At 47.4% G+C, this 56298-nt stretch overlaps 1 protein-coding gene across 2 annotated transcripts; it reads left to right on the forward strand.

Moving 5' to 3' along the window:
- The first annotated feature begins 23719 nt into the window (after positions 1-23719).
- On the forward strand, positions 23720-53988 carry SNTA1 (syntrophin alpha 1). 2 transcript variants are annotated; one of them, XM_081292472.1, is made up of 8 exons: positions 23720-24150; positions 27835-28020; positions 45824-46028; positions 48884-49091; positions 49198-49328; positions 51536-51764; positions 53075-53262; positions 53357-53988. In XM_081292472.1, exons 1-8 carry the CDS (start codon positions 23841-23843, stop codon positions 53466-53468), a joined length of 1569 nt encoding a protein of 522 aa, XP_081148598.1. In that variant the 5' UTR covers positions 23720-23840; the 3' UTR covers positions 53469-53988. The 2 variants fall into 2 exon arrangements, with proteins under 2 accessions (XP_081148598.1, XP_081148597.1); XM_081292471.1 differs by having other exon boundaries at positions 23721-24150; positions 51536-51732.
- Positions 53989-56298: the final 2310 nt, after the last annotated feature.

Here is a 56298-nt window from a genome sequence, read left to right on the forward strand (position 1 = left end):
GGCTAGCATTAGCAACTTAGCAAGACCCTGTCTCAAAAGTTAAAAAAAAAATGAATAAAAGGGCCTGGGATGTAGCTTAGTGGTAAAGCACCCCAGGTTCAATCCTCAGTATCACACATACACACAAAGGATTCTATGGGGCTCTGCTAGCAGGGAGGCCTGCATGGCGGGAATACTAAGACACCATGAAATTCAAATCAATAGGACTCTTGAGTCATGGAATTCTGAGTAATAGAATTCTGTGGCTACGGAATGCTAATCAATATTTCTCTGGTGCCATAAAATTCTAATCAATAGAATTCTCCGTCTTGAAATTCTAATAGAACTCTGAAGCCTTACAATTCAAATCAAATCAGGAAACTTCCCTATAAACAAGAAAGAATATACCCAGAGGGCAGGAGGTAAGGTCCTGAGGCAGGAGGGTGGAAAGGTTAAGAAGTTGGAACGGGCTCCTAACCAGTCATTCCATCAGTAAGACCATTATTGTAAAGGGTCCATTTTTCTACCTTTGAACAACACTAGAGTTTTGTTAGCAGGGAACTTTTAAAACTCATATACCCAGTTGGGCATGGTGGTTCATGCTGTGGCCCCAGCTACTGGGGAGGCTAAGGCAGGAGGATTGCACATTTGAGGCCGGTCAGTCAATTCTGCAAGATCCTGTCTCAAAATAGAATTTGTCTTTTAAAAAAAGGGGGAGGGTGCTTACGGATATAGCTGAGTGGTAGAGTGCTTGTCTAGCCTGAGAGAGGCCCTTGGTTCATTTAAAAAAAAGAAGGTTAGATGTCCCACCTGGGTTGAGCCAGATCTCCAGTTCCAAATTGTCCTCCAACCAGGCCTGTGGCCAATGTGTCCCTCTCCACACTGCACTGTCAGGAGACTCTGCAGTGATAGTGTTTGGCCACTCTGCCCCTTATGAGCATTAGTTTTAATAATGGTGTTTTTATAGACTCCCTCTTCTCTCCCCTCTCACTCGTTCTTCCGTCCAGTGTTATCTTTAGTAATGGCAATAGCCACCTCTGCTGTGTGCCTGCCATGAAGCCACGTGCTCTAAAAATCATGGTTACTGGCCTGGTGCCATGGTGCAGGCCTGTAATCCCAGGGACTGGGGAGGCTGAGGCAGGAGGATTGCCATTTCAAAACTAGCCTGGGCAATTTTGTGAGACCTTGTTTCAAAATTTAAAAAGGGCTGGGCTGGGGATATAGCTCAGTGGTAAAGTGCCTTTAGGTCCAATTCTCAGTACAAGAAAAACCAACTGTAAGATCAGGCAAGGTGTTAGTCAGGAGATCCTGCTGATTGACAGGCATTTCTGTGGGCGCCTGATTGACGTTTCTTTCACGCGTGGAGCTGATTTGTCCTAAGTCACCGCCACTGACCTGACACCAATTATGACTCAAAGTTTGGTCATGAGTAATGATAGTACCCAAACTGTAACCATAAAATAAATAAGAAATAAAGCATGCTTAGAAACTTTTTTAAACATTTATTTTTTTAGTTATAGGTGGACACATATCTTTATTTTACTTTTATGTGGTGTTGAGGATCGAACTCAGTGCCTCACTTATGCTAGTGAGCGCATTGCCACAGAGCCACAGCCCTAGCTAGCCCTAGAAACTTTGTTTTTAACCCAGAGGTGCTATGAGCTACATATCCAGCTCTTTTTTTTTTTTTTTTTAAAGAGAGAGTGAGAGAGGACAGAGAGTGAGAGAGAATTTTTAATATTTATTTTTTAGTTCTCGGCGGACACAACATCTTTGTTTGTATGTGGTGCTGAGGATCGAACCTGGGCCGCACGCATGCCAGGCGAGCGCGCTACCGCTTGAGCCACATCCCCAGCCCCTATCCAGCTCTTTTTATTTTTTAATTTTCTGAATCAGGGTTTTGCAGGATACTGAGGTTGGCCTCAAATTTACAATCCTCCTGCCTCAGCTTCCTGAGTTGTTGGGATTACAGGTGTGCACCACATCACTTGGTTTAGAAACTGCTATTTTATAGCAATTTGATATTACTGTGATATCTGAGCATGTAATTATTTTTCTGGTAATTCACTTAATTGTACTTTACAAAAATATTAGTCCCCATTGGATTGGAAACAATAACTTTTCCCTTATCACAGGTAGTGGGAATAGCCCTGCTCAACCCACTTTGTGTGTGTGTGTGTGTGTGTTTGGGGGATGGGTTCTGGAAATTGAACCCAAGGCCTCACACATGCTAGACAAGTGCTCTACCACTGAATTACATGCCCAGCCCTCCCTGTGCCTTTTCATTTGTTTGTTTGTTTGTTTTATTTTATTTTATTTTTTTGAGAGAGAGAGAGAGAGAGAATTTTTTTTTTTAAAGAGAGAGTGAGAGAGGAGATAGAGAATTTTTAATATTTATTTATTTTTTTAGTTCTCGGAGGACACAACATCTTTGTTGGTATGTGGTGCTGAGGATCGGAACCGGGCCGCACGCATGCCAGGCGAGCCCGCTACCGCTTGAGCCACATCCCCAGCCCGAGAATTTTTTTTAATATTTATTTTTTAGTTCTCGGCGGACACAACATCTTTGTTTGTATGTGGTGCTGAGGATCCAACCCGGGCTGCATGCATGCCAGGCGAGCGCACTACCGCTTGAGCCACATCCCCAGCCCCTTGTTTGATTTTTTAATGTAACAGTGTGGCTGGATCTGGTGGCACATGCCTGTAATCCCAGCGGCTTTGGAGGCTGAGGCAGGAGAATCAAGAGTTCAAAGCCAGCCTCAGCAAAAAGTGAGGTGCTAAGCAACTCAGTGAGACCCTGTCTCTAAATAAAATACAAAATAGGGTGGGGAAGTGGCTCATTAGTCAAGTGCCCCAAGGTCAATCCCCAATGCACCTCCCCCCAAAAAAGAGTTTATGTAACAATGCTGAGTGACCCTAGGAGCATTTTAACTCTGAGCTTCATCCCCAACCCTTCTTTTTCTATTTTATTTTGAAACAGTTTCTCAAAATAGGATGGCTTTGAACTTGTGATCCTCTTGCCTCCTTTCCTAAGTAGCTGGGATTCTAGGTGTGGGCCACTACACCCAGTTTCCCAGTCCTTTCTTTGTGTGTACGTGGTGGGGGGCAGGCTGGGCATTGAACCCAGGGGCGCTTTACCACTAAGCTACACCCCCAACATTTTTTGTTTTTTATATTGAGACAGGGTCTCGCTAAATTGCTGAGATTGGCCTCAAATTTGCAATCCTCATGTCTTAGCCTTTCTAGTAGCTGGGATTCCGGGAGTGTGCCACTGTGCCCAGCTTATAGGGTCTTGTTACATCGCCCTGGCTGATGTCCCACTCCTGGGTGCATACCATTGTCCTGCCTCAGACTCCCAAGTAGCTGGGAGTAGAAGTGCAGGTCACTGTGCCCAGTTCCTGCGTCATTCTTCCTGATCACAGGTCCCCATCAGAGTGTGCTGCTCCAAGCTTCTTTGTTCCTGTTCTCTCCCTTCTGGTCTTTTCTCTCTTCTTCATCTGGGGCTCTGAGAGGCTTTTACTTTGTCAGTGTCGTCCAGAGAGCACCAGGTAGGGCAAGATCCAGGTCCCAAGTTTCTAATCTCCAGGCTCTACTACCTACTGGGCAGCCACCACATGACCTTGGGCAAGTTCTCTAACCTCTCTGAGATTGGTTTTTTACTGTTTGGAAATGGAAACTATATATATATGAGATTAAACGCAGTGGTGCTCTATCCCTGAGCTACATCCCCAGACCTTTTTATTTTTTTATTTTGGGATAAGATCTTGATTAATTACTTAGGGTCTTGCTAAATTTCTAAGCTTAGCCTGGAACTTGTGATCCTCCTGCCTCAACTTCCCAATCTCTGGGACTACAAGTGTATGCATCAGCGCTTCTCAGAAATAGAATTCTCAGCTGCACACCTACAATTCACCAGTCTTAAAGAACTGTTAATGGCCCAAGGCTTGATCCTAAGATCCATTCAAACCTGGTGATGTACACCTCTAATTCTAGAAACTCAGGAGGCTGAGGCAGGAGGATGGTCAGTTTGAAGCCAGCCTTGGAAAATTAGCCAGATCCTGTCTCAAAATAAAAAATAAAAAAAGCAATGGGGACTGAGGTTGTGGCTCAGCGGTAGAGTGCTCGCCTAGCACGGGCAAGGCCCTGGGTTCGATCCTCAGCACCACATAAAAATAAATAAATTAATTAAAGATATTAAAAAAAAAGCAATGGGGATGTAGCTTAGTGGTGAAGTGCCCCAGGAGCAGATGCTGGGAGCCTAGGGTTGAGGGATGCTCCTGTGTGTGTGTTGGGGACAGACTTGGCTCTTTCTGGGACCCAGCTAGGTTCTTGGTACCTGAGCAAGAACCCACCTAGGAAAAAACAACAACAACAAAAAACCCACCTGGCTTAGGGCTGGCTGGGTCCTGAAGGAGGATTTGGGAGCCCAGGAAAGCTGGTGAAGGTCACATGACATCTGAAACCTAAGTTACCACTGATGGATCGCCTGAAAGTCGTGGTCTGAAAGTCATGGCCCACAGATCACCCCCCCCCCCCAGGTACTTCAGGACCTTCCAACATGGCCTGCTGCCCACTAGGTCAAATGAGAAGCCCTTTCCTGGGGTCTGCTCAGGGTAGGAATGGAAGAGGAGACAGGAGAAGAGAAGGACGTGAGGTGACAGAGCATGCCAGGAAGGACAGTTTGAGGAGTCTTCATTTCCTGGAGGCAGGAGGCACCATGGGATGTACATCAGCATACCGTTCTAGCATGTTCCAGGTTGGAATCCTGAGTCTTGCATACTTAAATGAGGAAGCTGAGGCTCTGAAGCCACACAGACAATGACATTATTATCTGTGTCATTTTGGGGCAAATCCTTTGAAATATCTGAGACTCTGTTTCCAAATCAGTAAGGCGACAGCATACTACTCACTGGGTTTGGGAGGATTCAGAACTGACATGTGGTGCCTAGCACATGGCCAGTACTCATTAAATATTAGTTATTATATTATTTGTGTAGTAGTAGTAGTATCAAGGATTGAACCCAGAGGCACTTTACCCCTGAGCTACATTCCCCAACTCTTTTTATTTTTTGTTTTGAAACAGGGTTATGCTAAGTTGCTTCAGGCCTCAAGTTGCTGAGGCTGGCTTTGAACTTGCGATGCCCCTGCCTCAGCCTCCTGGGATTACAGTTTGCACCCGGGAGCCCAGCTAAATATTAGTTATCATCATCATTAAGTTAAACTTTCTGATCTTCAGGGCTCTTATCACTAAATTCAGGGGATCAGGATGAGTTGACATGGGAGGCAGCGAATTGTAGCAGAGAAGCATTTCATCTCTGCTGGGCACAGTGGCACATGTCTTTAACCCCATCTACTCTGGAGGCTGAAACAGGAGGATCACAAATTCCAGGTAAGCCTGGGCAACATTGTGAGACCCTGTTTCAAAATAAAATCAAAAGCGGTGAGGATGTAGCTTTAAGGGTAGAGCACTTGCCTAGCCTGTGTAGGAAGCCCCAGATTTAGATCCCAGTACTGGAAAAAGAAAAAGGTTCATCTCCAGAGTCAGATTCCCACCTCTGCCAGGTATAACTCCATTTCTTCTTCTCTACAGTGGGGAGGAATTTGAGTCCGTGCAGTGCTTGGTCCTCCTGAACAGTTAATGGACCTCCATTTTCTTCACCCAGCTTTCTCTTCCCAGCCTTTACAGGCTGATCTCCTGAATTCCTGGCCAGATTTCTTTCTATGTACAAACATTTTGCATAATTATTCCTTCCGAAATTTTGGATTGCTACTCTACACTTTCCCTGGGTGCCAAATATGGATTCAGAGGGGCAAAGTGACCTGTTCAGTACCACACAGTGCTCATGTTTGGATTGTGGGACATGAACCTGATCGGCCATTGTGTTTCTTTTAACATAGGGACACTTTTCTTTTCCTTCTTTCCTTCCTCTCCTCTCTCTCTTTCTCTCTCTCTCTCTCCATCTGTCTCAGTCTCAGTCTCTGATTCTCTGTTTTTATTTTATTTTTTATTTTTTTTAAGAGAGAGTGAGAGAGGAGGGAAAGAGAGAGAGAGAGAGAGAGAGAGAGAGAGAGAGAGAGAGAGAGAGAGAGAGAATTTTTAATATTTATTTTTTAGTTCTCGGCGGACACAACATCTTTGTTGGTATGTGGTGCTGAGGATCGAACCCGGGCCACACGCATGCCAGGCAAGCGCGCTACCGCTTGAGCCACATCCCCAGCCCTGATTCTCTGTTTTTAGATGGAACTGGAGATTGAACTCAGGAGCACTTCCCAACAACTACATCCCAAGCTCTTTTTATTTTTATTATTTTTTAAAATTTTGAGTCTTGCAAGTTGCTGACTGGCCTTGAACTTGTGGTCTTCTCAGCCTCCTGAGTCACTGGAATTAGAGGTGGGCACCACAGATCCTGGTTCCAAAGGCAGTGTCTTTTTTTCTTTTTTCTTTTTTTTAGTTGTAAGTAGACACAAAATACCTTTATTGAATTAATTAATTTATTTTCTATTTGGTGCTGAGTCAGATTCCCATCTCTGCCAGGTGAGACTCCATTTCTTTTTCTACCACTGAGCCCCAGCCCCAGCCCAAGAGCAGTGTCTGAGGGAGTCTTGGTCATGCCTTGGAAGGGGGTGACTTGGGAACACTATTTACAGGGTAAGGGGGTCTGGGTTCTAGAGGTATCAGGTGGTCTTTTTTTTAAGGCAGGAAAGTGGGATCGGGCTGGATTGGTGACTTAATAGTTTAGGGTGACAGAGAACTAACAAGAGGCTCTTAAACATGATATCAAACTGTGGTCTGGTCACGGATATATTTGCTAAGGTGAGCAAACTGTTTGCCCAAACAAATTGGTTTGCAAGTATTTCCTGAGGCAAACAGTGCGGTTATTTATTGGTTTACAGTCTTGTCTTTCTGGGCAACAGTTTCCTGGAACAGTGAAGTCACGTTGACACAGGGACCTCAGTTCTCAAACTGAGTATAGGGGTAAGGTCAAGGAAGATAGGCACAGCTCTTAGACTTATCCAGTCTCCTACTGATGGGCACTTACTTCCCTCCCAGTATTTCTCTGTCACCCATGGTCAGTGCTGCATGACACCCTGAACATGCATGGCTGAGAGTTTCTGGGGTTCCCATCCATTGCTAGGCAGTGAGATATGAGCAACTGCAATTTTCCTAGAGTTCTGTATTCTTTCTAACCTCCCTGCTTCCCAGAAGAGGAAAACTTCCCTCCAAGGGCCACCGGAGCAGACGGCAGGAACTGCCAGGGCTTTGCCCACACCGGCTGCCTGCCCACCCGCCCGCCCTCCCTTGTTCTGTCAGATTAATGGTGACCTGTGACCTTGACAGGCTGGCCACACTCCCGGCCAATTTCAGCCTGTGGAAAGGAGTCCCAGGGGTGGTCAGGGCCTGGGGATGTGTTGGCCAGATGGGCCTGGGAGGTCTCGGGTTGGCTTATCCCAGGAGGCAGAGCAGGTGGGCAGCCCCTAGCGCCCCCCCCCCATTTTCCCCATCATGCATCACTAGGCTGGAGGAGAAGCCAGATGGCGGGGATGGGGCAGCCTTGCAGCTTCTGGCCTGACAAAGGATCCTCTATGCTGCTCCCCCCCGCCACTGATCCTGACCAGCTTGGCGAGGCTAGTCCCCCGCTACCCAGTCCCCTCAGCCCTGGCCACCTCCTGCCCTGGGCAGCTTTTCTGCTGAGACTGTCTCTTCCCCCATCTCATTCGTGGAGGAAATTTCCAGGCAATGCTCCTGGAGGACCTTGGACTTGGAAACCCTCTTCTCAACCTGAGAGTGGGCAACGATGGCCAAGCCTCTGTGACCCCTGTGGTTGCAACTGGTCACAGATTCCAATGCAGTAGCAGGATAAGCACCACGGGTCAGGTTGGGATTGTGATGGCAGAGGCCTAGAGTGGAGGGTGCTTGGGGAAGAGTCTCATGGTGAGAAGAGGTCTGGGAATCATTAGAGAATCCATATCTGCTCCCCAGAAGGAGTCCTTGAGATGGCCACAGTTATCAGTCTCCCCATCGGAAATGGGGCTAATTAAAACCTTTTCTTTTCTTTTTTTTTTTTTTTAAGAGAGAGTGAGAGAGGAGAGAGAGTGAGAGAGAGAGAATCTTTAATATTTATTTTTTAGTTCTTGGCGGACACAACATCTTTGTTGGTATGTGGTGCTGAGGATCGAACCCGGGCTGCACGCATGCCAGGCAAGCGCGCTACCGCTTGAGCCACATCCCCAGCCCCGAGAATTTTTTTAATATTTATTTTTTTTTAGTTCTTGGCGGACACAACATCTTTGTTTGTATGTGGTGCTGAGGATCGAACCCGGGCCGCACGCACACCAGGCGAGCGCGCTACCGCTTGAGCCACATCCCCAGCCCTAATTAAAACCTTTTCATAGAAAATAGTCCTCAGGGTGACATTAACCTAAGGGTGGGATAAGCCAACCCAAGACCTCCCACATAATACAAGGAAGAATCCGGTTGACAGTAAGCACTCAATACTTGTGAACTAAATCTCATTCTTTTTCTAAATCTAGAAAAACATTTGCAAGCCTGAACTACCAAAAGCCCCAGGGCGGAGAGATGAGGATCCCAGGACATCAGCAACCCAGTAGTCAAGTGTTGAGGCTCGAGTCCTCCCTGAAGACTTCTCCGGTTACAATTTTGTGATCCTCTTGCTGGAACTCGGTTTCCTTATCCTTAAAATGGGTTAACTGTCAGCAGTTGCCCCCCAGGGGTATTGTGAGTAGTAAGTCAGTTCTCATTTGGGATGTTGAGGGAGTATAATCAATAAGTATAGCTGTTATCAGGAGGCAAGTGGGGGGAAACTGAGGAAGGTGTTCAGGTTTGGGGGTCCCACAGGTTAAACCTGGAAGCATCTCCAAGTCAGATCTGCCTTGGGGATTAAGGAAGGGGAGAAAAGGGAAAAGCCGGTACAGGGTGGCTGGGAGCCTGGGTTTCCTTCTAGGGTCTGCCTCTATTTTGCTGTGTGACTCCAGGCCTCCGCATTGTTTGGCTCCTACCATTTTTCTTTTTCTACCATTTTTTTCTTCTTTCTTCTTCCTTCCTTCCTTCCTTCCTTCTTTCTTTCTTTCTTTCTTTCTTTCTTTCTTTCTTTCTTTCTTTCTTTCTTTCTTTCTTTCTTTCTTTCTTTCTTTCTTTCTTTCTTTCTTCTTCTAGAGATTGAACCCAGGGTGCTTAATCTCTGAGCTACAATCCCAGACCTTTTTTTTTTTTTTTTTTTTAAAGAGAGAGTGAGAGAGAGTGAGAGTGAGAGAGAGAGAGAGAGAGAGAATTTTTAATATTTATTTTTTAGTTCTCGGCGGACACAACACCTTTGTTGGTATGTGGTGCTGAGGATCGAACCTGGGCAGCACGCATGCCAGGCCAGCAGGCTACCGCTTGAGCCACATCCCCAGCCCAATCCCAGACCTTTTTATTTTTTATTTTGAGACAGGGTCTCACTAAATTGCTGAGGCTGACCTCCAATTTGCAATCCTCCTGCCTCAGCCTTTCGAGTGGCTGGGATTACAGGCACGTGCCACTGCTCCTGACCATAGTTTTCTTCTCCTTTTTTTTTTTTTTTTTTTGGTCCTGGGGACTGAATCCAGGGGTGCTTTACCACTGAGCTACAATTCCCAGTTCGTTGTATTTGTGTGTGTGTGTGTGTGTGTGTGTGTGTGTACGCGCATGCGTGCATGTGGTGCTGGGGATTAGAACCCAGGGTCTTGTGCATGCAAGGCAGGCACTCTACCGACCGAGCTATATCCCCAGCCCTATATTTTTATTTTGAGACAGGATCTTGATAAGTTTCTGAGAGTCTTGCTAAATAGTTGAGGCTGGCCTCAACCTTGCAATCCTCCTGCCTCAGCCTTCTAAATCACTGGGATTACAGCCTGCACCTTCTTCTTTTTTGTCCTCTACCATTTCTCAGGAACCTGTGGTTCAAATACACCCTTTTATTTGAGTCAGAGCATGTGGAAGCAAAGGCCTGGGGAGAGAGAGGCAAGCCAAGGCCAGCCCAGGGTCTGTGGCCAGACCAGCTCTCCTGCGGGGCTGCCTCCAGGAATCCCTCCTCACACACAGAGCCTCAGAGCCAAGTGAAGTCTATTAATAACAAAGTAATGAGGTAATTACTGTGATTTGGAAGAATTACCAGTGACTGCTTTTTGAGGGAATTCAGAAGACAGAGAAGGGTGAGGGAAACATCTGTGAGGAGAGGGATGAAATGTTTTCTGGATGAAGCGAGAGTGTGTGTGATGTCTGGGGCCAAGGCAGGCAGCAAGGGTTCACACGGGGTGGGAAGCTGCACCGGTGGGAGCATGCGCGTGGGACTTCTGGAAAGAGCGATGGAGGTAGGGGTGGGATTGCAGGTCCTAGTGACACCCTGACTCTGGCTGTTGCAAAGCAGCAGTTTCCAGGGGGGGGGGGGGGACCTGGAGCCCGAGGCCTGATCCTTTTCTTACCCCAGCCTGCAACCTCTGAGCACCCTGGACTGATCCCCGTCCTCAGAGTCACCAGTCTGCAGAAGGACTGGGTGAAAGACTGGGAGGAGCTCAGAGCAGAGGCTGTCAAGATGTCATTCTTGGATTGGCAGCGCGGTCCTCACCTGAGAATTTGTTATTCTCGGTCTACCACGGACCCAGTGAACCAGAAAGTGGAGTGTGGACTGGAAATCTGTTTTAACAAGTCCTTCATAGAGGTGTGAAGGAGAGGCGGCGCCAGGCCTGGGAGATGCAGGATGGAGACTGCTTTCAGAGCCTTTTTTTTTTTTTTTTTTTTTGGTAACTGTGATCGAACCCAGGGGTGCTTGCCCAGCCCTTTTTATTTTATTTTATTTATTTATATTTTATTTTTTAGTTCTCGGCGGACACAACATCTTTGTTGGTATGTGGTGCTGAGGATCGAACCCGGGCCGCATGCATGCCAGGCGAGCGCGCTACCGCTTGAGCCACATCCTCAACCCCCCTTTTTATTTTTTTTGAGACAGGATCTTGCTAAATTGTTGAGGCTGCTTCAGCCTCCTGAGTGGCTAGGGTTACAGGTGTGCACCACAAATCCACAGGAACTGATGTCACAGTGGCTGTGGAAGATAGTATGATATAGTACCTGGAGCCACAATAATTACAGTGACCGTGACAGGACTATATTTTGCATTTTATAGATACTACCTTATTTCATCCACAGCAACCCCAATGAGTAGATATTGTAATGATCCTTTTTTTTTTTTTTTTTTTTTTTGCATCATTGAGGAGCAGAGAGGCTGAGTGGCCAAGGTGACACAGCTGATAGGTGTCGGAACCAGGATGCAATTTCAGCTTCCGGATGCTGGGATTTTACTTCCTCTCTGAAACCAGGCTGCTTGGATCGTCTGAGGAGAGTGACCTGGTGAAATCAGCACTGCCCAGGGGAGACATAAGTTCAAGGGAGGCTGTGTTGGTCAGCTATGTGTTCCTATAGTGAAATACCTCCCACAGGCTACTTGTGAAGTAAAGAGAGGTTCTCTTCGGCTCACAGTTCTGGAGGTTCAAGTCCAGGATTGGGAAGCCCCACTGGTTTGAGCCTCTGTTGAGGGTGGCACATCATGGCAGAAGTGCATGTTGAAGCCAATGTACATCTCTAGTCAAGGAGAGGTGGCCGGGAGGGGGAACAGGCAAGATCCTGTAATCCCCTTTATTTATACATCTCCAGCCCTTTTTTATTTTGTGACAGGATCTCACTAAATTGAAGAGGCTGGCCTCAAACTTGTGATCCTCCTGCCTGAGCTTCCAGAATTCCTAGGATTACAGGCATGTGCCTAGTTAGACTTACTTCCAACTGTACTATTTTATAGATAATGTCATTGAGGCTCAGAGATTGCATAGTGAGTGGCCCAATAAAAATTTAAAGCAAGGCAGCAAGAATTTGGAATTCTGGCTTTTAATGCTGTTATACAGACCCTAGACTTGATGGGGACCCACCCCACTCAAAGTGGTGCTTTCCTGGTTCTTGCTGACCTGAAATGCCACTCTGTCCCCAGTACTTAGGACAGAACCAGGCACAGAGTATAACCACAATGAATGTCTGTTAAATGACATTAATAATGTAAGTCTAAATAAAATATCCTTTTTTTAACAGTATTAGAAATAATCCCTAGTGTGCTGGGCAAGTGGTCTGCCACTGAGCTACCACCCAGTCCAATAAAATAGTCTTCAAAGGCCAGGAGCAGGGATTAAATTGATGAAGGCTCTTTCACATGTCAGGCCCTTACCCCAGGCCAAGTTAATTCTTCCAGAGATTTCAGCTTTTCATTTTCTTTTTCTTTCTTTTTTTTTTTTTTTTAAAGAGAGAGGAGGGGGGGGGGGAGAGAGAGAGAGAGAGAGAGAGAGAGAAAGAGATAATTTATTTATTTATTTTTTATTTTAGTTCTCGGCGGACACAACATCTTTGTTTGTATGTGGTGCTGAGGATCGAACCCCGGCCGCACGCATGCCAGGCGAGCGCAGTACCGCTTGAGCCACATCCCCAGCCCCAGCTTTTCATTTTCTTAACCTCATTTTACAGATGAGGACAGAGACTCAGGGGGTAAGTGACCTGTTTATGGTCACACATTAAATCAGTGGAGAGCCAGGGTTTGGGTCCAAGTCTGTCTGGTCCCCAAGCTGTTCCTTTTTTCTATTGTCCCAGTCTGTGACTCAGGCTGGGGGAGTAAGGATGGGATGGGCTAAAACAATGTAGCAATAATAATAATAATAATAATAATAATAATAATAATAATAATAGTTATCACTGTGGGTATGTAATCCTCACATGGAGAAGGGAGGAAGGTGCTTCAAAATTGAGGCTGAACCTGCACAGTGGTGCCTGGGAGGCTGAAACAGGAGGGTTACAAGTAGCTCAGTGGTAAAGCACCTCTAGGTTCAATACTCAGCACAAAAACAAAATAACAACAATAACAACAACAAACCCCTAGAAACAACAACAACAAAAAGTGAGGTTGAGCCAGCCACGGTGGCACTGTTATCCCAGCAACCCAGGAAGCTGAGGCAGGCAGATCAGAAGTTCAAGGACAGCTCAGTAACTTAGTAAAACCACTTCTATGAAAGAAAGGAAGGAAGGAAGGAAGGAAGGAAGGAAGGAAGGAAGAGAGGGAGGGAGGGAGGGAAAGAAAGAAAGGCAAAAAATTAAAGAGGGCTGGGGGTAGTGCGCCCTGGGTCCTCAGTAGCAAGGAGAAAAAAGTGAGGCCAATGCAGCAGGATGACGTCCAAGGGCAGCTGGGCAACTTAGAGAAACGCTGTCTCAAAATAAAATAAAACGGGCTGTGGGTGCTGCTCTGGGGTAGAGTACTTGCCTATCATTTAGAATGCAGAAGGCCCTGGGTTCAAACCCCCAGTAGGCAAAAAATAAAACACAAAACAAAACAAAGCCCAGTACAGCGGCACATGCCTGTGATCCCAGGGGCTCAGGATGCTGAGGCAGGAGGATTGCAAGTTCAAAGCCAGCCTCAGCAACAGTGAGGTGCTAAGCAACTCAGTGAGACCCTGTCTCTAAACAAAACACAAAATAGGGATGGGGATGTGGCTCAGTGGTTCAATGCCCCTGAGTTCAATCCCTGGTACCTAAAACACACACAAAAAAAGCCCCAAGAAGCCTCTATCCCTTTCCCTGTCTTCTGACAGAGGTGAGTTGGCCTCATTGCTAGTACTCTGGACGGTGCAGTCCTGGCTCTCTGCTGCCCCCTTCTGGTATCTTTAGATGTGGTGCCTGGGTGCAGAATCTGCCTACCCTCCAGCGTTCAGCCTGTATTTAGCCCTTGACACTGTTTTTTTTTTTTTTTTAAAGATGTACAAGTATTTATTTACATGTATATTTTAGTTGTAGTTTGACACAATACTATGTTTTTTAAAAAATTATTTATTTTTATGTGGTGCTAGGATGCCCCTTCTTGGGCCTCTGGTTCTTCCTTTGTGAAGTGCTGGACTGTCACTAAAAGCTCTCAGACTATAAATCTGAATCTACTGGCTCTTATTTTCTCCGGTTCCCTACCTGAGCTCAGCTTGAACTGTCATCGTCACTCTCGGGTTTATTTTCCTGTCCTGGGGTCCAGGATTAATGTCTGGTTTGGGAGAAAAGCCCTCCTCTACTCACCCTGCCTGCCCCCATCCCACAGCAAGTGTCCTGCTTCCTCAGGTCACTCTCTTGCTGGAGAGAGGCTCCAGGGCTCAGGGCCTGGCCTCTTTGTCTCCATCTAACCTCCCTCTTAGGTTATCTAGATTGAGGAGAGCAGGCTGTGCCCGCTCTGAGTGACTCCATGATGTACTGAACTGAACGGTAGCTTTCGGGCTGTGCTTATCCCTAAGTTACCCCTTTTGTAAAGCCGTAGTTTTGCCATGAGTGCTTCATCTTGTGTCCAAATTCCAAGGTAGAATGACCGTACACTTTGTGCCAACTTATCAAATGAAATCAAAAGCATCTGGACACATGGACATCCCAAATCATATCAGGAACACCAGACCAGGAGGTTATCAGCCTTGCCAGAGGTAACCCCTCCCCTAAAACCCGTAAGAGGAGGAGCCCCACCAGACTGGACACAGCAGCACCCTAACCCTGTCACCTGGTCACTCATCAGGAGCTTTGCCCAGGAAAATCGCCACAGTGACAAACTTCTGGCTCTGTCCCTAAGGCTTCATTCCAGCTTGGGTTCTCCTGCCTGTGACTGCCATTTATGGCCCACTGTGAGCTGACATCTCATGCTGACACTGAGACTGCCAGCTGTCCCCTGTAGTCTGCTCTCTCGGGTCTTGACAATTCTGTGGAACTGGGGCTGTAACTCAGTGGGGATCGTGTGAGGCACTCAGCACCACATAAAAAATAAACAAATAAAATAAAAGTATTGTGTCCATCTAGAACTAAAATAATTTAGTAAGACTTACAAACAAGCAAGCAAACAAACAAACAAAAATCCCTTGCCTACCTTGGTGCAGTGGTGCATGCCGGTGGTTCCAGTGACTCAGGAGGATGAAGCAGGAGGATTGCAAGGTTGAGGCCAGTCTCTGTAACTCAGAGTGCAGACACAACATCTTTGTTTGTATGTGGTGCTGAGGATTGAACCCCGGCCGCACGCATGCCAGGGGAGCGCAGTACCGCTTGAGCCACATCCCCAGCCCCAGCTTTTCATTTTCTTAACCTCATTTTACAGATGAGGACAGAGACTCAGGGGGTAAGTGACCTGTTTATGGTCACACATTAAATCAGTGGAGAGCCAGGGTTTGGGTCCAAGTCTGTCTGGTCCCCAAGCTGTTCCTTTTTTCTATTGTCCCAGTCTGTGACTCAGGCTGGGGGAGTAAGGATGGGATGGGCTAAAACAATGTAGCAATAATAATAATAATAATAGTTATCACTGTGATATCTTGTCTCAAAATAAAAAGTAAAAAGGGCTGGGGATGTGGCTCAATGGTAAAGCACCCCTGGGTTCAATCTCCAGCACCAAAACAAACTAATAAAAAATGCACTTGGCCAGACGTGGCGCACAGCCCTGTGATCCCAGCTACTTGGGAGGCTGAGACGGGGGATGGCAAGTTGAGAGCCAGCCTGGGAAATTTAGTGAGACTCTGTCTCAAAATAAATAAAAAGGGCTGGGAAAGTAGCTCAGTGGTAGAGTGCTTGTCTGGCATGCATGAGACACTGGGTTCAAGCCTCAGTATTGAAATAAAGAAAGTTGCATCTTTTTTTTTTTTTTTAGAGAGAGAGAGAATTTTAATATTTATTTTTTGGTTCTCTGCGGACACAACATCTTTGTTTGTATGTGGTGCTGAGGATCGAACCCAGGCCGCACGCATGCCAGGCGAGCGCGCTACCGCTTGAGCCACATCCCCAGCCCCAAGAAAGTTGCACCTATTCTGAACACATACAGCTATTTTTAATGTCAGTATTCCCTTAACAATGTAGTATAACAACTATTAGCACTTCCTTTAAATTATATTAAGTATTATAAGTAATGGAGACATGATTTACAGTATATGGGAGGTCTGGATGCAGCGGTGCAGGCCTGTAATCTCAGCTACTGGGAAGGCTGAGGCAGGAGGATTGCAAGTTTGAGGCCAGCCTGGGGTGAGTTAGTAGGACCCTGCCTCAAAAAAAAAAAAAAAAAAAAAAGACTGGATGTAGGTCAGCGGTAAAGTGCCCGGGGTCCAATCCCCAGTTCTGCAGATAAATAAACGAATGAATAAAGAAGTAAGTAAAGTATACAGGAGGATGTGTGTATGTTACATCCAAATAGCTCTATGTCATTTAATAGAAGGGACTTGAGCACCAATGCATTTTGGAATCTGTGGGGTGGGTGATGGAGTTAGATCTGGTGACATTTGAAGGGAATCTCCTAAATGCCAAGATTTTAGGGTACTAACATTCCTTTTCTCTAAATTCCATATGTCTACAATTTAAATTCTCTAACACTCTGAGTGTTTGATTCTAACCAATGTCCTAGGGTAGCCCGGTGTCCTAGGGTAGCCTAGTTGAAGGGCTTTGGATTCAGAAATCACCTGGTTTGTATCTGGGCTCTGTGGTTTATTTGCTGTGTGACCTTGAGCAAAACATTTTCCTTTTCTGAATCTTGATTTCTTTTTCTGCAAAATGGAGGTGAGAATGACCGCCTCATGTGGCTGCAATGAGAACTAAACGGCAACGTGTAAGGTTATCAGCCTTGTCAGAGGTAACCCCTCCCCTAAGACCCATAAGAGGAGGAGCCCTACAAGACCCTAACCCTGTCACCTGGTCACTCATCACAAGCCTTGCCCAGGAAAATCCTCACAGTGACAAGCTTTTGGCTCTGTCCCTATGGCTTCAGTCCAGCTCGGTTTCTCCTGCTCTATACTTTTTGTTTTCTTTTGGTAGCAGGAATTGAACTCAGGGGCACTTACCACTGAGCCCCATCCCCAGCCCTTTTTATATTTTATTTAGAGACAGGGTCTCACTGAGTTGCTTAGGGCCTCACTAAATTGCTGAAGCTGGATTTGAACTCACAATCCTCCTGCCTCAGCCCCCCAACCTGGCTTCTGCATCTTCTTTCTCTGCTAGCTCTTCTGCGTACAGAACTCCTCTGCTTCTTCCCTCCCCTTCGATTCACAGGAAACAGTACCCAGGGGAGGACTTTCCTCCAGGGCTCTTTCTCTTGGGATCATTTGATTCCCATCCCACAGAGTACCTCAGAGCCTTAGACTTTGGCTGACACCTAAATGTCTCCTAGGGTGCAGAGTCACAGTGAGCTGTGGTTTTAGACTGCCTGTGTTACTGTGTCATGTCTCTGAGCCTCAGTGTTCTCATCTGGCTAATGGGAATAGTAATAAGACCTCTTTCCTAGGATTGTATGTAAGTTTAAGTGAGATGATCCGCAGAAAGCACTAATTAAGTAGGTCGGTCATGTTAACTCATTGTTACTGCTGTCTCTGGGTGTGGGAGGCCATGAGTGTAGGAATCTCTGCTCCTTGCCCTGCAGCCCCTGTCTGAGCAGAAACCTCCCTGTCTGAGCAGGACGTCAAACCCTTGCTCCAAAGGCAGCCTGTAAGGCCTTCAGTGAGTTGGAAATTTATCTCCTTCTTTATTGTGTGTGTGTGTGTGTGTGTGTGTGTGTGTGTGTGTGTGTGTGCTGGGGATTCAACATGGGGCCTCACACAGGCTAGGTAAGCACTCTGCCAGTGAGCCACATCCGCAGCCCATTTTTAAAATATTTCATTTTGTCTGGATGCCATGGCACATGCCTGTAATCCCAGAGACTCTGGAGGCTTAGTCAGGAGAATCTCAGGTTCAAAGCCAGCTTTCAGAACTAAGCCAGATCCTGTCTCAAAATAGAAAATAAAAAGAACTGGGGACGTACCTCTCAGGGATAAAGCACCCTGAGTTCAGTCCCCAGTACTGAAAAAAGATTTTATTGTGAGACAGAGTTTGGCTAAGTTGCCCAGGCTGGCCTTGAACTCGCCAAGACTTTTGCATCAGTCTCCTGAGTAGCTGGAATTGAAAGTGTGCACTACCGTGCTAGTGTTATATCCTTCCTTTTCCCTCCCCCACCTCTGATTCCTTCAGAGTGAACAGGTTGCCTTTGGAAGCTCTGTCTGGGGTTTGGTGGGGAGCCAGGCCTGTGGCCGTGGAGGGAGGCAATTTGTTAGTCACAGCAGAGAAGGATCAGCTGACCAAGGGAAGAAGAGAGTGTTACTTCAGCTACAGGTTCCTGAGTCAGCTGGCACTGCCCCTACTGTGTGATCATGGACATGTGCACGTGTAATGCATGTACTCTACACATACATGCACACGTGTGCACACGCCACTGTTTTCCCCTGCTCTTCCTTCTCTGCCAGCTCCCTGCATACACATCTCCTCCGCTTCTCCCCTCCCATTGATTCACAGGAAACGGTGCCCAGGGGCGGACTTTCCTCCCGGGCTCTTATTAAGTTTGCTTGGGTCTTATTAAGTCTCTTTTAAGCAGGGCAGTACGTGGGGGGACTTTTAAGAATCTGGTTCCAGGCTTTGGTCCTGGGAAAGGAGCCTCACTTCCTTCCGTCTCCTGCCTGCTGTCTCCGTTTGTCCCTTCTCTACCATCGAAGGGAAGCTTCCAGAAGCCAAGTAGGATGGGATTCTCTTGCTGATCCTAAGTTCTTACCCCCAACTTCACAGGCTGTTGTACAATATTTAAGCAAAATCATGCTTTTGAAATATCAATGCTCATATATAATAGAATTCCCTCCTTTTCCCACTTCCCTTCCATTCTTCCTACCTTTCCTCCCTTCCTCCCTTCCTTTTTTCTTTCTTTCCTCCCCCAGTCCTCCCCATTTCTTTCTTCCATATATTTATTGTGTCATACATATATCATATATATGCCAGAACATGATCTTTTTTTTTTTTTTTTTTTTTAAATATGCACTGGGGATTGAACCCAGAGGCATTAGACCAAAAAAGCTGCATCCCCAGCCCTTTTAAAATTTGAGAACAGGGTCTCACTAAATTGCTCAGGCTGGCCTTGAACTTGAGATCCTCCTGCCTCAGCCTCCAGCCTCTGAGTGTCTGGGATTACATACATGTGCCACCATGCCTGGCTTGATTTTTTTTTTTTAAATTAACCTATGTTTCCCCCTGTTTTGACACTTAGTACTTAGTTGTCTACATTAAAGCTATTTAGTTGATGCTTGTCTCCCAAGATAATTAGAATATGTACATATATATGTGTGTGTGTATGTGTGTATATATTTAGTTAGTGAGTGAGGATTGACCCAGGGGTGCTTTACTACTGAACTATACCCACAGCATTTTAAAATTTTTTTTAATTTTGGGATGGGGTCTTACTAAATTGCTTAGGACCTCACTAAGTTGTTGAGTTGACCTTGAATTTGCAATCCTCCTGCCTCAGCCTCAGAGTCACTGGGATTACAGGTGTGCACCACAGTGCTGGGCCAAACATATCCTTCTCATCACTGTGAGAACATTCTTCCCACTGGATTGTATGCTCTGTGAGGTGAGACCCTGTGTGTCTTCTTTATGACTAATCTCTACATCTAACACTATGACACAGAGTGGCTATTCAATAAATACTTTTTATATTTTGGAAGTACTTGGGATTGAACCAAGAGGTATTTTACCATTGAGCCACATCCTTAGCCCTTTTAAATTTGAGACAGGTTCTCGCTAAATTGTTGAGGCTAGCTGTGAACTTGTGCTCCTCCTGCCTCAGCCTCCTGAGTTGCTGGGGTTAGAGGTGTGTACCTCTGTGCTGCTCCATAAATACTTGTTGAATGAATGAATTGTAAAACCATCCCCTCCTACTATGTGTGCTTCAGAAAAAAGCAGGAGGTATATGAACTTGGAAGCCAGATAGACTCAGGTAAGAATAGAGGTCTATTTTCCCCGCAACCCCCAACCTCCATTGTACAGGGATTAAACCCAAAGTCTCATTCATATTAGGCAAGCATTCTTTCTTTTTTTTTTGGGGGGGAAGTACCAGGATTGAACTCAGGGGCACTCGACAACTGAGCCATATACCCTACCCTATTTTGTATTTTATTTAGAGAGTTGCTTAGAGCCTTGCTGTTTCTGAGTGAGGCTGGCTTTGAACCTGTGATCCTCCTGTCTCAGCTTCCTGAACTGCTGGGATTACAGGTTTGTGCCACCATGCCCAGCTTATTTTTACTTATTTATTTTTTATTTTTTTATTTTTTTTGGTGTGTGTGGTACAAAGAATTGAACCCAGGGGCACTCTACCACTGAGTTACATTCCCAACAGTTCTATTTTTTACTTTGAGATAGGATTTTGCTAAGTTGCTGAGGTTGGCTCCAAACTTGGGATCCTCTTGCCTCAGCTTCCCAAATCACTGTGATTACAGGTGTGTACCGTTGCACTGGGCTTCATCTTTACCTTGAAACAGGGTCTCACTAAGTTGCCCAGGCTGGCTTTGAATTTGGGATCTTCTTGCCTCAGCATCCCAAGTAGCTGGGATTACAAGCATGCACCCTGCAGGCAGTTTAGGTGGGGGTTAAATGACAATGTATATAAATCAGCCCACTCATGTGCTGTTATGTAACAAATACTGAATAAATGACATCAATACATGGCCTCAGGGGATTTCCAGTGGTAAAGAGCTATTGTTGGACACTTTGGTTTGTGTCTGCTGATTTGTGGATAAGTTTATTGTGGACAACTGTATATGTGCCTGTTTTCTTATGTTTTCTCTTTATTTCCTTGATAGTATTTTACATGGAGGGTTCTACCCAAGGGTGCAGAGAATCTATACAACAGTGTGGCCTTACCTATTTATTGTCCAACATGTTCCAGCTGGGAGTGAAAGATGGAGACAAGGGACAGAGATGGAGGAGGCCAGTTGTAGTGTGTGATATGATGAGATTTTTTTTCTGATAAAAATCAGGCCTTATTTCATATTCAGCAGCTGAATTCAGTAGAGCAGTTCCATGCCCAGCCATTGGCATGGCTCAGTTTGAATCCCTGATCTGTCCTGCTCATAAATGTGTGACCTCGGCTAATAAGACCGTTTTTTTTTTTTTTTTTTTTTTTTAAAGAGAGAGAGTGGGGGGGGGAGAGAGAGAGAGAGAGAGAGAGAGAATTTTTTTTTAATATTTATTTTTTAGTTCTCGGCGGACACAACATCTTCGTTGGTATGTGGTGCTGAGGCTCGAACCTGGGCCGCACGCATGCCAGGCGAGCGCGCTACCGCTTGAGCCACATCCCCAGCCCCTTTTCTTTTTTTTGTTGTTGTTAATTTTTTTCTTCTTCTTGGTTGTTGATAGACCTTTATTTTATTTATTTATATTCGAGGCTGAGAACTGAACCCAGTGCCTTACACATGCCAGGCAAGTGTGCTATGGCTAAGCCACAGCCTCAGCCTGGCCAATTAGATCTTGCAATCCAAGTTTTTTCTTCTAGCCACCCCCTCCATTCCTAGGGATTGGATGTAGGTAGTTCCACCACTGAGCTACTCCCTAGCCCTTTTAATTAATACTGGGGATTGAACCCAGGAGTGCTCTACTACTGAACTACACCACCAGTCCTTTTATTTTTTATTTTGAGGAAGGGTCTCACTAAGTTGCTTAGTGCCTCGCTTTTGCTGAGGCTGGCTTTGAATTGGAGATCCTCCTGCTTCAGCCTCCAGAGCTGCTGGGATTACAGGAGTGTACACTGTGTCCAGCCCTTTTTATTTATTTATTTATTTATTTATTTATTTATTAAGAGAGGGGGGGGAGAGAGAGAGAGAGAGAGAGAGAGAGAGAGAGAGAGAGAGAGAGAGAGAGAATTTATTTATTTTAGTTTTTTTCGGCGGACACATCTCTGTTTGTATGTGGTGCAGAGGATCGAACCCGGGCTGCACGCATGCCAGGCGAGCGCGCTACCGCTTGAGCCACATCCCCAGCCCCCTTTTTATTTTTTGAGACAGGGTCTCGCTTAATTGCTGAGGATCTCCTTAAACTGCTGAGGCTGAAATTTGTAATCCTGCCTCATTCTCCTGAGCTGCTGGGATTGCAGGCAGGGGCAACGGAGACCAGCAAATGGCTGTATAATGTGGGTTTCCAGTAGAGATTTCATGAGGTGACTATAAAGATGAGATAATACATGAAAAAAACTCAGTGCTGCAGTTGGCCATAGTAAGTATATAATGAAAATGATTTTATCAGTGGTATAGACATTGACAGTTTAGGACGCCTTTTCATTTTGATTCAATCCCTACACAAGTCCTGTAGGATAGAGATAATTAGGATTCCCATTCCATAGATGAGATCAGGACGCAGAGAAGTGAAGTTCAGGGACTAAGGTCAACTTGGAGTTGACTGAGTTTCTGGGCAAGCATTCAACATTAGGTCTCCAGACGTCTAAATCTAGAGCATCCAACCCTGCAAACCTCTCACAAATCGGAAGTTCTGGATTCTCTTGCTAGACCTCCCAATATGGGCTTTTGAGCTTTTCTGTACTCAACTGTGAACCGAGCAGGGTGTTAATTTATTTTTTTAGGTGTAGATGGACATAACACAATGCCTTCATTTTTATGTGGTGCTGAGGATCAAACCCGGGTCCCGCCCGCGCTAGGTGAGCTCTCTATCACTGAGCCACAATCCTAGCCCCGGCTGTTAATTTCTTAAACTCCCCTCCAGTTTTGTTATTTTCGGGGGGTACTGGATATTGTACCCATAGGTGCTTTATCTCCTGTGCTTTTTTTTTTAAAGAGAGTGAGAGAGGAGAGAGAGAGAGAGAGAGAGAGAGAGAGAGAGAGAGAGAGAGAGAGAGAATTTTTAATATTTACTTTTTAGTTCTCAGCGGACACAACATCTTTGTATGTGGTGCTGAGGATCGAACCCGGGCCGCACGCATGCCAGGTGAGCGCGCTACCGCTTGAGCCACATCCCCAGCCCCTCCTGTGCTTTTTAAAAAATTTAATTTTTTTTCCTTTTGAGACAGGGTCTTGCTAAGTTACTGAGGGTCTCTCTAAACTGCTGACGTTAGCCTCGAACTTGCAATCCTCCTGCTTTAGCCTCCAGGATTACAGGCATGCGCACCACTCCTGGCTCCTCTCCAGTCTGTAAGAGTTCAATCCCTCTTCAAACTCTAAATGGAGTCTGCGACTATCTCCTTCCATGGGCAGGGCCTGCTACCTTTCGAAGTTGCACCTCACACTAAGTCAGGCAAATAGACCGAAGCACAGACACCAGAATGGGAAACCAACTTCTGAAAACTCCCCGACTAGCAAACCTGACGGCGAAGTCCCTGGAGCTCAGCGCTCCGCCACACGTTGCTCTACCCAGACGCCCAACCCCTCGCACCAGGACCCAGGGTTTGTCTTTTTAGTTCTCGGCGGACACAACATCTTTGTTGGTATGTGGTGCTGAGGATCGAACCCGGGCCGCACGCATACCAGGCGAGCGCGCTACCGCTTGAGCCCCAGCCCCAGCCCCAGCCCACGGTTTGGGTCTTTTGACGGCGTTTCCCAGGACCGAGCCTCCATCCCGGGATCCCTGGGTCCCGCCCCTGACATGAAGCCCTGCCCCCCGAGACCCCACCCAGCACCCACCCCTCATCGGCCTCCTTGTCTTACTTTGTGGCCTCGCCCCGATGCCTCTAGTCCCACCCTCCAAGCGGTCCTGCCCCACGCCCTTAGGCTGCCGGGCCTCGTCCCAGCCTTTCGCTCCGGCAGGGGGACCCGCCCCGCCCCGCCCCGCCCCCGGGTATTAGCCACACCCCGAGCCAGTGACGCCCCCCGAAGCTCCGCCTCCAGCAGCCCGGGGTAGGGTGGCGGCTGGCCCAGCCGGGCCCCCGCTGCCCTCTGCCCTGGGCCCTCGGTCGGAGGCGGCCGGGCGCGGCGGGACCGGGCGAGCGCGGAGGCCGGGGGGCTCGGAGGCGAAGATGGCGTCAGGCAGGCGTGCCCCGCGCACCGGGCTGCTGGAGCTGCGCGCCGGGGCGGGCTCGGGGGCCGGCGGCGAGCGGTGGCAGCGGGTGCTGCTCAGTCTGACCGAGGACGCCCTGACCGTGAGCCCCGCCGACGGCGAGCCCGGCCCCGAGCCCGGCGTTCCACGGGAGCCGGAGCCCGCGCAGCTCAACGGCGCCACCGAGCCGGGCGCAGCGCCCCCGCAGCTGCCCGAAGCGCTGCTGCTCCAGCGGCGCCGCGTGACGGTGCGCAAGGCCGACGCTGGCGGGCTGGGCATCAGCATCAAAGGTGGGCGCGGGGCACTGAGGGCACCGGGTCGCGGTGTCTGTGGGGCCGCCGAGGGCGCAGGGGTCGCGGGGGCTGGCAGTGCACGGATAACGTGGAGTTGGAGGCCTTCTGTCTGGGGCTAAGGGGAGTTGAAGGAGAGAGAGGGAACCCAGGGCACTCAGAGCACCAAGGTCGGAGGGGGTCTCAGGGTGCCACGCCAGGCACAGTTGTGGATGAGATCGCGGGTGCGCCAAGGACACATGGGTAGGAGCCATAGGAGTCAGAAAGGAGCAAGCTAGGGTGGGCATCAAGGACAAGAGGGGCCCCAGAAAAGCAGGCAGGGGAGAAAGAGGGTTGAGGCCTGGGGGCAAGTCCCAGAGGGAGAACCAAGGTGGGGCAAGGTGAGGAGTCTGGGAAGCTCAAGTAGAAGATGTAGATGCAGGCAGGCCCCAGGAAGGTTCTGTACCTGGGCAGGGAGCTGTGACAACTGGATTTGAGACTCCTGACCTGGCCATCTCTGCTTTACCCAGGATGGAGAGGGGGGACCCAGAGTTGCCATTCCTCCTGGAGAGCTCTCAGCCCCTAAGACTGACAGCCTTCTTTAGGGTCAACCAGAATGAGTTGGAGTCCAGGGTTGCAGTGTGAACTTGGACAAGTAACTTCCCATCTCTGAAACTTAGTTCCCTCAGTTGTATAATGAAGGTGATGATAGAGTTGTGATGTTCCTATGAGAATGGGGCCAGCACATATTAAGTGCTTGGTTTATTATTGCTGTTAGACGAGAGGAACATGGAGGCCAGGAGGGACTTCCAAAAGCAGCTAACCACGGTGCTTAAAATCCCTTCATATCCCCAGTAGCTGGGTTCACCATTCTTGTCCATCTCCCAGTCAGAATCCCAGCTCCAGTCTCAGCAGGCTGCCTTGGGAAAGGGTGTCAGTCCTTTTGTCACCTTGATTGTGCACTGTCCCCTCCCAGGCTGCCTGCTTGGTGTTGGCTGTGTTCACTGGTGCTGCCAAACCCTTTGGCCTGGGTGAGGGGGCGGGAATGATAGTGAATGCTACTACTATGTCCTGAGTGCTATGAAAGTACACTTGGCTCATTATCTACTTCATCTTGGCAACAAGTGATGAACGGTAGTGGACATAATCCCAATGTTGCAGGAGAAGCAACTGAGACTCAGAAAAGGAAAATGATTTTCAGAGGATCCCACTGTCTGTGATTGGCAGAGCTGGGATTTGAACCTTAATTATCAGACTATGATTGCCCTAGAGAGCATATAGGAGTTGGTTCTTCCCAATGGAAGGACACATCCCCAGGCAGCTAACCCACAGGGTCTAATGGGGGAAGTGGGGGAAATCAAAGAGTGGACACCCATCTAACCCCCAAACTCTAGCATGGGATAGGGCAACAGACCCAGTGTACACTCAGAGTGTCAGAGCTGGAAAGTGTACACTCAGAGTGTCAGAGCTGGAAAGAAACTTATATAAAGTTCCATTTTGCAGATGGGCAAATTGACTCTCAGGGGAGCAGGATCTTTCCATGGGCACACAAAGTTACTCCCCAGCTCTGCATTTACAGATGGATGTGAGGATACTTTTAGGAGGCTTTTAGGGGAAATACCAGCTCGATCCAATTCCTTGTGGATGGAGATGGGGCTCTTGTCACCCTGGTGATCTACACTCTGGGGTCCAGCTGAATTCAAGGCAGCCATGAATATCATAACTTCAAACTAAACCGAAGTCCCTAGTTTTATCTCCTTTTGTATCTCCCTTCACCCCTGGCTTCCTTCCTTTTCTTATGTCGTGCATGCTAGGCAAGTGTTCTACCACTGAGCTACATCCTTGCCCACATTCTTAGTTTTAGGTAGGGGAGGGCAGATATAAATAGAAATCCCTTCTGCTCATAGATCTCAAGCTTTTTTTTTTTTTTTTTTTTTTTGTCAATCATGATCTGGCCTTGAGCTAACTATTGGGCCTGTGTGGGGATCAGGAGAGGTGTTCCACTTCTAGCTCTGCCACCAATTTGTGTAACCTTGGAACAATGACCTTCTGCTCTTAGTGATTAGTTCCTGATCTTTAGGATAGGCCAGGAGTATGAAATTTCAGGGCCTGACTTGCAGTCTACCATAGGGTTAAGAGTGTGGTTCTGGAGCCAGGAGACTTGGTGGCTTTGCCACTTATTAGCTAGGTGACCTTGGTCAAGGGGTTTGTTTCCACACTGCCTGTTGATGGGGTGTTGTGAAGATGTGGAGGGACAACAGGGAAAGCATTTAGTACATTATAGACTTGACATGTGTAACTAGGCTGATCTGTGATCTGATATCTGTTATTACTTTTTTTTTGGGGGGGAGGTAGTCCTGGGATTGAACCCAGGACCTCAAGCATGCTTGGTAAGTGCTCTACCACTGAGCCACATACTAGCCCTTTTGTATTCTCCAATTTGAGATGGAGTTTCACTGTTGCCCAGGCTGGCTTTGAACTTGTGATCCTCCTGCCTCAATCTCCCCAGTAGCTAGAATTATAGGCATGCACCATAGGCCTGGCTGTTCTTACTATTTATTATTTAAAAAGCCATTTAGGAGTTTAGCAATAGGAGCTGGGGTTGTAGCTCAGTGGTAGACTACTTGCCTAGCATGTGTGAGGCACTGAGTTCAATTCTCAGCATCACATATAAATAAATAAAAAATAAAAAGGTCCATCAACAACTTAGAAAATACTAAAAAAAAAAAAAAGAGTTTAAGTGGGGGGCTGGGGATGTGGCTCAAGTGGTAGCACGCTCGCCTGGCATGCGTGCGGCCCGGTTGGATCCTCAGCACCACATACAAACAAAGATGTTGTGTCCGCCAAAAACTAAAAAAAAAAATATTAAAAAATTCTCTCTCTCTCTCCCTCTGTCTCTCTCTCACTCTCTCTTTAAAAAAAAAAAAAAACGAGTTTAAGTAGGGCTGGATTTATGGCTCAGTGGTTAATATACTTGCCTGGCATGTGTGAGGCCCTGGTTTTGATCCTCAGCACCATATATAAATAAATAGATAAATAAATAGAAAATCCATTGACAATTAAAAAATAAAAGAGTTTAGCAATAAAGCAATTCAGTAAAATGTATTAGAGTTGTTTGCATCAGAGGTGAAATTCAGATAGGCTCTGAAATCCCTAGTATCTTAGGCCTTGGTTTCTGGTCTGAAGCTTGGATTGCAAAACTTTATGATTGCTGAGGAGGTATTTGGGGCCATAGCAATCACTGTCTTCTATCTTAATTCCAGATCAGAGGGTTTCAGCGAGTTTCCACATTGTAGGAAAATTGATTAAAATCCAAAATATTTAACTCAAGAAAGAACTATTGAAGTTACTCCAACAGTGGTGAACATGCAAACATTTTACCAAAAGATCCAGCACCGAGGGAGCCCTTCAGAAGTAATCTTACCTTCCCAGTGACTAGGAGGCTCAGGCAGGAGCATCGCCATGTTTAAAGCCAGCCTCAGCAACTTAGCAAGTCCCTAAGTGATACCCTTCTCTAAATAATATATAAAAAAGGGCTAGGGATGTGGCTCAGTGGTTAAGCACCCTTGGGTTAAATCCCCGGTACCAAAAAAATACATAAATAAATAAATAAAAAATAAAAGAAGAAGAAGTAATTTTACCTTGGTGTGACTCCTAATTATTGGAGTGTCTGCCTCACTCTCTTCCTCCTCTGTGCCTGTGCAGGAGGCCGGGAGAACAAGATGCCCATTCTCATTTCCAAGATCTTTAAGGGACTGGCAGCGGACCAGACGGAGGCCCTCTTTGTGGGGGATGCTATCCTGTCGGTGAATGGTGAAGACTTGTCCTCTGCCACCCATGATGAGGCCGTGCAGGCCCTCAAGAAGACCGGCAAGGAGGTGGTGCTGGAGGGTGAGCGCTGGGGTCTAGAGTCCGGAGGGCTGGGCAGGGGTGTTGAATTCCTTCCCCTCTCCCCCAGGCCTGAAGCGGCCTCAGCCTGGCCTAGAGGGATGGGAGGTAGCAGAAAACGGAGACCGAACCTGGGAACCTGCCTGGAGCCAGCGTGGGCTGGTGGAGCACAGAGCTAAGCAGACCTGTTTGCAGTTCCTTTGGCCCACTTGTTAGCATTGTGACCTTGGATGAGTCACTTCTTTTCCTTGAACCTTAGTTTCCTCGTCTATAAAATGGGGTTTATAGCTCTTGCCTTCCTGGGTTGTTGTACAAGACGAAAGATACAAGGTGGGATGCACAACCCAGTGAGGGAGAGGAGTGAGGACCGGAGAAGGGACAGTTGAGATTCCTTCCCAGAGGGCCTGGGGAGCTTTGAACTCTTGGTTCTTCTAGCACACAGGGGCCCTAAAATCCTGAGATCCATTCTCCTCTCGGGGAGAACTTGGCCATTAGGTAACAAGACCTCAAATCCCTCCTCCAAGGGTAGAGATGAGTTTGGTGGCAGGAACTGTGGTGGGGTAGCATTCTCCACTGTCCCTGTGTGGTCTTGGATGAGACTCTTGCCTTCTCTGGGCCTCAGTTTCCCCACTGGTATGGCGGGCCTCCTGCGTGGCTGCCCCGTGTCTGTCTTTGTCATCTCTGTCAGGAGCTTTCTGCTTTGCTCAGCCCTTTCCTCTGAGTCTACTCTGCCAGCTCCGGAAGCCCATGGGGGCCTGAGGAATGTGTCTTGGCTCGTTGCCCAGAATAGGCACAGGGAGGTGGCAGGGGCTGATGGAGAGGCCAGGGCCAGCAGAGCTGCTCGGCTGAGTCCCAGGTCCAGACCCCGCTAGGTTGCCTTGGTTTCCCCTCCAAGAGGCCACCGAAGCAAACAGGCTGTGGGCCTCTGGTGATCTTGGCACACTCATGACCTTAATTCCCACTTGATTTTGTTTTATTTTTATATTTTGGGAATATCTATAAATGCTGCTGTTGCATTTTCTTTTCATACTTAAAAAGGGCTGACTTGAGAGCGTTGGACCCTAAAATCTTCAGTGTTATCAATCACATTATGTATCTGAACCCAGGGCCTCGTGGGTGCTGGGGTGTGCTGCTCCCAAGCCACACACCTAGCCTCTACCTCTCACCTTTTAATAGCTAAGTCAAATACAGGGTCATACATAAGTGATATGAATGTAAGAGGCTTTCCCCCAGATGCCTTATTACTTTGATAATTATAGCCAGCAGTGCAGTTTAAAACAATTGACATTCATTGAAATGTCAAATTTTAGTTGACTTGAAAGCTTTTTTTAGTTTCTGCTATTTGAAAATTTAGTCTACAGATGGTAAAATTTCTACGGTAGCTATGTTTCTTTTCTTTCTTTCTTTTTATTTTTTATTATTTTTTTTACTGAGGTATTGGGGATTGAACTCAGGGACTAGCACATGCTAGGTAAGCCCTCTACCACTGAGCTACAGCCAAAACCCTTTTTATTTTTATGTTGAGACAGGATCTCACAAAGTTGCCCAGGTTGGTCTTGAGTTTTTGATCCTCCTGCTTCAGCTTCCCTAGTAGCTGTGACGCTGGTGTGTCTCCATGCCTGGCCTGTAGCCACATGTCGATTCCACACTGAGATCCCTTCACCCTTCTTATCTTTAAGTTGAGAACATCTATGTCAGGGTACTTAGCATGTACATCATTTTGAGAAGGAAGTATCTCTGAATGTTTGACACTTGAATCATCTCTTGATTTTAGGAGCTGATATCCAGACTTTCCCTGTAACACAAGTACTCCATTTCTTCCCACTAAGTCAAGAAACATTCATCGATAGGTACTTCCTGCCTGGTATATAGAGCATTGGGGTCAGAAGTACAGCCAGACCCAGGCTTTTGGGGAAGACAAAACATAAACACTGGTTCCTCCCTGCAAACTGAAAATCAGTTCTTAAAATATTGTCTACACTGTGATGAATCAGAAGACACATCCAACAGTTTTCATTTAGAGTGTTAGCTCCCCTGGTAGCTTACCGAGAGTCCCATATTTGGGAGGATTGGGAGGTCTTGTCTGGGCTCAGCAGAAACGATCTGGAGTTGATTAGCAATGTCTACCCCAAATGCAGTAAGGAAGAGAAGTACCAGTGTACCATTGCAGCTCTCAGTCTCTAACTTATATGTTCTGAGATTTTTTCAAAGAGAAGATAATTTCTTGGTAGATTTTTCTGTAGACCTAGAGAAGAGGAAGGAGATTATGGCCTTTTTTTTTTTTTTTTTTTTTTTAGTTGTTGATAGACCTTTATTTTATTTATGTATTTATATGTGGTGCTGAGAATCGAACCCAGTGCCTCACACATGCCAGGCGCTACCTCTGAGCCCCAGCCCCAGCTCCGAGATTATGGTCTTATTGTTGTTTTTTTCCCAGCTTTTTCTTAGTTGAATTCTTTTTTTTTTTTTTTTGAGGGGAGGTTACTAGGGATTGAACTCAGGCACTTGACCACTGAGCCACATTCCCAGCCCTATTTTGTATTTTATTTAGAGACAGGGTCTCACTGAGTTGCTTAGCACATTGCTTTTGCTGAGGCTGGCTTTGAACCCGTGATTCTCCTGTCTCAGCCGCCCTAGCCACTAGGATTACAGGCATGGGCCACTGGCCTGGCTGAATTCTCTTTTGACCTGGTTTCCTGGCCCAGCAGATAGAAGTAATTCCACCTAAGGCAGTACTAAGAGCTGGTAGGTGGGGTGTGTGGGGTGAGGAACTGGGCCCAAGAATCTCTGAATTGGGCTGGGCATGGTGGTGCACACCTGTAATCCCAGCAGGTCCAGAGGCTGAGGCCAGAGAATTGCAAGTTCAAAGCCAGCCTCAGTCACTTGGTGAGGTCCTGAGCAACTTGGCAAGACCCTGTCTCAAAATAAAATATAAAAAAGGGTTGTGGATATGGCTCAGTGGTTAAACACTCCTGGGTTCAATCCCTGGTACAAAAATAAATAAATAAATAAATAAAATAAAATGAAGAATCTCTGAATTGCAGGAGCAATGTGGGAAACCTGGAGCACAAGGACAGGAAGGTGTTGGCTTGTGCCTGGTCCTCGAGACTTCAGGGAGTTTGTGGAGAAGGTCGGGGTTCGGCAGTTGCCTTATCTGGAACAGGGTTCCTGGGAGCCCCTCTGGGCCGAGGTTCCCTCTGGAGCACATCACATCCACATGGTTCAGAATTTCTTCACTTCCGACCTGTTTCTGAGGCCACTTCCAAGGAGCCATGGAAGAATGGCCTGTCCTTTGGATGTGAACTTGGCAAGGCAGCTTGGGCAAATTTCTTGGGGCCTGGGGCTTGGTAGGTACAGAATCCCTGGAGAATGTCCTGGAAGAACAGGTCTCGCTAGCAAACTCCAGGTGCTAGCCAGAGCCCTCATTCCTTAAGTTGGGGGTTCAGCCGTGCTTCAGCAGCCCAGCTGCTGGGACCTTTCCTCTGCTAGGTCAGAGATGTGCACAAATGTTCAGAGCCTGTTCTCAGCTGCAGGGATGTGTTTGTGACAGAGTCTGGGTGCAAGCTGGCAGCCAGCATGACTCTGCCTGCTGCTGAGAGAGGCCCATTGTGTGTGTAGAGCGCCTGCCAGGCCTAGCTGGGCTCTTGGAGACCAGGCCTGGGGGAAGAGGGAGGGATGTCTATGAGGAAAATGCGCTTCCCTCTTCCCTCCTCCAGTGTGGCTGGACACACTGACAGTAACCACAGTGAGCCTGTCGTGCATTAAAAGATAATACTAACAGCTAATTTAGTGCTTTGTACAAACTAGAAGTACATCCTACACAGAAATTGGGCTTTTAAAATACATGAGCATGTAGTAGCCTTTGAATACATGTGCATGATAAAAGTCTGTAGAGTGGGGCGTGTTGGTGCACACCTGTAATCCCAGTGATTTAGGAGGCTGAGGCAGGAGGAACACAAGTTCAAAGCCAGCCTCAGCAACTTAGCCAGGCCCTAAGCAATTCAGTGAGACCCTGTCTCTAAATAAAATATTAAAAAGAGCTGGGGATGTGGCTCAGTGGTTAAACACCCCTGGGTTCAATGCCTGGTACAATAAATAAATAAATAAACAAACAAACAAATAAAACAGTCTGTAGAGTAATAGGAATTGCTTTCATCCCCATTTGACAGATAAGATTGCAGGAGCAATGTGGGAAACCTGCAGCACAGGGACAGGAGGATGTTGGCTTGTGCCTGGTCCTCAAGACTTCAGGGAGTCTGGGGAGAAGGTCGGGGTTCAGCAGTTGCCCTAATCTGGAACAGAGTTCCTGGGAGCCTCTCTGGAGGGGACCTAGGTTCTTTCTTTTGTACTAAGGATTGAATGCAGGGGTGCTCTAACTCTGAGCCACATCCCCAGTCCTATTTTTTATTTTATTTAGAGGCAGGTCTGAGTTGCTTAGCTAAGTTGCCGAGGCTGGCTTTGAACTTGAGATCCTCCTGTCTCAGCTTTCCGAGCTGTGGGGATTACAGGCATGTGCCACCATGTTTGCTGAAAACCACTTATTCTGAACAAAGCTTGAAAACGTCATCTGGGCCAGATGTGGGGGCACATGGCTTTAATCCCAGTACTCCGGAGGCTGAGCAGGAGGACTGCAAGTTCCAGGCCAGCCAGGACAACCTAGTGAGACCCTGTCTCAAAATAAAACATTAAAATGGCTGGGGATGTAGGTCAGTGGTAGAGCACTTCGTGTTCAATCCCTGGTCCCCGCTCCCCACACACAAAAGAGTAAGTATGCTAAGAGTAAGGCGCAAAGCAATTCAGTGAGACCCTGTCTCTAAATAAAATACAAAATAGGGCTGGGGATGTGGCTCAGTGGTTGAGTGACTCCGAGTTCATTCCCCAGTATACCCGCCCCCCCCAAAAAAAAAAAAAAAAAGAAGAAGAAGAAGAAGAGGCTCAAAGCTCACACGAGGCTTGACTTACTCCCGAGCTCTTCTCTGTTATGAGTCTTTAAACTCTGAGGCCAGTGCCCTGCCTGTCCTTTCTCTGGGAGATGGACATTGCCAGGTGTCCTGCCCATGGTTTGGCTCCATGCCTTACTGCTGTCAAAAGTGAGACGCAGCTAATTTGGGGTCGCCCTGTTTAGCTGAGCCAAGTATGCTGGGCCCCTGAGGCGTCTGAGGGAGCCCTGCCCCGGTAGGCATGAATGGAGCCCCCACCCAGGTCTCTGGTGGCTGCAAAGACCTGTTGTTCTGACCATTGTTCTCAAGGAAACATTTATTTGGCTGCACACACACATAACTTTGGACCATGTGATTTGCCACAGTCAAAACTTGGCCTAATCCATCCTTGGCCTGATCCCCAGATCTCAATTAAAATGCCGGTGGGCCTCTGGAGGTAGGTTCTGACCCGTGAGCTGTGTGACCCTGGCTGTTATAGTGGTGGAGAAAATCACAATGATAATAATCAGGAGAAGAGTGTCTACTATTTATTGAGCACCTACAATGTGCTGGACATTGTGCTAAGTGTCTTTCATGTAATATTTCATTGAATCCTCAATGCCACCCCCACATTATTTATCCCATTAAACAGATGAGAACCCAGGTGGTGACTTGTCCCAGGTTACACAGTGGCAGAGAGAGAATTTCAGCTGGATCTCTCAGAAGCCAAACTCCGTGGTCTTAACTATTTATACTGTGCTGAAAGTCATGTCACCCCTCTGAGGCTGGGTTTATCCATCCATTAAACAAGGATATCAATTCATTTCATTGAATTGGTAAAATTAGGTGAAGATGTGTTTGAGAAAGATGAACTTGGTATTTGGTATGTAGTAAGCACTCAATTAGTGCTCCTTTCTCCCTTTGCTAATATCCTAGAACTCTGAATCTTGGCTTCCTGAGTTGATATGGGTCCTTTTTTTTAATATTTATTTTTTAGGTGTAGAGGGACACAACACAATGCCTTTATTTTTATGTGGTGCTGAGGATCGAACCCGGGTCCAGCCTATGCTAGGCGAGCGCTCTACCCCTGAGCCACAATCCCAGCCCATGGGTCCTTTTTTTTAATATTTATTTTTTAGTTGTAGTGGGACACAATATCTTTATTTTTATGTGGTGCTGAGGATCGAACCCAGGGCCTCGCACATTCTAGGCGAGCGCTCTACTGCTAAGCCACAACCCCAGCCCCGAAATGGGTCCTTTTCAAATTTTCTTTTGTACCAGGGATTGAACCCAGGGATGCTGAACTACTGAGCCACATCCCCATCCCTTTTTATTTTGAGACAGGGTCTCACTAAGTGCTCGGGCCTTGCTAAATTGCTGAGGCTGTCCTTGAACTTGCAATCTTCCTGTGTCAGCCTCCTGGTTTCACTGGGATTATAGACATGTGCCACGGAAAGTCATATCACTCCTCTGTATGTATGTTTTTATCAATTAATAAGTCAAGGATATGAGACTCTTTCTTATTCCTTTTAATGGTTTCATAATATTCTGTTACTGGGATTCATTAATTCATCTAGCAAGTATTTACTGAACCCTTCTTTGGGCCAGGACTTGTTGTAGGTATCAGGGATGTATGGTTTCTGACAGTCAGGAAGCTTATCTTTTTTTTTTTTTTCTTTTTTTTGGTAACAGCAATTGAACCCAGGGCTACCCCTGAGCTCCATTCCCAGTCCTTTTTATTTAATTTTTTAATTTTGAAACAAGATCTTGCTAAGTCGCTTAGGGGCTAACTAAATTGCTGAGGCTGGCCTTGAATTTATGATCCTCTTGCCTTAGGCCCCTGAGTTTCTGGGATTAAGGCATCTGCCCTCCTGCCTTGGTGTTAGCTGTAGAATCTTGATAGGTGGTGTCCTCTGCCTCCCTGCCCATACTAAAGGGTGTGTTAAGGTGAGATTTTATTTTTCAGGGTGTGGCAGTCTGGGCTTTGCTGGTCAGCCCTGATGCCAGGTCCGCCAGTGTCCAGGAACTATTTTTAGTCCAGCCTTGCTAGGCCAGTAAATCCTTAAAGATCATTCCTCTGAGCCTGTTGGAATCTCAAGTTTTCTCCGCCATCCTGGGCAGGTGGTGGATAGCTGATCATGAATCTTCACAGTGCCTTGCTTAGAGAGCTGATGTATCAGGACCTGTTATACAGGCAAAGGAACTGAGGCTCAGAGAGCAAATCCCAGGACCTGTATTCCTATCCTCTCTTTATGCCATCACATCCTGTGACTGTCTCTTCATATTGTCATGCTAAACATGGCAGTAGAAGTAATAATCACACTACTGTCAACTGAAGAACCATCCTGTGCCAGGCGGGAAAAGTGCTTTATAGGTATTGGGTCTTTCAATACCTTATGAGGTACATATAATTTTACTCCCATCTTAAAAATGAGGAAATGTGGGTTCATGGAGGTTAAGTCACCTGTCCAAGATCATAGAACAAGGATGTGAAACCAAGGCTGCCTTCCTCCAGAGCCACATTCTTTTTCATGTTCCTGCCCCAGGCTGAGAAGCCCTAGGACTTTTAATGTCCATTCATTTAGCAAATTTCTTCCCTTCCCTGTACTTGCCATTGAACCCAGGGCCTTGCCCGTGCTAGGCAAGCCCTCTACTACTTAGCTACGTCCACCCCCATCTCCGTTATCTAAGAAATGTCTTCTCCATTGATTACCTGGTGTACATATAGAAGCTTGGCCAGCAAGAGATCAGGTTCCTGTGCTCATGGGTTCGAGAGAGAGGCCCTGGACTAGTAAATAAATGGATTGATCATGGAATTTCAAGCAGAAGTAAATAAGTGACCACCCACTGAACAGACCAGGAACAGCTTGAGCTTGGCAGAGAGGTTTTTCTGCAGCCAAGACTTGAAGCCAGGACATTCAGTCACCAACATTCACTGAGCCCTGGGATAAGTTCTGGGGATGCTGTGTTGAGCCAAAGCAGATGTGTCTGCTTCTCTCAGCATCACCTGTGACCCCATACCCCTCAATTATACTGGGCCGGGTGAATGGTCCTGCCCTGTTTCTGTTCTTTGCGTTTTAGTGGAATCTCTTTCCTGGTTTTTGGGGCCAGAGCCAGGTCCTGGCTTTTCTCCTTGGGGAAGCTGGATGTCCCTGGGTATTGGGGCCTCTGTGTCTGCCCCAGGTTCTCTTAAGGAGGAAGGAAGGAAGTGCCCATGAGAGCTTTACCAGGCTCCTGGGCCAAGGGCTTGGCTGGGAGAGCGGGGACACTGGGTGGGCCTGCTCTTGTGCCCTTAGCTCCTGAGGCTGAAGCCTGTGGGCAGCCCCGCCCTGACCCGTCAAATGACTCAGTGGGGAGGAAGCTTCAGAGTGGGGCTATTTATGGCCACATGCTGGGGCCCCCAGGATCCCACCCCCACTCGGGGTGAGGCCACTTGGTTTGTGAAATCCAAGCCTCGTTTCTGGCACCAGCAGTCTGGTGTGCTGTCCATTTATAGCATGTTCCTGCAGGAAAGGAGAGGAGGGCCCAGTCTGGTATGACCGGGTGAGCAGGGACTTCAGCGGTTTCTCTGGCTTCAAAATTGACAAATGTTCATTTGCTGAGCACGTAGCATATGAGATCCATGCTGAATTCTAGGGAGATAGAAATGAATCACACGAGGTCCCTGCCCTCACAGTGCTCCTGCCTGGTGGGGGACACGAACCCCACATAATCAATCGGAGGGGAGTGTGGTTTTGGGAACTGCAGAGGGGTGGGATGGAGCCAGACCGAGCACCTGGGAGGGCTTCCTAGGTGAGCTGGGCTTGGGCATCCTGAGCTGTGACATCTTCCTTCTGTTCAGTGAACCTATCCCAGTGGGGACTGCATTTTCAAAGGTGCGGGAGTTTGGAAACGGATAGCTTCTGAGAGCTGAGAGTAGATGGTCTGATTGGATTAGAGAGTGGGATTAGGGATGTGGGAGATGGTAAAACCGGGAGGTAGGCCGGGCAAGTCCTGGAGGGCATTGAAGTTGGGTAAAGGTGCAGGGGAGAAGCGTGGACTTTTATTGGAGATATATTATATATAATTAGTTGTATATGGACATAATACCTTTATTTTACTTGTTTATTTTTTATGTGGTGCTGAGGATGGAACCCAGGCCCCATACTTGATAGGCAAGTGCACTGCCACTGAGCTCCAGCCCCGGCTCCGCCCCAGGAGTGTGGACTTTTTGCAAGGAGGTACAACAGTTGCACCACTGGGGACTGTAGTATTCAGGATGGTTAGTTTTTTTTTTGTTTGTTTGTTTGTTTGGTGGCACTGGGAATGGAACCCAGATCTTTTTCTCATAGGCTAGTTAAGTACTTTACCACTGAGCTCCAGCCCCAACCCAGAACACTTTTTGGATTTTTTTTTTTTGGTACTGGGGATTGAACCTAGGGGCACTTTACCACTGAGTTAAGTCCCCAGCAGCCCCCTGCCTTTCTTTGGACACAGGGTCTCAGAAAGTTACTTAAGGGCCTTGCTAAGTTGCTGAAGCAACTTAGTTGTAATCCTCTTGCCTCAGCCTCCTGAGTCCCTGGGATTACAGGCATGTGCCACTGTGCCTGGCCTAGGATGCTTTTGAGTGCAAATAATAGGAGCCCAATTCAAGGATTTTTCCCCCCTCTTTTTAAAAATTTTAATTGAGTGTGTACATATATATGGGGTACAGTGTGATATTTCAATAATAGTCAAATCGAGATAATTAGCATATCCATGACCTCAAACATATTTCTTTGTGTCGGGAATGTTCAAAGTCCTCTCTTCTGTCTACGTTGAAATATATAATAAATTATTGATGACTATAGTCATACTCTTATGCTATAGGACATTTGATTTATTCCTATCCAACTACGATTTTGTATCTGTTAATTAACTTCTCTCTATCGCCCTCCAATAAATGTAAGCACTGAATAAAATATGTCATCTTCTAGAACATCTTGAAGCAGCATGGATCAGGGTAGATTAATTTGGGGTCTTAGGGTCTTTGAAGACCAAGGTCTGTCCATCTTTCTGCTTCATCATCCTCCAGGTGTGCACCCCAACCTTTAGGTGAAAATGTTGGTTACCATTTCTCTAGGACCAAGTTCTCTCCCAAGCAACTTGGCAAGGCTAGAAGAGAGAAAAGGAAGAGAGTGTTTTCCCTCACATCTTATCGGCCAGAATTATATCCTCTGCCCCTTTCCAACCCAGTCGCAAGCAAAAAGTTTAGAATGAGCCCGATTAACTTTGACCAATCAAGACTCTCTCTATAGGTTGGGGGAAGCTGAGCTTCCAGGGCTCAGGATTCTGTTAGCATGGAGAAAGCAGGGAGATGGCTTTTGGCTGTCAGGTGAGCTGTGAGGTGTTCCCCCCGCCATGGCCCTTTGAGACATAATCTAATAGTTCCCAGGTAAGTCACTGCTTCAGTGATGAGTCTTTTTTTTTTTTTTTTTTTCAATACCAGGGTTTGAACCCAGGGGTGCTTAACCATTGGGCCATATCTCCAGACCTTTTTATCTCTTATTTTGAGACAGGATCTCCCTAAGTTGCTTACTGCCTCACAAAGTTGCTGAGGTTGGCTTTGAACTTGCAATCCACCTGCCTCAGTGTCCCGAGTGGCTGGGATTACAGACTTGTGCCACTGTTCCCAGCTGACGTGAGTCATTTTTAGTTCTGGTTCCCAAACTTCAGACTAGGCTTAATTCTTAAAATAAAACATAAGCAAACAAACAAACAAACAAACAAATCAACCCTGCACTTGCTTTCAGCATAACTTCTCATCCTCCTTGCTGGGGTTTGTAAGTCTGAACCTTAGTGGTGGTGTCTCCTATGACAGAAATAGCTTCTCATCGGGTTGTTCCAGGGAACTGGGCCAAGAACTGCCTCCTAACCCTGTCCTGGACTGTCCACTCATAGGCAGGACATGCTGGGCTTAATTGTGAGACTTTGATAGCTAACTAGCAGATGGCCATGGCCCTGGGTGTGGTTGAGGGGAGAGGGAGGCTGACAGGTATCAGGCACTCCCCAGTAGATCAGCAGAGGGCATGGCGTGGCTGAGGAAGACCGACCAGGCTTGAACAAGTCTTCTAGCATCTTTTAAAAAATTTTTAAAAATATTTTTTTTAGTTGTAAAAGGACACAATATCTTTATTTTGTTTATTTATTTTTATGTGGTGTTGAGGATCGAACACCACAAACTAGTACCTCACATGTGCTGGGCAAGTGCTCTACCACTGAGCCCCAGCCCTCTTTTAACCATCTTGGTCTATATACTGTCTTCTAGTAGCTCATTTTAGACGTAAGGAGACTGTCTTCATCAGAATTGAGAAGAGCCCAAATTCCCCAGGGAAGTGTAGTAGACACTTTGAACTATTTCCTCCTCTTCCTCACTAATAGAAACCTTATTTCATAGTCCAAGCAGAACTATAGCTTATGATCATTCCCTTCTGTTGACTGGGCCAGCAGGGACACACAGTTCACTTCTGACCAATGAGATATAAGGAAACGTCTGTTGGCTGCTTCATGGAAATTCCTAACTTTTCGATAAGAGGGGATTGTGGGGAGAGAACGCATTGTCTCCTCTATGCCTGCTTTGGGTTTTGTCCCAGAAGGAATGATCAGCTTGAGCTGTGGTCATGAGGAAGAGAACCAGGGAAGGCAAAGAGGCCTGCCCAGAATCCAGGGTCATCAGCCCCTGACTCAATCCTGAGTCTCCTTCCTCAAGATTCCTGTCTTTCTTTTTCCCCTGGTACTAGGGATTGAACTCAGGGATACTTTACCACTGAACTACAGACCAGCACTTTTTTTTTCTTTTTAATTAATATCCTTTTTTTTTTTTTTTGTATTGCTGGGGATTAGAACCCAGGGCCTTGGCCATGTGAGCTATATCCCCAGCCCTAGCCCCAGCACTTTTTTTTTTTTTTTAAAAGAGAGGGAAAGAGAGAGAGAGAGAGAGAGAGAGAGAGAGAGAGAGAGAGAGAGAGAATTTTAATATTTATTTTTTAGTTTTCGGTGGACACAGCATCTTTGTATGTGGTGCTGGGGATCGAACCCGGGTCGCACGCATGCCAGGCGAGCGCGCTACCGCTTGAGCCACATCCCCAGCCCATCCCAGCACTTTTTATTTTTATTTTTATTTTTATGTTTGTTTGTTTTTTGTTCTGGAGATTCAACTCCGAAGCACTCAACCACTGAGCCACATCCTCAGCCCTATTTTATATTTTATTTAGAGACAGGGCCTCACTGAGTTGATTAGCTCCTCACTTTTGCTGAGGCTGGCTTTGAACTCACGATCCTCCTGCCTCAGCCTCCTGAGCCACTGGGATTAGGTATGTGCTACTGCATCTGGCTCTTTCCTTTTTTTTGTTTTGTTTTGTTTACAGTTATTTTATTGAAATGAAAATATACCTGAAGTTTCAACAATTGTCTTGCAGTTTGTAGGTAGAAGGACAAAAATAGGAAAGAAGAGTTAGAATTTATAGCATCAATATCGGCAGTTTCTGACCATATTCTGTAGATCTCTGAGCCCAAGGTCTTTTTCTTTTCTTCCACATTTTTTATTGGTGTCTTATAGTTGTACATAATGATGGGATTTGTTGTGACATATTTGTAGATGCACACACTATAACAATAGAATTTGGCCAATATCACTCCCCAGCATTTCTCCCCTCTTCTTCTTTTTTGTTTTTGGTACTAGGTTTTGAACCCAAGTGTGCTTTACCAGTGAACCACATCCCCAGGATCTTGCTAAGTTACTTAGGGCCTTACTAAATTGCTGAATCTGGCCTTGAACTTGTGATCCTCCTGCCTCAGCCTCCTGAGCTCCTGGGATTACAGGAGTGTGCCCCTGCATCTAGCTCTTTTCCTTTTTAAATGCCATGATAGGAAGCAATGTATTATAGAGAAAGGAAACATTTCCCACCCAAAATATAGAAATCTGTACAGTTTCGTGACAACCAATGTACCTGAATGGTACAAATTTAAACCAGTTCATAATTTACCAAATAAAAGAAGTATATGAAATGCTTCATGAATTTGTATGCCATCCTTGAAAGGGGCCGCACTAATCTCTGTATTATTCCAATTTTAGTATGTGTGCTGCTGAAGCCAGCACTCCTCAAGAGTTGTTAAATTAAATCATAAATATCTTTTTGGTTAAGACCCTATTATCGTGTATTTAATTATTTGCAATTAAACTCATCTAATTGATTTAACAAGAGTGTCCAAAAGGTTTTATTACCAGCCTTAATTGATTTAATTGATTTGTAATGACACTATGATTGATCAGCGATGTCTTCCATGAGCAAAGGATAAAGAGGTGGTGGCACAAATGTCAGGTGTTTGCCATCTGGTCCTAGGGCCAGGCCAATACCTGGCACATAGTAGGTCCTCAAGAAAGCTGGCTTGTCCCTGACACTCTCGACTCCAGCCAAGCTTTTCCCAGATCAGCTGTGTGGTTCTGTTGCCCTTGGCTTCCAGCTGCCTTGGTGGTGAGATCTCCTTTTCTTTTCTACAAGGGTGTGGGACCCTCATCCTTATCACTGGGGCCCCCAATATCAGAACCCCAAGTGGGTTTGCAACCCAACTTTCTGAAGGACAGACATCAGAAACCGGAATGTCAGCAGGTAGTTGGCAGACCTGCCTTCTATCTCTCATCATGTCTGCACCAGTCTCTTTCTACAGACCAGCTTTCTTCTCTTTCTATCCCCAGAGAGCAGATGACAGTCAGGCTCGCAGTGTAGACGTCTCCAGTCTCAATCTGGATTGCCTGGTGTGGCTTTGGTGTTCACCTCTGGCCTTGCTAGCAGGATCCCATGTCAGAACAGGACTTTATGGGTCAGGTGGGCAGAGAAACAGGTCTGGGCAGGTATTCTAGAACTGTTCTGTTCAATGTGGTTGCTATTATCTCTGTGTCATTATTTGAATTTAATTTTTTCCAATTCCCATTTATTTTTGGCTCTTGAAACAGTACCACTTTTTTTTCTTTCTTTTTCCTTGTTCGTGCTAGGGCATTGAACCAGAGGCCCTTTAGCACTGAGCTGCATTCCCAGCCCTTTTTGTATCTTTATTTTGAGACAAGGTCTCACTAAGTTGTCTAGGGTCTTGCCAAGTTACTGAGGGTGACCTTGAACTGTGATTCCCCTGCCTTAGCCTCCCAAATTACTGGGATTACAGATGTGTGCCATGGTGCCCAGTGCATCTTTTTTTTTTTTTTTTTTTTTTGTGTGTGTGTGTGTGTGTGTGGTGCTGGGTATTGAACCCAGGGCCTTGTATATGTGAGGCAAGCACTCTACCAACTGAGCTATAACCCTGGCCCTGCAGCTCATCTTTTTAACATGAAAAGAAGCCTCAAGTTCAACACAAAATAGAAATCTGAAGTGTAGATTAGGATAAAATCAAGGATAGGGAGGATTGAATTTAATTTTAAGATAACAAAGTAAGTAAAAATCTAAAAATCAGTTTTTTATACTAACAAGTACTCATTGGCTACACGTGGGCAGTCACTACTGTATGGTACAAAGTATAGGTTACAGGTTTCCATCCTAATAGAAGGTTCTGTTAGAGAATATTGATCCACAAGGTGACTACTGCATTTACTCAGTGGGAATTGGCCAGACCTTCAAGGGCTTTTGAGCAACCATATGTATATTTTAATTTTTCTATTTTAGTTGTTGATGAGCCTTTATTTTATTTATATTTTGTATGTGGTGCTGAGAATTGAACCCAGTGCCTGACACATGCTAGGCAAGTGCTCTACCACTGAGCCACAACCCCAGCCCTGGGCAACTATACTGATTAGTGTACAAACTATGCTATTATTAGAAAGAAACCCATAAACTTGTGCCATAAATATAATAGAAGGTTGGGCTGTGGATATAGCTCGATAGAGTGCTTGTCTTGTATGCACAGGCCCTGGGTGCAATCCCCCCGCCACACACAAAGAGTATATGTACATATACATACATGTGTGTGTGTGTGTGTGTGTGTGTGTGTGTGTGTGTGAGAGAGAGAGAGAATGAAGGTTTTTGCTTTCTCAGTTGACAGTCCAAGTCTGCCATGGTACCTTGGAAACATCAGCATCTGCTTATTTCTATTTTGTTGATTGGACTTCCTTAAAGTATGGCTTATGTCCTCATGGTCAAGATAGTGCTCCACCAGTCTGGTTTCTAGGCAGTGAAAGGTGAAGTGGGGAAGGAAAGGGCACACCCCTTTTTATAATGGGCAAAACCTGATAGCTACACACATCGTGTCTGTTCTCATCCTATTGGCCAGACTTGGCCACGTGGGCACTTGTAGTTGTAAGGGGACCTGGTAAATGAAATCTTTTTCTTTTTTTAATAATAACTTTATTTTATTTATTTATATGTGGTGCTGAGGATCAAACCCAGGGCCTTGCACGTGCAAGGCGAACGCTCTACCACTGAGCCATAACCCCAGCCCCTAAATGAAGTCTTTAGCTGAGAAGCTATCGCTATGTTGGAGGACAATGAGTGGCTTCTATTATAGGACAGTCTTTTTTTTTTTTTTGCACCAGGAATTGGTACTTAACCACTGAGCCACATCTCCAGCCCTTTTATTTATTTTTATTTTGAGACAGGGCCTCACTGAGTTGCTGAGGCTGGTTTTGAACTTGCAATATTCCTGCCTTAGCCTCTTGAGCTGCTGGGATTACAGGCATATGCTACCACTCCGGACCATATCTTAGGACCATCTTATTCCAACTTTTTTCCCCCCTGCAGTACTGGGGATCAAGTCCAGGGGCAGTCTACTACTGAGCCACATCCCCATCCCTTTTTATTTTTTACTTTGAGAGAGGGTTTTGCTAAATTGCTTAGGGCCTTGCCACATTGCTGAGGCTGGCCTCAAACTTGTGATCCTCTTGCCTTAGACTCCTGAGTTGCTGGATCAACACCTCCTTTTTGCAGAAGCAAAGGATGAAGAGATAGGAGAAAGCAATAGGACAGTGACAGAGCAGTAACATGTCCTGATGCCCACCTTAGGCTCGTCCCCTGTCTTGCTGCAGCTGCTGTCTGTTTTCCTTAAGTAGTCATCCCAAAGGTCCAAATCCAGTCAGGCATGTTGGTGCACGCCTGTAATCTGAGTAACTTGGAGGCTGAGGCAGGAAGTTAATTCACTGATGAGGTTAACATCAGTGAATTAACAAAACCCTGTTTCAAAATAAAAAATAAAGAGTACTGAGGGTGTTGCTCAGTCATAAAGTGCTGGGTCCAGTCTCCAGTACAAAAAAACAAAGAAACAAACCATAGGTCTAAACCTTCCACGTTATGGTGAGAATTTAGTCTCTTGGCCATACCTGCTGCAAAGGAGGCTGGGAAGTGTAGTCTTTCTTACAGGTGGCCAGGTGGCCATAGACCAGGGGGCAGGTAAGTGAATGGATATGAGCAGGCATTCAGTACTTCCTGTCTCACTCACTGCCCTGAGAGAGGCTTTAGCTTATAATAAGGTAGTGATGTTGGGTATAATTAAGCTTTTTTTTTAGTACTGTAGAGTTTTGCACATGCTAGGCAAGTGCTCTACTGCTGAGCTACATCCCCAGCCTCTTTTTTTTTTTTTTTGTATTTTATTTAGAGACAGGGTCCTACTGAGTTGCTTAGGGCCTTGCCATTGCCGAGGAGGCTGGCTTTGAATTTGCAACCTTCCTGCCTCAGCCTCCTGAGTCGCTGGGATTATAGGAGTGCACCACTACACCTGGCTTTTTTTTTTTTAATACCTTTTCTTCCACCCTCTCTCCCTCCCTCCCTCCCTCCCTCCCTTCCTTCCTTCCTTCCTTTCTTCCTTCCTTCCTTCCTTCCTTCCTTCCTTTCATGCTGAGGATTGAACCCAGTGTCTCACACATGCTAGGCAAGTGCTCTGTCACTGAGCCACAACCCCAGTCTCCATCCCCTGCCTTTTTAAATTTTAAATTTTAATTTTTTTTTTACCTGGGCACAGTGGTGCATGCCTGTAATCTCAGCAGCTTGGGAGGCTAAGACATGAGGATCGTGAGTTCAAAGGCAGCCCCCCCAAAAGCGAGACACTAAGCAACTCAGTGAGACTCATCTCTAAATCTCTAAATAAAATACAAAATAGGCCTGGGGATGTGGCTCAGTGGTTTAGTGCCACTGAATTCAATCACTGGTACCTACCCCCCCAATTTTGTGTGTATGTGTGTGTGTGTATGTGTGTATGTGTACTGGGGATTGAACTCAGGTGCACTCGACCACTAAGCGACATCCCCAGTCCTATTTTTTTGTATTTTATTTAGAGACAGGATCTCACTGAGTTGTTAGCGCCTTGCTTTTTGCTAAGGCTGGCTTTGAACTCACGATCCTCCTGTCTCAGTCTCCTGAGATGCTGGGATTACAGGTGTGTGCCACTGCACCTGGCCCCACCAAAATTAAAAAAAAAAAATTATTTTTTTACTGTACTGGAATTTGAACCCAGGGGCACTTTACCACTGAGCCACATCTCCAGCCCTTTTAATTTTTTGTTTTGAGACAGGTCTCACTAAGTTGCTGGTCTGGCCTTGAATTTATGACTCTCTTGCCTCTGCCTTCCAAGTTGCTGAGATTATAAGCATACACCACATTACCTGGCATAAGTTAAACTTTTTTTTTTTTTTGTGACACTGGTGTTTGAAACTAGGGGTGTTCTACCTCCGAGCTATAAGCCCAACTCTTTTTATTTTATTTTGAGATAGGGTCTTGGTAAGTGACCCAGGCTGGCTTTGAACTTATGATCCTCTTGCCTCAGCCTCTTGAGTTTCTGGGATTATAGGTGTGTGCCACTGTGCCCTGGCTTATCCTTTTAATTAACTAGTGACACTTGTGGGCTACATGGGGGCCTGTGTCACAGTGGTAACTGCTGACCTCTCTCCTGACCAGTCAAGTACATGAAGGAGGTCTCACCATATTTCAAGAACTCTGCCAGCGGGACCTCGGTTGGCTGGGACTCACCCCCGTCCTCACCCCTTCAGCGGCAGCCTTCCTCCCCTGGTCCCCAACCCCGGAACCTCAGTGAGGTCAAACACGTGTCCTTGAAGATGGCATATGTTTCAAGAAGGTGCACCCCCACTGACCCCGAGCCCAGGTAAGGCTGGTTTAAGGCGGTGTTAGGTGGTGAGATCAAAGGAGAGCTTCCTCTGTGTCGTATAAGTGGCAGGCACAGTGCTGGCACATAACAGCTGCTTAAGAAATGGGTCGAATGGATGCGCGAGTGAAGTCACGGAGAGTGGTGTGCTTTGCTTCTCATGTTTCCCTCTGGGCTGTTCACATCTGAGGAGGACCTTGGTCTGGGTTCTAGTCCTGGTCCTCCTTGACCCAGCTCCTTTTCCTCACTGGCCCTTAGCCTCTCCATTGTGAAATGACATTGTTGGGCCCAGTGATCCCTCCAGTCTCTGCCACGTTGGGGGAGGTTCTGAGATGTGTCATCCCTCACACCTGAGCAGCCTTCAGCTGTTCACTAACAAGGTTGGGCCTGGCCAGCATTGACTGAGTGCTTACTGTTTCCCCAGCACTGTGTCTAGTGGTACCCAGGCACAATTTCATCTCCCTCTCGCAGAGCCTTTGAGTAAAGTCCTGTTGCTCACCTCTTTTTATGACGAGGACCAAGGCACTCACCTTATTATTATTTTTTGGTACCAGGGATTGAACTCAGGGGTGCTTAACCACTGAGCTGCATCATGTGTCCTTTTTACGTTTTATTTTGAGATAGGGTCTCGCTAAGTTGCTTAGGGCCTTACTTAATTGGTGAGGCTGGCCTTGAACTTGGGATCCTCCTACCCTAGCCTCCCTAATACTGAGATTACAGGTGTGCCTGACCACACCCAGCTTTCTGTCATTTTTTATTACGATATTTCTTTATGGAGGCAGGGTGATGGCTATACCTCCAAGCATTTTGTCTAATTCCAAACAGGAAGGAGAAAAAAGCCTTTGCCTAGCTATCTATTCCAGCATAACAAACCATCCCAGCTGAGCGCGGTGGCACACACCTGTAATCTCAGTGACCTGGGAGGCTGAGGCAGGAAGATCACGAGTTCAAAGCCAGCCTCAACAACTTGGCGAGGGCTTAAGCAACTTAGTGAGACCCTGTCCCCAAATAAAACTTAAAAAGAACTGGGGATGTAGCTCAGTGGTAAGCAACCTTGGGTTTAATCCCCAGTAGCAAAAACAAACAACCAACCACACCCCCCAAAACCCCAATTATCCTAAACTTAGTACCTTCAAAAATAACAATTTATTATTTCTTCCAATTTGGCAGTTTGCCGGCGCAGTCTGCCATTTCTTCTGTTCCCTTTGCTGTCTGCTGTGGCTCCAAGGCCAAGCTAGCAGTAACACCCTCTTGTTTCCTCGGTGGGAAGGTCCAACATCTGGGGGCTGACCGAGCATTTCTCTTCCTATCTGGCCTTTCTACACAGTTATCTTGTGCTTCCTCATAGCATGGTGGTCTCAAGGTAGCTAGACCTCTTTTTTTAATATTTATTTTTTAGTTTTGGGTGGACACAATGTCTTTATTTTTTATTTTTATGTGGTGCTGAGGATTGAACCCAGTGCCTCATGCATGCTAGGCGAGCACTCTACCACTGAGCCCCAGCCCCAGCCCTGGACCTCTTTTTTCAAAACATATTTTTAATTATAGGTGGACAAATACCTTTATTTATTTAGGTATTTATTTTTAAATGTGGTGCTGAGGATCTAACCCAGTGCCTCACCCGTGCTCAGCAAGTGCTCTGCCACTGAGCCACAATCCCAGCCTCTTGGACTTCTTATATAGTGGCTTGGAAATTCCACAATGTCCCTTCTGCCATATTTTCCTTGTTGACCCAAGCCACAAAGTCTAGGAGAAGGTACACAAACCTCAACTTCTTCTGGGAGTAGTGGACTATGTGTACAGGGAGGGATGGATTTGGTGGAATCCGTCTTTGGGGATGGATCTGCCCTTCACTTGGAATGGTCACCCTCTCCAGAGACTTCTTTTTTTTTTTTAATGTATTTGATACTTTCTATGCTACACATATTTAGTTAACAATTTGACATTTCTTTTTTTTTTTTTTTTTTAGAGAGAGAGAGAGAGAATTTTTTAATATTTACTTTCTAGTTTTCGGCAGACATAACATCTTTATTTGTATATGGGTGGTGCTGAGGATCGAACCCAGGCTGCACGCATGCCAGGCAAGCGCGCTACCGCTTGAGCCACATCTCCAGCCCTCCAGAGACTTCTAGGTGTGTCTCTTTAGTCAGAACTGGGTCACGTGGTCAGCCCTAGCTGCAGAGGAGGCTGGGGATTCAAGTACCTTGCTTTCTAGTTCTGAAGCAGACGTGAAGGGAGCAGAATGGGTGTAGTAAGCCACCCTCCACTTCTGTCCAGCCCTATCTAGTTCAGAAATGCCAAAGGGGAGTGACTCTTTAGTGTCCTACAAAGCCTTCTGAAAATGCCTTGCACACTGTGCCCTGAAACTCTCCCTCCACAGCGGCCTGCATGTCCGTGTCTCCTCCCTTACCCCCACTTCATTTCCCAAGCTCTTTATTATGTAGGTCCACTTGGTCTCTTGACCACTTTCGTGTTTTTTCCCCTTGTAAGTATGCACACTACTTTGGTTTCATACAAAAGCAGAACCTGGGAGCTGGTCCAGCAAAAGAATCTTCCTTAGAAAACAGGAGAAAAGAGCATGATAATTACTTAGAATAAAAATTTTGTCCCCCAGAACACATGTTTGAGTGTAATTGTGTGTTTGTGCACACGTGTGTGTATGACATAGCCCCGTATCCCTAGACCCCAACAACTGGAGCTGGGGCCCCAGCACTGAACGCTGCTACTGATTCTCTCCCGGACATTCCCTGTGGCTGCTTCTGGTTTGGTGGTGGATTGGGTTTCTTAGGTCAGACTTCAGGGTTGGACAGCTGAAGCCCAGTGACAGGCCTCCCCTGCTCCATTTGTGCCTGCAGGTATCTGGAGATCTGTGCAGCAGATGGCCAGGAGACGCTCTTCTTGAGGGCCAAGGATGAGGCTGGTGCAAGGTCATGGGCTGGTGCTATCCAAGCCCAGATCAATGCGCTGATGCCCTGGGTCAAGGATGAGCTGCAGGCACTGCTGGCAGCCACGGGCACAGCTGGGAACCAGGACATCAAGCAGATTGGCTGGCTGACGGAACAGGTATCTGCCGGGTCCTCGGTGTAGCCCTCACTTTAACGCTGGCCTGTTCCCAATGCCCCTCTTCCTCACTCTCCCTCTGACCTCTCCCCTTCCTATCCTTCCACAGCTGCCCAGTGGGGGCACGGCCCCCACCCTGGCCCTGCTGACCGAAAAGGAGCTGCTCCTCTATTCTAGTCTCCCTCAGACCCGTGAGGCCCTGAGCCGACCGGCCCGGACCGCCCCACTCATTGCCACCAGGTATCCATGGGCACGGACTGTGTGACTCACCCAGAGCCTGGGGACAGATGCTCCAGATAGGTCCAGAAGCTATGCATTCCTGCCTTATTCTTCCCTGAGTTATTCCCTAAGTGATCTGAAGCAAGTCTCTGCCTTGTCTGGGCCCTCGGTTTCCTCATCTGTGAATTGGGGGCTTGCTGCATGGTTCAGAGGACTCAAGAGCTTATCCCAGCAGACACTGCCCTCAGGGAGAACCCAGCCTGGTCCAGGAGACAGACCTAAGAGGTGACATTACAGTGCAGGGTTGTAGGAACCACTTATCTCTACCTGGCCTGGTTGGGGAAGGCTTTGGGGATGAGGTGACATCTGAGCTGGACTTGATGGGTGAGTTGATTATTTAGGAAAGGATGGACGAGCCTCTCATTCAGGGAGCGTCGTGATCAGAGGTGCTGAGGCATCCAGGGCTGTGGCGTGTTCGTGGAGCTAGGAGTGCAGCATAACCGGGTACATAGTCCACGCAGGACATGCATTGAAAAGAGACAGGGGTCGGCGGGGCCTGATCTTGCGGGGCCTCTGCTGCCTGGTTAAGGATGCTGGCTTCCCTTTAAGACCTGTGGCAGAGCTGAAGGGGTTAAGCCAGGGAGTCCGGGGACTGGGGTTGTGTTTTTCAAAAAGTCTCCTGTGGCTGTCACTTGGGAAATGCACTGGAAAGGGCAGGATGGAAGCTGGCAGCCCCTGCATCCTGCAGGGGAGCTGGTGTGACTGGGGGAGGCAGGTGGGCGGAGGCAGCAGATGGGGAAGAGAGACAGCATTTGCAGTGGAGAACACACGTGGGGAAAATTCACAGCCTGGCGCTTGCCAGATGGGGAGGGTGAAGGAGGTGTCCCAGGATGAATAGGAGGTTGCAGTTTGGGGGGTGGGCGGGACTGGAGGTGGGAGTGCAAAGGGAGGAGGCTGGAGTGAGGTGCTGAGTCAGGTCCAAAGTGTGTGGGGGACGGATATGGAACTTGGATAGGGAGCTTGGGGACTTGCAAGTCTGTGGCTTATGGCTGGAATGTAGGAGATTGGGTGTCAGAAGGAGCCCTGAAGAGAAAAATAGAGCTCCAGGAGAGAGAGAGAGAGAGTGGACAGGGTGAAGAGCAGAGAGGGCTGTGGCCAGAACTCTGAGGTCTGCTGATCAGAGAGAAGCAGTGAGCTGCCCAAGGCCACACAGCAAGAGGCTCCTCTCCTTGGGCTGGTTCTGGCCTGTGTGTCAGGAGTTTGCTGGTTACTGGGGACAAGTGGGTAGTAGATTGCCTGCTTAATCAGCTGACTTATTAAGGCAACAAATGTTTGTGGAGCTCCTACTATGTGTCGGGCATGGTTTTGAGTTACTGGAATAGTGGTGGACGAATGGACAAGAATTTCTACCCTAGTGGACATTCCAGTGAAAAAGCCAATGGAAGCAAATAAATAAAAAGCGCGATTTCTGGTGTCATGAGGAAAAGTAGGGCTAGTGAGAGAGAAGGGTGCTGTTGGCCAGGGTGGCCAGGGTGGGAGCTTTGATCAGTCTTTCCAGTGCTGTTCCCAAGGGCCTGACAAGAGCAGCTTCGGAGGAGGAAGAGTCTGGTGCTTGTGGTTTCAGAGTCTCAGTCCGTAGATGGCCAACTCCATTGCTCTGGGCCAGAGGTGAGGCAGGACCTCATGGCGGAAGGGCCGGCAGAGGAAAGAGCTCCTGAGAGTGCACCAGGAAGCAGAGAAAGAGAGGGATCCTTTCAACAAAGACAAAGGCATGTCCCCAGGGACCCACCTGCTCCAGCCACAGTTCCCTGCCTTTCGTTGCCACCCAGTTAGTCCCTATCAGGGATTAATGCGCTGAGAACCCAATCACTTCACCTCGCACATATGTGCTGTTAGGGGACACCTCATATCTAAACCCTGATTCTGGGCTTCTCAGAGGACGTGACATTTGAGCAAAGATCTGAAGGACGTGGAAAGGCGAGCCGGGGAGACCGTAGTGTTTAGGCAAAGGGAACAGCACGTGCAGGGGTGCTGAGGCAGGAGTGTGCCCGGCAGGTGTGGGGACACCACTGTGGCTGGAGCCGGGCCACCGGAGGAGGGTGGGGGGGACGCCTCTTGCTGAGTCCCCATTAGTGGGAAGGATCCACAGGTCACTGATCACTGCCCATTTTGCCCAGACTCTTCCCCACCCCAGGGCCTCACGCGTCGCCCTCTGTCCTCCACCGCAGGCTGGTGCACTCAGGCCCCTCCAAGGGCTCGGTGCCCTACGACGCAGAGCTGTCCTTTGCCCTGCGCACGGGCACACGCCACGGTGTGGATACTCACTTGTTCAGCGTGGAGTCACCTCAGGAGCTGGCTGCCTGGACCCGACAGCTGGTGGATGGCTGTCACCGGGCTGCTGAGGGTGTGCAAGAGGTGTCCACAGGTGCGCTGGGTGGATCTGGGAGTGTCTGTCTGGTAATGAGTCTCTTCCCCCAGAAGGAGGCATTCAACCTCTTCCTCTTCCTCCTTTTCCTCCCCGTTTCCTCATTCCTTATTTATTTATTTATTTGTGGTACTGGGGATTAAAAACAGGGGTGCTCTACCACGGAGCTGCATCCCCAGCCCTTTTTATCTTTTGAGACAGGGTCTCACTAAGTTGCCCAGGCTGGCCTTGAACTTGTAATCCTCCTGCCTCAGCCTCTCCAGTAGCTAGGATCACAGGCATGTGACACTGCAGCTGGCTCAAGCTCCTTCTTTAGGGTACCCTAGACGGGGGAGAGTAAGTGGGGTTTGGGTTCTCCAGAGGCCCTCTCTTTTGAATATGTAGATACCCTGGTAGGTCGTGGGTCTTTTCCCTTGGATCTTTCAAGCTGTGTCCTTGTGAAAGTTGGCACTTGGGGTGGGGCTCCAGATGAAATGCAGGACACCCAGTTAAATTTGAATTTCAGATAAACAACAAAATTTTTTTCTTGGTGGTTATTTATTTATTATTTTGATACCAGGGATTGAACCCAGAGGCATTTAACCACTGAACCACATCCTCATCCCTTTTTATTTTTATGTTTTAATTTTTAGACAGGGTCTTGCTAAGTTGCCTGGGGCCTTGCTAAGTTTCTGAGGCTGCCTTTGACTTCTCCTGCTTCAGCCTCCCAAGATGCTGGGATTTCAGGCACATGCTAACCATGCCCAGCTAATAGTATATACTTAAAAAAAATCTAAGTATGTCTAAATTTTCTGCTGTTTTTCTGAAATTATTTTCTTTTTTGTTCTGGGGATTGAGCCCAAGGGTGCTTTACTGCTGAATTACATCTTCATTCCGTTTTACTTTTTATTTTGGGACAGGGTCTTGCTAAGTTACTGAGGCTGTCCTTGAGCTTGCAATCCTCCTGCCTTAGCCTCCTGAGTAGCTGGGATTACAGGCCTGCACCACCATGCCCACCTGAAATTTAAATTTAGCGAGGCACCTCTATAGGTCTCTGGGACCATGCTTAGTGGGCTTGCTGATGTCTTTTTGGGGAATGAGCCTCTTGCCCATGGTAGATTCTTAAGCCCCTTTCTACTTATGGGGCTGCTAGGTGGGACTGGAAGTGGGACTGGAAGCAGGCGCAGGTTCTCTGAGGGCCTGTCTTGCTGTGTTTTAGGGTGGTGGTGACTGCACAGGGAGGTGAGCCCCCAGCCCTGGGGGTACTTTAGCCCCACTTTGTGGAGCTGCTGGTGGGGTTGGAGGTGGGTCACATGGTCTCTGAGGTGCCAGCTGTGCCTGTGCCCACGTGCCTTCCCTGCAGCCTGCACGTGGCACGGCCGTCCCTGCAGCCTCTCCGTGCACATCGACAAGGGCTTCACGCTGTGGGCTGCTGAGCCGGGAGCAGCCCGGGCCGTGTTGCTCCGACAGCCTTTTGAGAAGCTGCAGATGTCCTCAGATGATGGTGCCAGTCTCCTTTTCCTGGACTTTGGAGGCGCTGAAGGCGAGATCGTAAGTGGAGGGTCACCTCTGTACCGTGAGGGGGGTGCACTCCAGGAGGCCTGGCTGGACAGGGCCCTGACCCTTCTCTCCATCCTTCCTGCAGCAGCTGGACCTGCACTCGTGTCCCAAAACCATGGTCTTCATCATCCACTCCTTCCTCTCAGCCAAAGTCACCCGCCTGGGGCTCTTGGCCTAGAAGTCACCAGATGGGCTAGCCCTGGAGAGGGGTGTCTGCCACGTGACCCAGCCCTCTGCTGACTGCCTGCTCACTGCTGGGCTGAGGGAGAGGAGAGGAGAACAGGGCCTGAGAGACCCAGCCTGTGAGGGAGGCTGGATTGGTCTTGGGGGCCAGGACCCCGACCCAGGACCCAGTGGATCCTGCCTGTGATGGGGTGGCCTTCCTGCTGCCCTCCTCCACCAGTGCCTTTTGCAGAGAGATATTTTGTGTACACAGAAGCCATTCCGAGCCTGGGACCTGCCCCTGTGGGGATCCCGACCCCAGCTAACAACTGAGCTGCCGGGCCTCCTGAGGCCCCTATGCCACCCCAGAGGCCCCATCTGAGGGTGGAGTTCCCTGGTCAGCAGCAGGAGAAAGAAGAGGAGCCTTTCTGTTCACTTTCCCTTCCGCCCACCACCTGAGGGCCCCTGGTTTTCCCTCCACGCGCCCCCCCACTCCCTCTCTCTCTCCTCCTTCTGCTTGGATAATAAACAGCCTGTGAGCACGTAGGCAGCCTGGCTCGGAGTCTGTGGTGTGCACCTTGGTTTGGGGGCCCTGTGGTGGCTCCTGAAGTTCCAACATGAATCAGACCAAGGATTGGGGTCTCTCTCCCTGGAGAAGAGCAGACCTTTAACCTAAGGGCCCCAAAGAGAGTGTGTTGTGTGTGTGCCGAAGTACCTTCATATTTAGCGGTGCAAAACAACAATATGTATTATTTCCTAGGTTTTGTGGGTCAGCAGTTTTTTTTTTAAGAGAGAGTGAGAGAGGAGAGAGAGAGAGAGAGAATTTTTAATATTTATTTTTTAGTTCTCGGCGGACACAACATCTTTGTTGGTATGTGGTGCTGAGGATCGAACCCGGGCCGCACGCATGCCAGGCGAGCGCGCTACCGCTTGAGCCACATCCCCAGCCCATGGGTCAGCAGTTTAAGAGGGTTCAGTTGGGTTATTTGTGACTCAGGAGGCTGCAGTCACCTGGGGTGGAGGGGCCGTTTCCTACATCGCTGTCACATGTGGCTGTTGGTCGGAGGCCTCAGTTCCTGAGCACAGAGGCCAAACCACACGACTCCCTGAGTGTCCTCACAACATGGCAGCTGGCTTCCCCTAAATTGAGTGACTCAGAAAAGAGCAGGGAGGGAGCCACAGAGCTTCCATGACGCGCTCTTGTGTCATGTAGTCACTTCTGCTTTGTTCTATTCATTAGAAGTGAGTCACCATGCCCAGCACACATTCAAGAAGGGGGTAAGTAGGTGCCACTATTTTTTTTAAATTTTTTTTTTTAAAGAGAGAGTGAGAGAGGAGAGAGAGAATATTTAATATTTATTTTTTAGTTCTCGGCGGACACAACATCTTTGTTGGTATGTGGTGCTGAGGATCGAACCCGGGCTGCACGCATGCCAGGCGAGCGCGCTACCGCTTGAGCCACATCCCCAGCCCTACACTATTTTTTTTTTTTTTGTACTGGGGATTGGACCTAGGGGTGCTTTACCATTCCTTTTTTTGAGAAAGGGTCTTGCTAAGCTGTGTAGGGCCTTGCAAAGTTGCTAAGGCTGGTCTCTAACTCGCAAGTCTCCTGTCTCAGCCTCCCCAGCTACTGGGATGACAGGTATGCACCACTGTGCCTGGCTACACCTTTTGTAAAAGAGATGGGGGTCTTGTGTCGCCCATGTTGGTGTTGAAGGCAATCCTGCATCAATCTCCTAAGTTGCTGGGACTGTTGCATTTCCGGTGACTTAAACACTCAGGGGTCACTCCAGGGGAACTGGGTAGCATGAAATAACCACACAAGAGACAGAAATACCTTTTTCTTTGGGGAGTACTGTGATGGCTCCTCTGACCTTAAGGATCCGCAGAGAGAGAGAGACAGAGAGAGCGTGCGCGCGCACGTGCACGCGCCAGCATGTACTGACCTCTTTTATTGAGTAGAAGCCATTCAAATAGGGCAAGGGGTCAGGTTTCAGGGGACTGAGTCTAGCTTCATGATGTCTGCTGCCAGCAGGTTGACTGACATCTAGGAAATCCACACCCAAAGGCAGAGTAAGAGAAGGGGACACACAAGGGGTGTTTCCATGGAACATTCTATCCTAAATAGGGCAAGAGGGTAATATTACAAAGGAACAGGTGAGCATAGCTCCACCCAGGGGAATGTGGGAAGGCACGCCCATGCACGAAGACACAGTCTCTTGACCCTAACATCTGAGTTACCTAGGCAACCAGATCACAGAGTGCCAGAGGTTGACACACCAATCAGAAGAGGAGACAAACGGGGTCACATGCTAGTCAGCCTCCCACATGGGACAATGCCCATGTCACGATGCCTAGCTAGATCCACTTCTTTCTTTTTTTTTTTTTGGTACCAGGCATTCAACTCAGGGGCACTTAACCACTGAGCCACATCCCCAGCCCTATTTTGAATTTTATTTAGAGACAGGGTCTCACTGAGTTGCTTGGTGCCTCGCTTTTGCTGAGACTGGCTCTGAACTCCTTATCCTCCTTCCTCAGCCTCCAGAGCCTCTGGGATTACAGGTGTGTGCCACAGTGCCCAGCCCCCATTCTCTTTTTATTTTTTATTTTGAAACAGGGTCTTGTTAAGTTGCTGAAACTGGCCTCAAACTTGCAATCCTCCTTGCCTCATCCTCCTGAGTCACTGGGATTACAGCTGTGAACCACCACACTGGCTTAACATTTCTTTTTTTATACCTGTTTTGAAAACTCAGGATGTATTTTACACCTCAGCACATCTCTATTAAGATGCCAAATTTCGATTGAAATACTGGATTTGTGTTTACACTTTTAAAAAATATATGTATATAGAATACATATATATAC

This window comes from Spermophilus citellus (genome assembly GCF_964194105.1).
Source record: "Spermophilus citellus genome assembly, chromosome: 4".
NCBI lineage: Eukaryota > Metazoa > Chordata > Mammalia > Rodentia > Sciuridae > Spermophilus > Spermophilus citellus.

Excerpts from the sequence above, each read along its gene's own strand:
- SNTA1 (XM_081292472.1), top strand. The coding sequence starts at position 23,841 with ATGGCGTCAGGCAGGCGTGCCCCGCGCACCGGGCTGCTGGAGCTGCGC. Across the intron at positions 24,151-27,834 it reads GCTGGGCATCAGCATCAAAG|GAGGCCGGGAGAACAAGATG; the intron begins GTGGGCGCGGGG and ends GTGCCTGTGCAG. Across the intron at positions 46,029-48,883 it reads CCCACTGACCCCGAGCCCAG|GTATCTGGAGATCTGTGCAG; the intron begins GTAAGGCTGGTT and ends TTGTGCCTGCAG.